The sequence below is a fragment of the Lepisosteus platostomus genome, chromosome 11, assembly GCF_059453375.1.
Source record: "Lepisosteus platostomus isolate fLepPlt1 chromosome 11, fLepPlt1.hap1, whole genome shotgun sequence".
Classification (NCBI taxonomy): Eukaryota; Metazoa; Chordata; class Actinopteri; order Semionotiformes; family Lepisosteidae; genus Lepisosteus; species Lepisosteus platostomus.
This window is the reverse complement of record NC_142621.1, coordinates 26,594,323-26,666,411: the sequence shown is the minus strand read 5'-3', so window position 1 is coordinate 26,666,411 and position 72,089 is coordinate 26,594,323. Positions and strand designations below refer to the sequence as shown.

At 39.4% G+C, this 72,089-nt stretch overlaps 2 protein-coding genes and 2 long non-coding RNA genes across 8 annotated transcripts in view; 1 reads left to right on the top strand and 3 right to left on the bottom strand.

The window, feature by feature from the left end:
- LOC148652303 (uncharacterized) overlaps window positions 1-5,771 on the bottom strand; it is an 8,459-nt gene extending 2,688 nt beyond the window's left edge. Inside the window, exons 1-2 of one of the 2 annotated variants that reach the window (XM_088598944.1) lie at window positions 5,612-5,771; window positions 1-4,987 (exon numbers count right to left, since the gene is read on the bottom strand). The exon at window positions 1-4,987 is cut by the window's left edge and continues 104 nt beyond it. In XM_088598944.1, the coding sequence (XP_088455070.1) occupies window positions 1-4,987; window positions 5,612-5,767 (5,143 nt within the window). In that variant the 5' untranslated portion in view covers window positions 5,768-5,771. The other variant, XM_088598943.1, reaches the window with a different exon arrangement.
- Window positions 5,772-30,663: 24,892 nt separating this feature from the next.
- Window positions 30,664-35,964, bottom strand: LOC148652302 (uncharacterized). Of its 3 annotated transcripts, none has more exons than XR_015925277.1 (4): window positions 35,284-35,964; window positions 33,869-34,027; window positions 33,158-33,305; window positions 30,664-32,676 (listed from the first exon to the last, which is right to left on the bottom strand). It is a non-coding gene; the product is annotated as an uncharacterized LOC148652302 (long non-coding RNA). The 3 variants fall into 3 exon arrangements; XR_015925275.1 differs by having other exon boundaries at window positions 30,664-31,435; window positions 33,114-33,305; window positions 35,284-35,953; XR_015925276.1 differs by lacking the exon at window positions 35,284-35,964 and adding an exon at window positions 35,144-35,195 and having other exon boundaries at window positions 30,664-31,435; window positions 33,114-33,305.
- Window positions 35,965-43,747: 7,783 nt separating this feature from the next.
- On the top strand, window positions 43,748-51,978 carry LOC148652301 (uncharacterized). 2 transcript variants are annotated; one of them, XM_088598948.1, is made up of 6 exons: window positions 43,748-44,185; window positions 45,252-45,348; window positions 47,584-47,635; window positions 48,757-48,917; window positions 49,483-49,630; window positions 51,339-51,978. In XM_088598948.1, exons 1-6 carry the CDS (start codon window positions 43,913-43,915, stop codon window positions 51,361-51,363), a joined length of 756 nt encoding a protein of 251 aa, XP_088455074.1. In that variant the 5' UTR covers window positions 43,748-43,912; the 3' UTR covers window positions 51,364-51,978. The 2 variants fall into 2 exon arrangements, with proteins under 2 accessions (XP_088455074.1, XP_088455073.1); XM_088598947.1 differs by lacking the exon at window positions 51,339-51,978 and adding an exon at window positions 50,113-50,410.
- Window positions 51,979-54,571: 2,593 nt separating this feature from the next.
- On the bottom strand, window positions 54,572-57,289 carry LOC148652300 (uncharacterized). Its single transcript, XR_015925282.1, has 2 exons — window positions 56,222-57,289; window positions 54,572-54,938 (listed from the first exon to the last, which is right to left on the bottom strand). It is a non-coding gene; the product is annotated as an uncharacterized LOC148652300 (long non-coding RNA).
- Window positions 57,290-72,089: the final 14,800 nt, after the last annotated feature.

Genomic DNA, 72,089 nt, shown 5'->3' with positions numbered 1-72,089 from the left:
TACACTGCTGTACTCCTTCTACATCCTGGACTCCTTGAGCCAAATAATCTCCAGGCTTCTCTGGGGTCTCAGAAGCAGAACAACCTTTTTTCTTATTAGAACAAGGTGTCACACCAACAGCTTCTCCTATGGAACGTGATGAGCAGGGCTTATCCATAGTGTCTTCTGGCTGGAAACTGTTTTCAAACCCACTTGGAACTGTTGGAGAAAAGCCCTTTGGAGACTTTTTCATAGAAGACTGTAGTTTTTTACTTCTGACTGTAGTTACGTTTGTGTCCACAATTTTGTCCTGTGTGGACTTACTGGTTTTCTGAGAAATGAGAGATTGTGAAGATGGAATTGAACACCCGCTTCGTAAACCATAATTTGCAATAGTTTCTTTAGCCACACAACAGGCCATTTCCTTGATCATTTCTGGATTCTGTGAGGCAATTCCTACTTGTAATACTTTCTTGCTGCCAATGGATTCCATCAGTTTGCTGTAAACAGAGCTAACGGTTTTCTTGATGGCTTGCTGTAATGGAAGATGTTCTTCAGCCTTTGGTTCACTGATGGTTAGAGTGGAAACCTTTGTCAATTCCTTCAGCGCATCTTTGGTGAGTTTCAGTGCCAGGTCCCTGACCTGAGACTCGGACAGCTCTTCCAGTTCCCCAGAATAATTTTCTGGGTTGGGGAATCCAGGGCGAATTTTCAAAAGCAGTTTTGCCATGATATTTTTCACTGCATCTGTTTGACACATAACAGGTGAAGGTTCTAACTGGTCCATTTTGGTGCACATGAGCTGCTCAGTGCTCAGGGTTTCCATATCAATGGCAGCTTGAGGAGCATCTGAAGACTCGATATCTGAATGTTGGAACTTCATAATTTCTCTCACAAGAGAATCAACTATCTTTTGGGCCAGGGCCTCACTCTTGGCTGCTACTGCTTGTTGTAAGTTGTCTTTGGAACCAGCACTCTGCAGCAGTTCTCTGTAAATACAGCTGGCCACTTGTTTGACAGAAACCAGCTCACATTGGATATTGCTTCCCATTGTTGGATTACATTCTGAGGTATCTGGGGCAGTAAATAGTTTCTTCAGCACATTGTCAATAATGCCCACAGCAAATTCACTGAGCTCCCAACAAGATAAACTATCCATAATCTGTTCTTGTTTCTTCTCCCTCTTTGGAGAAATAGGATGAATTCTTAAGAGCAGTTTAGTTACAATTTTTTTCACAATATCTGAATATGGTAGGGGAATATCAGAAAGTGGTTGAATATCAGAAGCGGGCTCTGGAGGTGACATTCCCTTTTCTTGGCAACCAAGGTTAAAGGTGTCATTTTCACTGCTGTTCACATCATTAGTGGCTTCGTTCGTAATGAAGGAAGGAGAAGGACCTAAGGCTGAAGACTCAGCTGTTGAAAAGTAGAGCTTTGAGAGCTCTTTAACCAAAGATACAATAATGGCATTGGACACTTCCTGATTTTTGGACATTATTGCATCGTATAATGCAATAAGGGAGCCACTTTCTTGCAGCAAGTCATTGTACACTTTTTCAATCATTTGGTCTGCATCCAAAGGCTGAATAAAGATGCATCTGTCATGGTCAGGTGTGCCTATAGTAATTCCTGGAACAGCTGATAACTGCATGATCACAGATTCAGTAATACTTATAACCATTTCACTCAGGGTTTGCAGAGGTCTCTTCAGATCTTCAGCACTGGACTCAGGGCAGGAACAGTTAAGCTGAATTTTCTTTAGCAGATTATCTGTGACTCCATGTACTATTTCAGAAGAAACAAGGGAAACTTCAGAAGACTGTGCTATGGGTGTTGCCTCTTTGTTGTGCTCACTACCGATTCTAATATCACTCATCAGCTCATCAACCTTCACATCATGCGAAGAGGACTCCAGAGGTTGTGTTTTCATACAGTCTGGGCTTGAGGAGCTCTTCTTAGTCTTCTTAACTGTCTTCCCTGATGCCTTACACTGCTGTACTCCTTCTAGACCCTGGACTCTTTGAACCAGATAATCTCCAGGCTTCTCTGGGGTCTCAGAAGCTAAGCAATCTTTTTTCTTATTAGAACAAGGTGTCACACCAACAGCTTCTCCTAGGGAACGTGATGAGCAGGGCTTATCCATAGTGTCTTCTGGCTGGAAACTGTTTTCAAACCCACTTGGAACTGTTGGAGAAAAGCCTTTTGGAGACTTTGTCATAGGAGACTGCAGTTTTTTACTTCTGACTGTTCGACCAATAACAGGTGAAGGTTCTAACTGGTCCATTTTGGTGCACATGAGCTGCTCAGTGCTCCGGGTTTCCATATCAATGGCAGCTTGAGGAGTACTGGACTCAGGGCTGGAACAGTTTAGCTGAATTTTCTTTAGCAGATTATCTGTGACTCCATGTACTATTTCAGAAGAAACAAGAGAAACTTCAGAAGACTGAGCACTGGGTGTTGCCTTTTTGTTGTGCTCACTAGCGATTCTAATATCACTCATCAGCTCATCAACCTTCACATCATGCGACGAGGACTCCAGAAGTTGTGTTTTCATACAGTCTGGGCTTGAGGAGCTCTTCTTAGTCTTCTTTACTGTCTTCCCTGAAGCCTTACAATGCTGTACTCCTTCTAGACCCTGGACTCCTTGAACCAGATAATCTCCAGGCTTCTCAGGGGTCTCAGAAGCTAAGCAATCTTTTCTCTTATTAGAACAAGGTGTCACACCAACAGCTTCTCCTAGGGAACGTGATGAGCAGGGCTTATCCATAGTGTCTTCTGGCTGGAAACTGTTTTCAAACCCACTTGGAACTGTTGGAGAAAAGCCTTTTGGAGACTTTGTCATAGGAGACTGCAGTTTTTTACTTCTGACTGTTCGACCAATAACAGGTGAAGGTTCTAACTGGTCCATTTTGGTGCACATGAGCTGCTCAGTGCTCCGGGTTTCCATATCAATGGCAGCTTGAGGAGTACTGGACTCAGGGCTGGAACAGTTTAGCTGAATTTTCTTTAGCAGATTATCTGTGACTCCATGTACTATTTCAGAAGAAACAAGAGAAACTTCAGAAGACTGAGCACTGGGTGTTGCCTTTTTGTTGTGCTCACTAGCGATTCTAATATCACTCATCAGCTCATCAACCTTCACATCATGCGACGAGGACTCCAGAAGTTGTGTTTTCATACAGTCTGGGCTTGAGGAGCTCTTCTTAGTCTTCTTTACTGTCTTCCCTGAAGCCTTACAATGCTGTACTCCTTCTAGACCCTGGACTCCTTGAACCAGATAATCTCCAGGCTTCTCAGGGGTCTCAGAAGCTAAGCAATCTTTTCTCTTATTAGAACAAGGTGTCACACCAACAGCTTCTCCTAGGGAACGTGATGAGCAGGGCTTATCCATAGTGTCTTCTGGCTGGAAACTGTTATCAAACCCACTTGGAACTGTTGGAAAAAATCCTTTTGGAGACTTTGTCATAGAAGACTGCAGTTTTTTACTTCTGACTGTTCGACCAATAACAGGTGAAGATTCTAACTGGTCCATTTTGGTGCACATGAGCTGCTCAGTGCTCCGGGATTCCATATCAATGGCAGCTTGAGGAGTACTAGACTCAGGGCTGGAACAGTTTAGCTGAATTTTCTTTAGCAGACTATCTGTGACTCCATGTACTATTTCAGAAGAAACAAGGGAAACTTCAGAAGACTGAGCTCTGGGTGTTGCCTCTTTGTTGTGCTCACTACCGATTCTAATATAACTCATCAGCTCATCAACCTTCACATCATGCGAAGAGGACTCCAGAGGTTGTGTTTTCATACAGTCTGGGCTTGAGGAGCTCTTCTTAGTCTTCTTAAATGTCTTCCCTGAAGCCTTACAATGCTGTACTCCTTCTAGACCCTGGACTCTTTGAACCAGATAATCTCCAGGCTTCTCTGGGGTCTCAGAAGCTAAGCAATCTTTTTTCTTATTAGAACAAGGTGTCACACCAACAGCTTCTCCTAGGGAACGTGATGAGCAGGGCTTATCCATAGTGTCTTCTGGCTGGAAACTGTTTTCAAACCCACTTGGAACTGTTGGAGAAAAGCCTTTTGGAGACTTTGTCATAGGAGACTGCAGTTTTTTACTTCTGACTGTTCGACCAATAACAGGTGAAGGTTCTAACTGGTCCATTTTGGTGCACATGAGCTGCTCAGTGCTCCGGGATTCCATATCAATGGCAGCTTGAGGAGTACTGGACTCAGGGCTGGAACAGTTTAGCTGAATTTTCTTTAGCAGATTATCTGTGACTCCATGTACTATTTCAGAAGAAACAAGGGAAACTTCAGAAGACTGAGCACTGGGTGTTGCCTCTTTGTTGTGCTCACTAGCGATTCTAATATCACTCATCAGCTCATCAACCTTCACATCATGCGACGAGGACTCCAGAAGTTGTGTTTTCATACAGTCTGGGCTTGAGGAGCTCTTCTTAGTCTTCTTTACTGTCTTCCCTGAAGCCTTACAATGCTGTACTCCTTCTAGACCCTGGACTCTTTGAACCAGATAATCTCCAGGCTTCTCAGGGGTCTCAGAAGCTAAGCAATCTTTTCTCTTATTAGAACAAGGTGTCACACCAACAGCTTCTCCTAGGGAACGTGATGAGCAGGGCTTATCCATAGTGTCTTCTGGCTGGAAACTGTTATCAAACCCACTTGGAACTGTTGGAAAAAATCCTTTTGGAGACTTTGTCATAGAAGACTGCAGTTTTTTACTTCTGACTGTTCGACCAATAACAGGTGAAGATTCTAACTGGTCCATTTTGGTGCACATGAGCTGCTCAGTGCTCCGGGATTCCATATCAATGGCAGCTTGAGGAGTACTGGACTCAGGGCTGGAACAGTTTAGCTGAATTTTCTTTAGCAGACTATCTGTGACTCCATGTACTATTTCAGAAGAAACAAGGGAAACTTCAGAAGACTGAGCTCTGGGTGTTGCCTCTTTGTTGTGCTCACTACCGATTCTAATATAACTCATCAGCTCATCAACCTTCACATCATGCGTAGAGGACTCCAGAGGTTGTGTTTTCATACAGTCTGGGCTTGAGGAGCTCTTCTTAGTCTTCTTAAATGTCTTCCCTGAAGCCTTACAATGCTGTACTCCTTCTAGACCCTGGACTCTTTGAACCAGATAATCTCCAGGCTTCTCTGGGGTCTCAGAAGCTAAGCAATCTTTTTTCTTATTAGAACAAGGTGTCACATCAACAGCTTCTCCTAGGGAACGTGATGAGCAGGGCTTATCCATAGTGTATTCTGGCTGGAAACTGTTTTCAAACCCACTTGGAACTGTTGGAGAAAAGCCTTTTGGAGACTTTGTCATAGGAGACTGCAGTTTTTTACTTCTGACTGTTCGACCAATAACAGGTGAAGGTTCTAACTGGTCCATTTTGGTGCACATGAGCTGCTCAGTGCTCCGGGATTCCATATCAATGGCAGCTTGAGGAGTACTGGACTCAGGGCTGGAACAGTTTAGCTGAATTTTCTTTAGCAGATTATCTGTGACTCCATGTACTATTTCAGAAGAAACAAGGGAAACTTCAGAAGACTGAGCACTGGGTGTTGCCTCTTTGTTGTGCTCTCTAGCAATTCTAATATCACTCATCAGCTCATCAACCTTCACATCATGCGAAGAGGACTTCAGAGGTTGTGTTTTCATACAGTCTGGGCTTGAGGAGCTCTTCTTAGTCTTCTTAACTGTCTTCCCTGAAGCCTTACAATGCTGTACTCCTTCTAGACCCTGGACTCTTTGAACCAGATAATCTCCAGGCATCTCTGGGGTCTCAGAAGCTAAGCAATCTTTTTTCTTATTAGAACAAGGTGTCACACCAACAGCTTCTCCTAGGGAACGTGATGAGCAGGGCTTATCCATAGTGTCTTCTGGCTGGAAACTGTTTTCAAACCCACTTGGAACTGTTGGAGAAAAGCCTTTTGGAGACTTTGTCATAGGAGACTGCAGTTTTTTACTTCTGACTGTTCGACCAATAACAGGTGAAGGTTCTAACTGGTCCATTTTGGTGCACATGAGCTGCTCAGTGCTCCGGGATTCCATATCAATGGCAGTTTGAGGAGTACTGGACTCAGGGCTGGAACAGTTTAGCTGAATTTTCTTTAGCAGATTATCTGTGACTCCATGTACTATTTCAGAAGAAACAAGGGAAACTTCAGAAGACTGAGCTCTGGGTGTTGCCTCTTTGTTGTGCTCACTACCGATTCTAATATAACTCATCAGCTCATCAACCTTCAAATCATGCGTAGAGGACTCCAGAGGTTGTGTTTTCATACAGTCTGGGCTTGAAGAGCTCTTCTTAGTCTTCTTAAATGTCTTCCCTGAAGCCTTACAATGCTGTACTCCTTCTAGACCCTGGACTCTTTGAACCAGATAATCTCCAGGCTTCTCTGGGGTCTCAGAAGCTAAGCAATCTTTTTTCTTATTAGAACAAGGTGTCACACCAACAGCTTCTCCTAGGGAACGTGATGAGCAGGGCTTATCCATAGTGTCTTCTGGCTGGAAACTGTTTTCAAACCAACTTGGAACTGTTGGAGAAAAGCCTTTTGGAGACTTTGTCATAGGAGACTGCAGATTTTTACTTCTGACTGTTCGACCAATAACAGGTGAAGGTTCTAACTGGTCCATTTTGGTGCATATGAGCTGCTCAGTGCTCCGGGATTCCATATCAATGGCAGCTTGAGGAGTACTGGACTCAGGGCTGGAACAGTTTAGCTGAATTTTCTTTAGCAGATTATCTGTGACTCCATGTACTATTTCAGAAGAAACAAGGGAAACTTCAGAAGACTGAACTCTGGGTGTTGCCTCTTTGTTGTGCTCACTAGCGATTCTAATATAACTCATCAGCTCATCAACCTTCACATCATGCGTAGAGGACTCCAGAGGTTGTGTTTTCATACAGTCTGGGCTTGAGGAGCTCTTCTTAGTCTTCTTAAATGTCTTCCCTGAAGCCTTACAATGCTGTACTCCTTCTAGACCCTGGACTCTTTGAACCAGATAATCTCCAGGCTTCTCTGGGGTCTCAGAAGCTAAGCAATCTTTTTTCTTATTAGAACAAGGTGTCACACCAACAGCTTCTCCTAGGGAACGTGATGAGCAGGGCTTATCCATAGTGTCTTCTGGCTGGAAACTGCTTTCAAACCCACTTGGAACTGTTGGAGAAAAGCCTTTTGGAGACTTTGTCATAGGAGACTGCAGTTTTTTATTTCTGACTGTTCGACCAATAACAGGTGAAGGTTCTAACTGGTCCATTTTGGTGCACATGAGCTGCCCAGTGCTCCGGGTTTCCATATCAATGGCAGCTTGAGGAGTACTGGACTCAGTGCTGGAACAGTTTAGCTGAATTTTCTTTAGCAGATTATCTGTGACTCCATGTACTATTTCAGAAGAAACAAGAGAAACTTCAGAAGACTGAGCACTGGGTGTTGCCTCTTTGTTGTGCTCACTACCGATTCTAATATCACTCATCAGTTCATCAACCTTCACATCATGCGAAGAGGACTCCAGAGGTTGTGTTTTCATACAGTCTGGGCTTGAGGAGCTCTTCTTAGTCTTCTTAACTGTCTTCCCTGAAGCCTTACACTGCTGTACTCCTTCTAGACCCTGGACTCTTTGAACCAGATAATCTCCAGGTTTCTCTGGGGTCTCAGAAGCTAAGCAATCTTTTTTCTTATTAGAACACTGAATTTTCTTTAGCAGATTATCTGTGACTCCATGTACTATTTCAGAAGAAACAAGAGAAATTTCAGAAGACTGAGCACTGGGTGTTGCCTTTTTGTTGTGCTCACTAGTTATTTTAATATCACCCATCACCCTATCAATGATCTCACTTGCTTCTCTGCTAATACTGGTCTCTGGTGAAAGGGATGAACATTGGGAAGCTGAATGTGTCAGCTTGGAAATGTTGGTCACCATAGAACTGATTATGGTTTTGACCACTGTCTCATTTCTGGTGGCTACAGCTTTCTGTAGAACCTGTTGGGATCCAGTTTGGCACAGCAAATCATTGTGAACAGAGCTGGCAACCTGCTGAATCTTGTGTGGTTCATGAAACACATCATTATCCTGTTTCACAACTGTTATCTCCTGGTTTTTGGACAAGTCCTGCAACACACTGTCAAAGAGGTCCACAGCTATCTGACTCAGCAAAGACACAGACATCTTCCCTGGGATTTCTGTAGAAGTTTCCTCTTTTATCAAAGTAGGGTATATCTGCAATAGCAGCTGTGTTATGATGTTTTCCACAGTCTCAGTACACACTAAAGTCATATTAAGTGATTCTGTTGATTTAGCCATAGAAATTTCCTGGAGCCCTGAGGAAACCGGTTCAATATTCAACATTTCTACAGGGAGTGGTTTGATTTCAGAATTGTTTTCAAGGTGGGAGTCTCTTTTCAGTTCCTCAGAAGAACTCTTCTCAATTTCTGATGTCACCCTGGCTGCTGGTATATTACCTATGTTAACAAAGAGCTTTTCATTTAATGATAGTGAAGCAAAATATCAGAAAGCATGAAACAAAAACTAAATTATATTGAGAAGTAACGAATGACAGGCATCACAAATTATTTGAGTATAAAGCTTCATGTTCCTGTAAAACTATTTCATCTTGGAGCTCAGATAACTACAAACAAAGAAGCAGCCATATTCACAGATACGTTATATATGGCTTCTGAATATATGGCTATATTCACTCATTCTCTCATTCATAGTCATGGCCTACACTATATTGGTCTAAATACGTCAAAAACTTTTAAAAGATACAACAGATAGAAAATCAAGGTACTGTATATTTATATACAGTCACTACAGTTTTTAACTTGTACTTCATAGCAACTAAAATGTTAATACACTTTTAAATGATTTGATTTGATTTCCTTCTTACCTTGATTTTCACTCTCTTCAGGCTCCATTGATAAATCACATGCAGCAGACAAAACATCCATGACAGACTTTACAAGCAAGCTGGAAAGCTGATTAATTGCATCATGGTACATCTGTGAACTGGGCACTGATGGTTCAGTACTTTTCTGTGGTCTGTGATCCTTGACAGTCAGAGACACTTTCTCTGAAATCCTTTGGGAAGACTTCAATTCCGTATTTGTATCACAGTCTTGAAAAAGTGAAACATCCTTCTCATTTGTGTCAAACGTTGGAGAATCGGGAAAACTGAGGCACTGCTTCAACAGCCTTTTCACTGATTTCTCAGTAAATGAATACAACAACTGCACAGAAAGCTCCGGGGACTTTGGATGGGATAAATCCTGAACTACTAGGGGGCTCTTTAAAATTGGATCTGAATTAGATTTGTGAGCTGTGCCCAATTGTACTGCAATTCCCGATTTCAAAATTAAATGGAAAACATTTTTGACAAGTTCTTCTGAAAATACACGCAGAGATCCACTCGAGACAAGTTGTTCCACTTTCCTTTCAATAGGACTCATTGTAGGACTCTCTGTGGAGGTCCTGACTTGGTCCTTAGGCTCGTCTGAAACCCTTGTCTGCAGTGGGGGGAGATTGTGCTTTGCTGTGGCTCCTGGTACTTGAGATGCCCAGGACGCCTCTTCAGCTGAAAGCTTTTCAATGTTCAAATTAACATTATTGGAGTGGGTTTGAAATGCTATATTCTCAGTGACGAGACCAGCAGCACACTCCGATTTCTTTTGGCTTGCTCTAGACTTGCTTTTTGTATCTGAGGCCACCGTTACATCAAGTTTGCCCATAATAATGTCAACAATACCCATGGCAACAATTTCAATGTCAGACACTGCACACTCTGCACGGGCTATGTGTTCTGCTGAGAAGTCAAGCTTTGGTGAAATGAGAGGGCTTGGCTGGTCTCCTTCCTCAACATTGTCAACTGTTGTTTTCTCTGAGCCTCTCTTTTGTTCTGCAGCATTTAAGTTGTTTTGAGCTGTAAATGAATCATCTATCACATTGCTTCTGCAAGGAAGTTCCATGAACTCTTGTTCACCTAGTCCCATGTCATTTGCAGTAGAGGGTTTCTTCCAAACACGGGACCGGGGAACTCGATTGCTTTTACATGTCAATTCATTTTCTTGTTCTGCTGTAGGTGTAGGTTGATCCTGAAGCTTTGATGAAGCATCAGTCAAGGGTCTATAGGGAGTGTCCCGAGTCATGACTTCTGTGTCATCTGTATAAGAATCAATCACCATCCCAGGCACATTTATGGGTGGGAAACGTTGAACAGAATATTCTCTACGGTTACTTTTAGTGTATTCTTTATGGACAGTGTCTTCTGCACTAGACATCCTGTCTTTCCCATATTGTTCACCAGAGAGGTGCATTGTTTCATAATCTGGCTTTAAGACCACATCTGAAACTTTAAGATTTTCAAATGTAGATAAAACAGAATCCACCAGTTCACTTGCTTGAAGGGTTTCTTCTGAGGGTTTTGCTCTTGCTCCTGAGCAACATCCTTTGTCATCACCCCTATTTATTTCACTCCTGATTGTTTGCAATATCTGACTGCCAACATCCTTGGCACAGATGATTAAATTTGCCTGATTTTCCTGAGTAGTCCTGCTTTGCCTTGAGAAATCAACGTTCATTAACACACCTAAAGGTTCTGAATCTTCACTAAGATGCTTACGGGGTGCCGAGTTTGTTACTGACATGCTTTTCTTAGTCAAGTGTGGTTCACTAAAGCTCAGGTGTGAAACCTGGACTGAAGGAGGAAACATCTCAAGTGAATCTGCTGATCTCTGCTCTTTAGCAGATAAAACTTTCCTTGCTTTGAACAAAGACAGGCTCTTCTGATTCCAAAAGTGTTTCAGTTTGTTCTTCACAGTTTTGAAGAGTTCCTCAGTCATTGTCCTAAGGTGCTCAGCTCTTCTAGTATCAGTTTTAATTTCTGATGTTCCTGGTAACAGGGCTGTATCAGAACTTTCTAATTTATCTTTGTAGTCTGTTGAGAAAGAAATCTTCTCAAAGCATGTAGCGTAATGTAGTTTTTCTAAAACATCAACAACAATATCTGAAGCCAGTTCAGTGGTTTGCACATGAGAAGAAGAGTCTGAGGACATTGCTTCTTGAGCATGTTTTGTTGCATCCGGTGTTTTACATACATCATCAGCTGTACTGTTTGGTTGCTCTGGGAGATGGGCAAGTCCAGAAGATATAAATTTTGCAGCTGCTTTTTCAATAATTTCACTTATTATCCTTGTTGCTGTACGATGGAATACAGAGCTGGAGGTCCTCGGCATCTTCTCTGATCCTTCACCTTCTCCATCTGATATGATGCTCTCTCCAGAAGAGGAAACACTCAAATTGTCCTCAACCAAGTTCATGTCCATTTGCCCAATTTGCTGTTTTGAAGAAATGTTCTCAGATGACACCACCTTTGGAGGATATCTACAAATCTCCATTGTAATTTGATTAGGGACTTGTCCTGTTGCCTTATCAATATCAGATAATATGATTTCTTCAACAGGAGATATCTGGGATTTTGATTGATCTTGAATACTCTCCTCTCTTATAAATGTAGAAGCATCTCTCTCCCAGTCTTTAGGATATGGTGAAGGGCTTTTAATGGTGTCTAAAATATATTGCTCTTCAAGGTACTCCAAAACTGAAGTAACAACCTCTCTAGCCAGAAGGCTTTCATCTGAAGCCTTCTTTGCCACTGTTGTGCAATAAATCTCCTGGTCTAACTCTTTTTTCATTGCTTCACAAATGGCTCCAGCAGTTTCTACTGTATAGGTGCACAAATCTGAAATATCTGACACAGAATCAGAAAACACTGAAGTTTTTGATGAAGAGCTGACGCTTGAGCTCTTTGCATTGATTTGAGCAGGAGAACTGGAACTAGATACATCTTCTTTAGTCTGGGTGAGTAAAGATTTGAGCTTTCCAAATATAGTCCTTACGATGCCTTTTGCAACTGAACTAAAGTCAAAAGTATGATCAATGGATCCTCTTTCTGTGCTGCCTCTAGAAGTTTGAGGATCAGCAGCAACATTTTTATTGGATTCTTGCAGATATTTATTTGTTTCAATACAATTCAGTGCAAACAAAATATTTTCAAAAACAGAATTTACAATGTCCTTGGCAATAACAGTGACCCTATTGTTGGGAATCTGAGATTTTGGACTTCTTTTTTCCAAAATGGAGATTTCTGCAGCTTCTGGGAGCAATAATGACTGTTTTGAGTTACTCTCATGTAAATTGTTACCCACAGGGGTGAAATCCCACTTTGTTTTTTCAATGATCTGAGATACTATCTGCTCAGCAATTTCAATGATTTTGGCTTTAGAGATCCCAAAAGCAATATCACTGTTTGCTCTTTTCATTCCCACACTTGATTCCGAGGAGTGAGACTTTAATTTGAAAGATGGGGGGCTACTGCCATTTGTTCTTTTCTTAGTCACTTTTGCCTCATCTCTCTCATTCTGCAGGGCATCAGGACTCTGAAGAAGGTAGTTCTTCTCCACAGATAAGCTGGAGGAGGGTGAAATCGTTTCTAAATTTTTCAGAATTGCTGACACAAAGTCACTCATTGATTGGTTATCGCCTGAATATGTTTCTTTCACGTCACTCATCTTATTTTCAGTATTTGCTTTGCAGAATTCACTCTTGACTTCTTGTAAGACAGTACTGATTATTTCTGTTGCCGTGACAGCTAACTCCGCCTCATCATATTGTTCTGAGTGGAGTCTCTGGGATTGTCCTATGGCATGTAGGTCACCACCATGGCCACCCAGGAGTCTACAGGTTGACCCTGACTCAACAGCGCTTGTGAAAAAAGGCTGGAGTCTTCCAGAGACAACTTGTATAATCTCACTGGCAACCTCTGAGGCTACAGATTCTGTCTGTGCTTCTAGATTAACACGCACAGTCTTAGGGGTGGGAATTCTTTGCTTATTTTCTGACAAGGCAGAGATGACAAGTCCAAGAACACCATCCACAAGTTCAGTGGCAAGGTTATTCGATCTGCAGCGGGTAATCAAGACACCTAACGCACAACACTGGGGTTCCATCAGCTGAGCAGGAAGCTGTGCTTCAGTGAGGGCTCTGCTAAGGACATCCTGTACTATACGTTCTGCTTTTGTAATTATACTTGACTTAGTGATTCCAAAAAGGTCCTTCAAAGGTTCTGAGAGGGGCTTTCCAGCATCTTCTCCTCCATCAGCAACCACAATCTCCTTCGAGGGTGTTCTGGATTTAAAGCAGGGTGTATTTTTCCCTGTTTCTTCTCCTGAACTACCCGAGGACGAGAGGGGTGAAGGGAAGGGAGTGGAGATCCTGCATCTCGTTGACCAGAAGCTACTGCTCCTACTCTGGGACTGCCATGTGGACCCTGACTCAGTACCAAGCAGAGAATGAGAACTCAGGGTGGCCTCCTCACTACTGCTGAAGTAAACCGGGGACTCAAAGGAGCAGTGAGACACGCTCCTGCTCCTCTCTTCACTGTAAAGCGAGATGGCTGGAAGCAGCACTCTGATGATAGACGCTGCCACCCACACCACTATATTCTCCGCCATTTCGTTAAGCTCTTCCGTTGTTATCTGTTTTAAAGCAATAGTACAAAAGTAACCACAGAGCACGAAAAATGTTCAGTATACAGTACACCTATCAATATAAGACCTACTTTTACTTACTTGTCAGGGTTCATTGTTTCCCATGTTAACATTTAGAAATTTGCAACCAAATTTTGAATGCCAGCACAGACGCAACTAATACAAATATACTGTTGTCTATACAGTATAGTAAAAATCTATTATAGATATACTGTTGTATGTCTAGAAAAATATATACAGTACAGTATTTCTAATATATAAATGAAGCAAGAACAACAGAATACCAGTCTAACCAAAGAAATAGAATGGTCAGTATTGCACATTTTAAGTGGATCCCTTAATTTATAAATAATTAAATGTGCAGACCCCTGTTTCATTCCAGAGGAGGCAGTGTCAAAGGGTTCTTTTGGCATCGAGTCTATGGTAGAAAGTGAAGTCACCCCCTTGGAACCTTGACAGCTTAATATTCTCTGGCAAAGAGGCGCAGACCTTTGGCATAGTGGAATATCTCTGCTCTGAGGAGTGGCTATGTGGCTCTAACGCCAGGGCAGCCACAATCAAAACCTAGTGGGAGCTGAGCTGAACATGTCAGGGAAGGAACCACTAAGCAACAGCTAGGTGGACTAAATTTCAGGATTTACTGTACTGAAGGAACAAATTAACATATTTCTTTACATTTGTTCTTTAGTTATGACACTGTGCATTTTAACCTCAAGGAGCTATCTGGAAAAATAAAATGCATCCATTACATTCAGATAAGCAGTGTACCTTACCTGTCCATATAAACTTTTCTCAATCACCTTCCTTTCACTAAAAAACATTATGATAAAAATTAATTAGTGTGACATTGCTACTACATGGACAAAATACGAACTATATTTTGCAATAATAAAAAATGGTGACTAATTAACAATATATAGGCATCTTTTCTAGTGGCAGAACAATTAATCTATTTTAAAGCATATTCCTGTGTAAAAAAGATGGCCTCCTAACCACGATTGTGTTCGTACTTTTTCAATTTACCTACTGGATGTCTAAAACTTGCTTAGGTTTTTACTTTAATATGAGAGGCTTATAAAATAAAAATCACCACAACAAAATAGCACATTGGAAATGATAAATCTTAAACTTCAAACTGCAACTGTTCCATAACACTTTAGCGAGTATGGTACAATCGTGTTCCTATGTGAAGCAAGATCACTGGTAATTTACATCATTGTGTTTTCAACAACAACTACTTGGTCAGGCGCAATGTATCTAACCAGTTTCATACTGGGTACCTCATAATTGACACATGACAAATACAGTTCAATTCAGAAAATAAATAGTAATTCTGCATTGAAATGTGCAGAAATATGTCATGTTTATGTTTGTACCCTGTTAACTTCATAGAGATTAGACCTTAGAGAATTTAAAGATTCTGTGAAACAGGCAGTTTGACCAGAGGTGCCCAAACGTTTGCATACAACTGTATGTTGTTGCTGCATCTTTCAGGACAAAGCCCAAAATGCGTTTCCAACACATTTGATGACTTAGTGTTACTTAGTTGTTACTGCCCTCTGGTGGTTGTTGATTGAAACATAACATCCATTCAAACACGACCAGACATTTCTCCCACTGTCAATACTTCAGCAAAACTTCACATTTTATACCGGTGCCACAACAAATTGTTATTATGATAGAAATTTGTTTTAATATGACTAATATATTATTGTTGTAATGCAGTATGATCAGAGTTATACATAAGTACAATACAACAGTTTATTTTTGCGAAGGTTCAGTGTTCAATGTCAATGTTCTAGTCATTACAACAAAGTCAGTCTATGGTAAACTATATCTAGGATTTGGAAAAATGCACATGAGCTAACACAACAATATGCACATGTTCTGTACTGTTAACAGACTGATTCATGCATTCGCAAAGAGAGAAAAAGCAATTTCACGAACTCAGCTTGGGAAGTGAGCTCAAAATAGAAAACAGTTGCTCTTTAAACATTTACGTATCACCATACTTAAAATGCTTAAAATAAAAACTTTATGTAAGCACTGATGCTTAACATACCACAACTGCAGAATGTAGGACTTACCCATCAGACAGCTGACTGATCAGAGGGACTTCATGAAACCATTTGGAATCAGTAGTCACCTCTTCAGTGGAGAGAAAAGAATTATTGTCGCATTAGAATTCTCATGGCATGCATAAAAAAGTGATCAATCCAATTAACATCCAAAAAAGGCAAAAAACATGTATTTATTCATAGATACAATTAGGATGCTGATTAAGATTTATTTATCTGTTTACCCATATAATTTAAATCATTTTCACACCTTAGCTCACAACACTTTTACTGCACCAGACTGTGGCACAATGGCTGCCCAGAGATCCCCAGACTTAATTGGAACCTTTTTCAGCCTTAACAGTAGATGTTACCAAAGCTTTCAAAACCCAACACTTGTGAATTAATCATTGACATGTTTTTATCTGAATTAGCTATACAAATAAAACTGAATTGAACTAAACTGATTTTTTGGATTATATGTTCCATTGTCTTTCACAATATCTTTCAGTATCTCAGCACCCACTGAATTTCTCTGCAGCTGCATTGGAAAATTTGTCAAAACATAACTTTTTTCAAAACCTTTATTTTTTCTAGAAACAAATGAAAATACTGACCTTTGGTGATTTTAGAACTTTTCTCATTAGCAATGGTAACATCTCTATTCTCCGTGCTAATGATCTCAGTAGAAGCTGTGCCACAAAGAAAACATCCTTTTAGTTGAATAGTTATTTCAGATAGTTTAGATCAATAGATACTGTAAATGTTTTTATAACAAAATGTGGATTACAGAAATGTTGAATATAATGTATGTACATGTTGTGGCTGGAAATTAAACAATCTGAAGATAATGAAGGATTCCTTCTTAATGTATTATTTTATGATACCTGCAACTTATTGCGTGTTTCCCTTTAAAAAGTTTTGATCTCAGTACATACATATTATTCTTTTCATACAGCCATATGATTAAAAAGCTTTGGAATTTTGTAATTGTAGGTGTTTATTAAACAAATTCTACAGTTCTGTAATCAGTAGTAAACCTGAAGATGGTCAACCTGCATCATTCCTTCTAGCCAACAAACTAAAACACATTAAATTGTGAACTTAATCATAGTTGCACCACTGCAAATTATTGGATCTAGAAGCTTACCCTGTTTTCCAGACTGAAGTATTTCATTAAAATATTGCCTTTTAATACGGTCTTGCATTTCTCTCTCAAAATCCTTCCTTTCCTGTAAACTCTCATTTAGCTTTTGCTGCTGGAGAGCAACCTTCCTTTTATAATATTCAAATGCCTGAGAATGACAGAAAACCTTTCACAAGTGGCTATTGTTTAATGAAAAAGGAAAGCCTCTCAACAAAAGATGAAAAGGTCCATCTCATTGTTGAACATCTTGTTAGCAGTAGAAAACTTCCCATCCATAAGGTCACTACAGGAGACTCCAATCTCATCTCAATCTACAGCACCTGAAGCTGGGAAGCTGGGTCTGGTCAGAGCTCAGAAGAAGAAAGGCTGGGTCCGACATTACTTGGATGAAAGACTCTGTGTGTAGTTCAGAACCTTGCAGGCTGGATATAAGAGATTGAAGCAGCAATGTCTCTCCTCTAATGCTTAGGTAATGAAGAGGAGAGATCATCAACCACCCTCTTGGATCCTCTTGGGGAGATACCCCTGAGGGATACTTTAGAACAGCCAATTATGCAAAGCAGCATGTCTCTGGGATGTTACTTGGAATTAAAACCCACAACACGCAGAATAAATGCCACACAGGGAGGTGCCCAAGGCTGGAGATAAACCATGGGCTTTGGAGATGCAGTGCTATAACCATGAATTGGAGGCACCAAACACTACCAGAATATGGTGTTTTGGCACCTCTGTAGCATATCTTGGCATAACCACCCTAGAGTAGATGCACAATATAAGAGGTGCCAACATACCACGATTATTGTGGTCACCGAGGATCCAAAGGTATTAGTTTAGGTTATTAATTTAAACCTATAGGTGCTCATCTTGGAAATACAACAAAATATAGCTGCAAGGTCAGTGTCAAGTCCGGAATTTGCATGAAGAAAAGTTCACCTTAAGAGGATGAATCCAAACATTCATTACTCCAGTACCTTTTTGTGCCTTCTAGCTCTGGTCTGATTCTTCAGCTGGGCCTGTCGCACCTCCCTCCGGGCATCTTCCTCTATTCTCATATGTAAAGCCCTTTCTCTGATTTTCCACATCTGTAGAGCCGTCAGTGAAAAGGCAAAGCCGATGAGAAACAGCAGAAAGCTAGATTGTGTTGAGCACAGAACAGCTACGCTACTAGATATTTATATTTATATGTCACCTGCTTATAGGTGGTACATTAAATATTGAGGAATCTGTTAGATCATGTGGAGCTGAATCTCTCCCCTTTTTACAATTTAGCAAATGAGGCCTTTGGGCATTTTTCAGCATATTAGGAGCATTCAGCAGCTGAATGTGGTCTGGGAAGCCCAAAGACAAAATAACTGGGAAAATAACATACCATACAGCAATGTACAGTGAGAATGTGAAAAAAAAACAAGAAACATGATTAAGCTGATGTAGAAAACCGATGAGGCTAAATACTGTATATTGATAATGCCGGTGATCTGAAAGCTGATAAATCAATGAAAGGGGTGAATAAACTATGTGTTTCAAAAGTGAGTTAAGCTACAGTGTGAAATGTAGGATTCATAAAAGCGTATGAAAAGTGTCTGAAGTCTAAGTGTGACAATACAGTAACATGATTCACTAAGGGTATCCACTCTGCAGAAATCTGTTCGGCTGGAAGAGGCGTATACACTATAAGGTGAGATAATTTTTTTAATGAGCATTTTGCAACATAAATGCTTAATTACTTGTCAGAAACACAACATCTTTTAAAACAGTTATGCTAGAGATCCTGTTATCTTTTGCTTGCTCCCCAATCATGCTGTATTTACAGAGGTGTCACAAGGTCACTTGCCAGAGTGGATATAAATGTCTCTAATCAGTTTAAGATGCAGAAGGAAACCAGCTATTAAAGATCTCCCATCCAGGTGATGACCAGGTGCAGCCCTGGGTCAAAATAAATCAAACTGTATTCTCATACCTCAGCCTGTCTGCATATCTCCTCTGTTTTCGGAGCTCCTGCCTGGTGCCTTCATAAACAACAACAGCAAAGAAAGCTTCATCCACAAGGCAATGTCAGACAGCAGCAGAGGAATTTGTGAATGTGGTATTTCCGTAGAGCAGATGTTCATCTTTTGGAAAACTTTGACTCAGTCAAGACTTCCACTTGCTTGCACAATTAATTAACTTAAGGCAAACCTTTACTTACAGTTGTATTCTTGACATCTAATGTTTCAACATAACAGTAAAATATTTACACATATTTACAGCGAAACAAAAAAAAATGTGATACAAATACAACAAATCAGGAATCCAAAAGGCAGGAACTTGCTGTTAAAGAGTGAGGAGCTTCCGTATGTTATTACCTGTCTCTGTTAGCCATAAACTGGTCTGAAATATTCTTGGATCCTTCCTCAAGGAGCCATTCCCTCACATCGGTGAAGCTGATATCCCTGGGAATCTCGTTCTGCTCCTGGAGCTCCAAGAACTTCTTCACTATTGTTTTCTGAAAGCCAGCACAGCCTTTTAATAGAGTGCCACACTCCCTTCATTGCAAGGTTCTCCTAAGCACTATTATAGCCGAGTGTGCACTTCAAAACCAACACTGACTTTTTCCATTAGATTTTTAATTTGAACTCACACCGATAGAATGTGTTTGCATATGTATAAGAGTGAAGGCTGAGCTACTGTAGTTTGTTGATCTAAACATTTCAATTTAAGATGTATATCTTGGATACAGTGGTTAACCTTGTTATCTCGCAACACTGGTGCCAGAGGCTCTATTCTGAGCCTGAGGTGATTTGTCTGTGTGGAGTTTGTATGGTCTCCCCATATTCACATGGGTTTTTCACGGTTTGCTCTGGTTTGCTCCCACAGTCAAAAGCCATACTATACTGGTAGAAAAAAAGGTTTCTAGGAAAATTGGTTCTAGAGTGAATTTGTGTCTGTGTGTCAAGGGTGTATTAATTCTGGTCAAGGGTGTATATCGTCTTAAGCCCGTTGCTTTCTGGGATAGGCCCCTGCTCCCTGCAGCCCTTAGATGAGGCGGTTAGATTAGATGACGTGGATGGAAAGGGATGGATGGAAGTTCAAGTCGTTTTTCAGCCTTGTCTGGCAAAGAAGACTTATAAATTCTGTTTTGGACTACACACAAAAGCTGCCTGTATTAACATGTGTTTGGAAAAATACATTTTTTTGCACTGAAAATGGATTAAAGTCTACAGAGCAGTACAGATAAGCAGTGAATGCTCCGATTCGGGTGGTACAATTAGTGGTTTTCCACAAAGAAAAACATCCAGATATATTGCCCAGCCTCAATGAATAAAAAAACTATCTTTTTTTAACTCTGTTATCGTGAACAGAGAAGACTACAAGGCGACCTGTTTCAAATATTCAAAATCCTCACAGTCAAGTCTGCTTGTTGAACGCTGACTTCTTTCAAGAAACAGCTGGATGAGACTCACAGACCAATTAGCAAGTAATTACCAAACAGGCTAAAGAGCTTCCTCTCATTCGTAACTTTTCTTATGATATGAAACCCATATCCTGCATGCTGAAAGGACTATATGGGCTATAAACAACACAAAGTATCATGAAAAGATGTACAGTATGGCTGAACTAACAAGAAGAAGCTAAAATAGGCTAGAGCAGTGACAAACATAAGCAACAACATCATCAGCGTCAAAACACTAAAACAGAAATGAGCTTCATAGCAATTAGAGAAGAAACTGAAAGAAAACATTGAAATTGATCCTTAGAATACAAACACAGTCAAGGTAGAGACTTCCTTGAAGATGACATGATGACAGCAGTATATTCAAAAGTGCATAATGGAGAGATCTTATGGAAGCCTTCATCTAGAAACGTTACTGATTGAGAGCTGGATAAAGGCAGAAGTCTATGATGAAGAGTCAGAATCAGATGGACGGTTGTTTAAAAACATCACACTTACCTGTTTAGTCACATAATTTTTGTCATACTGCAACTTCACATTGCTAAGGTAGTTATGATATTGATTGTATTCTTTCAAAGAGCAGAGGACCTGAAAACAGACAAAACATGTTTCAAGTACTGTCTAGGAGGTTAAATGTTTTTATTTTTATTTTACAAATCTAGAGCACAGTCAAGTACTCTGTGTTTGAATATTTATTGAGCATAAGGACTTTAGCACAAACCATAGGCCTGCTTTGATTACATCTACTATTACATGCTTTGATTACAACCAAAGGCCTGCCCACCGAATAACTCTATGCTGGAGTGCAGACATGAGTTAAATCACGCTACTGGAAACTATTACAGCTAAATGAGCTAGAACCTGGTCTATTTTTTTTTGACAACACCTCACTCCTTCACCATACCAAAAAAGCCTCATTCTTTGCACAAACTCCAAACAGCCTTACTTTCTTCTGCTCATTGATTAAGCCTCTGTTCTGCAGAGACTCCTGCATGCCCTTGCGATGGTAATAGGTGCGCAGGTGGGGGTCATGGAGGCTGTTGTACTTCGAATCCAAAAGGAAACCATGGGGATCAGTCAGAGTGAAGTCAGGAGATGGCTGGTGCAGCTGAAATAGAAGGTAAGTATTTTATTAAAACATGATATGTACAGGTAAACACAGATATGTATCCCCCTATGTTTCTGAACATAAAAATGAGAATGTTTTTTTTCTCCCCCCTCCGAAGGCGGTCGCCAGTTTCTTGGAAGACTACTCCAGAATCGCTGTTATCATTTTTTTCTACGTTCTTGAAAATCAAATTCCAATTTCTCAGTCATTGTAGCCAACTAAAAATATCTACATTGCAAAAAGACAGTAAGCACAATAAGCTTTAAGGCATACAGTACAGCTGAATTTCAATAATGTGATCAATATACTGCGTCTAGAAAAATATATAACCTTACTCCTGATGTTATATGCACAAAGATGTCAAGGGAAGACAGTTTGCTTACAGTTTAATCATTACAGCAACCACATTATACTAACACACACAGAAATGTGTTAATGTGTCCCAGGTATCATTTCATATTATACAATTTTACATGTTGGTTTACCCCTAAAAAGAAAGAAAACCATGAATAAACATGTCATTTTTTACAATTTAAATGTTTGGATTTAAATAAGAATAAATGTATTCATGCTTTTCATTTTAGGTTACACTTACTTTCTCCGAAAGAGCAGTCCTGCAAAATTGAGGTTTAGACCCTGGGATTAGCGGCAGTTTAGTGCCGACGGGTCTCTCCAACAGCTGCTGCTCTCCCTGCAGTGCATACAGCATGGTGTAGCAGCCCTGAAACACAGAACATAGCTATCGTACCTCACAGAACCACAGCCAAAACGCCAGAAAAAACAAGCAGAGCTGATGGCAGAAATGATTTCATCTGTCACAGAGTGAAATAAAATGGGTGTGGGGGCAACAGCAGGTATCAAGGACAATGTTGACTTTGCATAGAAGTTTGTATAGAATGACCAGTGACTTCAATGAGGGTGGTAATATGTGTCTTTCTTTGTTCTGGGGCTTCCTACTGATCAAAGATGCTATTGCAAACATTGTTAATTACCACACAGTTCAGAGAAGACACATGGCATGTCAAAACTGGCCTAGCCGAGCCTCAGACTGAGGAGGTGGATCTAGAACATAACAATTCTAGAAAATCTAGAATGTTCTAGAGCAATCTTACACCTGGCCATCTGTATATAGCCATTTGATCAATGAGCCCCAAGAAGTTAGCTCTGCTTACACCCAAAACTATCAACCCCCCCCCCCCCCCCCAAAGAAAGGTAGGGGGGCTTTAATAACCCCAGTGACAGAGCCAGAGCACACAGAAACAGAAGAAAAAGGAATAACCAATTTGTACCACAGCACCCAGGAGAGGGTTTGGACACCAGGGACTCTCTACAGTGAGCAAGGGAGGAAGGCTTTAGCATTGTCTTCCCCCCCTCTCTACTCAAAAAATTGACTCAGAGACAAATTGGGGGGCATATTAAAAAACAGACTCAGTCAGGACTGAGGAGGATCCCTAAGACTACACAGAGTTTCTTTGCTATGACAGAAGCAGGCACACCAGGTCTCCAACTGGGGCTGGGTTTGGGAGAATATTTGCAGTTGGACTTTTCCTTTGGAACTCTGGTTTTGGTAACTGGGGTCAAATGGGGCTCTTGAGCTGGTCTGCAATATGTTCTGTGAGTAAGTAAGTACCTCTGGTGGATAAGTTGTAATATTTGTTCTGTGGATTAGGCTATGATAGATACTGGAATTGCAAAGTACTGTAATACAAATGGAAATTATGTAGGATGACTTCTGGTCTGTGGATGCACTAGTGGTTCTGGAAGATAAAAATAACTTGTTGCTGGGGGAAAAGGTCTTTAGAATTGCTAGGTGGCATAATCAGCTACAAAACTAACTTTTAAAAGCAGTCCCTGCATTTAAAGGCCACGGTTCCTGACATATCTTTTTATAGATAGGTAAGAAGAGTTACCCTAGGGTGTTCAGAGGGCTAAATCAGTTCATAACATTCTTTTTTTTTTCTTCTGCACAAACGAGTTGATTCTCTAAGTCTGTTTAGAGTTTTAGATTGGGAAGGCATATTCTCACCCAAGACATCTTAAGAGAACAAAAGAAAAGTACAGTACGTATATTCCCATAAAATACAGAAAGGGTTAACAATAAATTATTAACCCACGATTTCAGAAATAGAACACATAGCTGGAATTTTAAAATCATGTTCCATTTATTTTACCTTCTAGAGCTTTTAAAACAGTATTAGAAATATTACTACGAGGTGTACGTTTTTACTGTTTTACAAAACCTTACATTTTAAAGCTAAACTAATGCTGATTTTTTTTTTAAATTCACTACCTAAAAGTTAAAATATATAAACGTATGGATAGTACACTCACAGCTCCAGATCCCGGTTTCTTTCTCTCCATTTTTATCCCTGATATCGTTCCATTAATCCATTAATTAATTAATCTATTTTGAAAACAAATCCGTCGTGTTCGTGAGCGGTAAAACTTTATTTTGTATAATACGGACTTGAGCATAAACCACGGTATAACCAAAATGTTGTCTATTACGTCAGATCTGCAAAGCAGTTGCCTTATCTGACGTATCCAGCGTGTACAAGTAAAGACGTCATTAAAAGCTGCAGCAGGGAAGCTACAGTATTCGTCCCTGTACGGACTTGTTTTTTTATATATATATTAATAATTAGGTTTTAATGAGAAAATCCAGACAAAAGGGCGATGTCCGATTTAATGTTTAATTTGAATGTCGCCATTCTAACTCAAAGCCTTCACGGTATCAAACCTGTGTGGTCACACGTCCCAAACAGTCTGGCTCTGCCAGTGGAGCCGAGAGACCCCAAAAATATAACACACGGTTTGCCTTTTAATAATTTACACCTCTAATCCTTTGGGATGGAAAAGAAGTGTAGAAATGCAATTTTAATTATGGTCAATTCTGGTATTGTAGCCATATATAGTTATACAGGTCTTGTCCTCAACAACTCAGGAGCTGGGTTCGAGCCAATGCAGTGAGGTACGAACTAGGGTGGGAGCGGCGAGGGCACAAGCCCTAGAACCCGAATCCGTTACAATAACAAAAGGACAGACAATGAAATATGGGCTATTTCGAACTCGCAAATGTGAGATATAAAGAGTTACTAAGTCAGAATTCAGAGTTGCTAAGTTGCAATTCTGAGATACCATAGCGCTTTTTTTTTTACTCCCTGGCGGAAACGGGCTTCCATAGAAAAGCCTGGAGTGCAAGTGTAATCCTTACTTAAGGGGAGCCGGCTTTTAGAACTGGCTATAGTTGCTCACGGACATAGCGTTGGCTTTATGAACTACAACTCCCATAACGCACTACTCAAGTTTACGTCACAGTCCCTATTCTGCCTGGCTGTGGTGACCTCTAGCGGGTCCCTCTCAGTTCTGGCAGCTTTACCGTTGATCTTGTGCACTCACCGGCGTGCGCAAGAGGAACTCATACACGGCTCCCTTTTTTAAAGTTTATTTTCTAAAAAATAGAAGAAAATAAGGGAGCGTTTCCAGAAATACGTACAAGTCAGGTTTACAGCAGGCTGGTAGCAAGAGTCTGACTCCTACCCTCGTACATGTTGTTTTCCCCTGTTTACTATAACACCATTTAAACGCGACACAACATAACAACTCAACTCACTAAGAAATTAACTCACAACACACAGACAGTTTTCATCTAGCGACTTAACACAGTTAGCTAACGAAGTTCAATTTCGTCTCTGAGAACCCGCAGAGCCCGAATACACTTTTGATACTCTTAAAACAAATATAAACGAGTAAACCTTAAACCGAAACTATGACATCAGTAAACATAAATTTACAGACCTTTTAAAAAAGCCTTATTACTTCAGATCTTACCTAACAGATTAGAAAGAACCATGGGAGAGAAAGTCAGGCGGACAGCAGGCTGGAAGCGAGGGTCTACCAGCCCGCACGAGGCGCTGTTCCCGATTCCCGTGCCCAGCTGCACATCACCTGGTTGCACAAGCTTGACTTTTCATTTTCATTACTATATTTTCAGGTTGTGTTTTTCATACCACTACCGAATAAAAAACATATTTTAGAGGAAGATGTCAGCTTGATTAAAAAATATTGCTCCTTAAGCCTAGTCCCTTACTGTACTAATTCTGCCACCTACTGGACAAGGTAATAAATAAAACAAGAAGAAAATCATAGAATATAACACCCACATTACAGGCCAGCCAAGTAAAGGGTGTAAGATGACCAGGGGAAGGGTCATTCATAACAGGTATTTTCAGAATGACCTAGTTAAAATACTAGATATGGACCTGAGCAAAATGGCTGCCAAAAAGAATAAGCTGACCCGTATATGGAAAGGGTCTACCCTGAGAAACAATGAGACACAGCTGAGCCGCATCAGGAACCGAAATATAAGTGCCCCGGAGGCAGTGAACAGGGAGAAAGATAGAGAGGAAATAGGTTTATGTGAAAGATCAGACTTAGGAATAATGGACTACTGAAGGGAGAAAAGGTTTATGGTTTATGGTTTATGGTTTATGGTTTATGGTTTATGGTTTATGGTTTATGGTTTGCGGATTGGGTTTATTACGGACTTTTGGAACTCGGATCGGAACAGGATTAAGAGAGCGGATTACGGACTGGATTTGGAAGATAGTTGGAGGAAGAAACGCCACGAAACTCAGGAAAGAAAAGTGTGGTGTGAGTAATATAATAATAATAATAAACTTTATTTTATATAGCGCCTTTAAAGGTGGCTTCTCAAAGCGCTTTACAGGATGACAATAACAATAAGAAGACTACAACAATAAATAAGAAAATTTCACAAGACAGGACACAATTATAATTACAACAATACAACAATAACAATAGAGGAGACCGTGGAAGATGGTATTAAGAAGAGCAGAGGGGTGAAGAATGGAACCAGTTAAGTAAAGGCTTTTCTGAAAAGGAGGGTTTTGAGTCTGGATTTGAAGGAGTTTAGAGAAGGTGACTCTCTAATATCCTTGGGCAAAGAGTTCCAGAGCTTGGGGGCATAGCAGGAGAAGGCCCTGTCGCCCATACAATGTAGACGGGCTTGGGGGACAGTAAGGAGGGCAGAATTTGAAGAGCGGAGGTTGCGAGGTGGGGAGTAGGGCGATAAAAGTTCAGACAGGTATTGAGGTGCCAAGCCATGTAAAGCCTTGTAGGTGAGCATGAGGATTTTAAAGTCTGCGCGGAATTTGACCGGAAGCCAGTGCAAGGACTCCAGGATAGGAGTAATGTGAACACTTGCACTAGACCTGGTCAGGATTCTGGCTGCTGAATTTTGGACATACTGCAGTACTTCTCTCATTTGCATAAACTTTCCCCCGGAGACACCACAAGGGATATCTGAAGGACTGAAAAGTGCACTGATTGTCACATTATCTAAGGTTGTCTTTTAAAATGTACTTGTATTCCATTAATAGCATCTATTGCATTGCCCGAGAAAATCAGAAATTACTGTATGTAAATTGTTGGAATTGGGTTCCTATGAAAAAGACTTGTGAAGAAACCCAGCTGGGACTCAAAACCCTTGGTATCTCTTCAGAAGAAGAGAATGCAATGTGCCCCAAGCAGTATGATTTTCGAAACACGGATTTAGTACCAGAAACCAATTTGTAGCTATTTTGTGACCCAGTGGTGAATAGCGGAGTTATTCCAAATCCACTAGATGGCGGTTCCTGACGGTTGAGTCCAGCGTTCTGCGCATGGGCAGTAGGGACTAAGAAGCAGTGAGTTACCGTTAAAAAGAACCCGTAACTTCTACAGAGTCGTAACGGTAAATACGGTGTCATTTCCCTAAATGAGTATAGAGGGGTATTTCATAGGATTGAGACAAGATTAGCAAGATGGATATTGGATTTTAACGGAGTACACTGAAGCAGTAGAGTATTTAGGCAACTACTCGGGCTGGGGATATCCGTTTATTGGTTTGTTAGTAATGGGTTTCACATGCTCCTTGTATTTTCTCTTCCTTCATTCTTTACAGGGACTTATGTTTAGCACCGTTTAAGAGTTCGCAATTGTAGGTATCGTACTAATTATCGTAATGTAGTTCTCGGTGAGGGCTGAGAGGTGAGCGGCTTATTTCTGAACGCGCTGCGTGAACCACTGCCGTATTTTGTGTATATAGGAATATCGTTATGTCTTTTTTTATTTTTTTTAAACCAGGAACATATCAGACCACATACTCGCCTAGAAATAAAGAACCCAAAATGTGTCCTGTGCTAATTATTCTTTGCCAGGCTACATTTATAAGAATCTTACGTCTTGTGTTTTAATTGTAATACAGTGTATTAAAATGTACAATGCTTTGGTTTTGGGAGAGAGGTAAGAAGGGAAAGCAAATGGAAGAAAAGTCCAGAATAGGCTTCTAGGCTGTGGAAAAATGAGAATAGAATATGACGTATTCCAAGGAGAAGTCGGGGAAAAATAAGACCTTAAAAGAAATCAGCCTATCACTGTTTGCTGGGAGAATGGATGAATCCTGTCTAATGCTCAGCTGACACCCTGTTAAAAGCAATAAAAGACAATGTTAGTCCTCCGTGGTTAACCTACATTTGTTGTTGCTTTAAAACGGATAACGATGGAAGAACTGAATGACATGGTGGCGTGGGTGGCAGTGTCCATTATCCGAGTGCTGCTCCCAGCCATCTCCCTGTATGATGAAAAGAGGAGCCGGAGGAGAGTCTCCTAATCACCTTGCCTCTGAATTGTGGATGGTGTTCTTGAATGTGTCAACTCTCCCTTATCGGCAAATAAGCCAAGAAGAAAGAATTCCCACCCCAGAGACTGTGCATCTTAATCATTCTGCAGACTCGGAGACTGACAGTGAGACTCTACAGGTTGTCTCTAAAAGCTTGACCCACTTTCACTGGATGTATTGAGTCAGTGTCAGTCTATGGTCTCCATATTAAATGAGATGTAAAGTCTCAAATTGTGCTTAATGAGTATGTTTTCTTTAGTGTTTTAATGATCCTTTCTGGTAACCGAATGGATGTAGTGTTTTTTGCATGGAATGCGCAGCAGCACTGTTTCAGGAGGGTATACAAAAGGTAAAATAGTTCATAGCTGAATGGATATGACTTAAAATTGCAGTGGTTTCCAGTACTAAAACTAGTGGTAAAAGGAAATAATTCTATAAAGGTAATGAAGGCTTGAATCCATCCATTTTCTAACTGCATTATCCAATACAGGGTTGCAGGAGAGCCAGAGGCAGGATTCACTCACACCAGGGACAATTTTCACAAAAGCCAATTACTTGAAGACAACCCAAGCAAACACCTGTAGAACATACAAGCCCCACGTCTGAGGATGAACTCATGGCCCCAGTGCTCTGAGACAGCACCACTGTGCCACTTCTTATGCTACTATATTCCAGTTAAATACCAGTGTTTACTGTTGCTTATTTTAGCCTGGAAGAGATGCATTATGATCATTTGATACTGGCAAATATTCTTGTAGCACAAGGAAAGCGGTGCAAACATATTTCCACTAGGGGGAACTGTCCAGCTTTGGCAACACAGTAAATTTATGGTATATACATTTATTATTTCTGGATGACCACTGTAAATATAATTTGTCTTCTATTTCCTAAAACAATTCAATATTTCCCACTGTACTGCATACAGTATTTAGCCTTTAGAATGTAATTTGCTCAATATTAGTCTGGAAGCATGTAGTTAATACGGTAGAGGTACTATCATTTAACAGCATTCATGAGATACATTCAAACAGAATATTAATTCCATTGGAAGAGGGCCAGGGGAAGGGTCATTTATAACTGGTATTTTCGTAACGAAACGCTGTCTATACTACTGTATAGACCTAGGCAAGATGGCCGCCACGGATACCCGGCTGACCAGCTGTTGGAAAAGATATATACGGCGAAACAATGAGACACAGGTGAGCTCCGTCAGGAAACGGAATAGAAATGCCACAGAAGCACTGAGCCGGGCAGAAGCTGGTAAGGTGAGAGCGTTTTGGAGGAACGAGAGATTTAGGAGTGTACTGGAAGGAATTTAAGAATAACGGACTACTGGATATGGGTTTGGGTTACGGCGCGGAGAAGTGTGGACATACGCATTTGGGAACTTAAGGATACTGGCAACGGATTGCGGAACGGATTTGGAGAGACATACGGACGAAGAACACAGAGGTTCAGTGTGGTGTGAGTTAAATCTCTTTTACACCCATTTCCCCCGGCGACGCCACACCATAGATTCAATTGAATCTTTCAAAGAGAACAACCATTTCCCTGCAAAATTAGGCTTTTCTCTGTCACTTCACAGGTGGCTCTGACAATCAGCTGCCGTTAAATTGTGGCTGGGGGCATCTGTTTCAATGGAGTTTGTACTCCCTCTTTAAGTGCGATATTAGAAATACATTTTTTTTGCTAAAAAACTGCTTTTTACAAATTAAAGATACGGCTATAAACTAATATGACGTTTTGGCTGTGAAGCCTTCTTCAGGTGTGTGGAGACACGTATATTTTTAGACGCATTTATTTAAAAAGTAAGAGCTTTTTTTTAAATGGTAAGAATGGTAAATTGTGCCATGTGAAGTTCATTTTTCAGTTTCCACTGTCTACATTCCCGGGCATGGCTTATATGTGGTTTAATATTTACCTATCGGATTAGCAAAGGGTAAAATAACACAATTGAAACAGGATGAGGAAATGTGCACACACTCCTCTGACATACTCATGAGAGAGAGTCTTTCCCCGCTTGACATGCTTTGAGCTTATAAAGAGAGATCACCCACTGGAGAAGAACACGACTGTGAGTGACATCACTGTGAGGTCACAGGCATTGAGCAGGTCAGTAAATCAAGACTTCAAGGGGAAACTCAATCCTACCCGACATTAGAGACATGTATGGCCTTTGACTTAAAAATCAGTAAATCATTAAGGAATGCTGGAAGGTTTAATAGACTTAAGATATTCTTACCAGGTCGAAACACCAGCACGACACTGTAACCTTATTCATTATAAAAATGTGACCATAAACTCTTTTAAACTGTACAGGCCTATTACAAAGCCAGTCGAAGTGGACAGCTCCACAGAGTAAACGGTCATATAATCCAGTGCTTCTAGTTGATCAATAATGTAGTAACTGTACTGTATATGAAGATGTGGTGATTGTTTTTATTTAACCTTATCCACCTGTTGCATAGGTTGTCTTGTGTTTTGCAATACGTAGTCTGTGGTGTTATTGATTTAGCTAGTAAAAATATATATATTATTCATCCATTGTGTGGTTTCTGCGTAAAAAAAAAAAACCCGCATCCACAGAAACAAAAATCACAGATATGTGCCGAACAGGACTACTAGTATCAAAATGTCAGCGTCCATTTTTGTGCTTGATATGAACTGCCTAATGGGGCCACAGGAATAATGGAAGGCAGGTCATATCCAGCACTTTTATTACAAACAAGCCTTTAAAGAAACACAAACAGAATGTACTTTTATGATTTGAAATATTTGTATATCGCCTCAGCAAAAATAATTTGACTTCCCCCCCCTATTTTCAGTACATATCCTTTCCAAATACATTTTACTTTTGCTATTAAGGTCAGTAGTGAATAGTTTAGGAACATGTAAAGGTTTATTCCATGCTGAAAAAAGAAAAGAAACATTTCAGCTGTAGAGTCTTCTTCAGGTGTCCGTTCCCGTTTCTTTTCTTCTCCTTTGCGGCCTACGCGTGTTGACGCACTACCTACTTGAGCTACTGCAGAGTTTTCTTACATATTACTTACCACCATTTGCTTTGACTTGGAAAAACTATGCAGTATCTTTTGAAAACAGCCCTTTCTTGTTCGTCTATTTCTGCCAGCCACGTGTTACTGGCAGTCCTCAAATGTGTCAACTACCGCGAGGAAGGCCTTCCACACTCCAGGCCTGCTTGTGCACACAGCCCCGCCTCCTCTTCTCCTTTGCCTGATCTCTCGGTTCGTGTTCACGATGCAGGTCCAGTGCTGACCCCCACCCTTCGTCACACACCACTTGGAGTGGTCCACCATGATGCCGAAAGGCCTGGCCTCTGGCAGCTGCATAGTCTTCACGTTGTACACCTTGTGCGCCACAGAGCAATTCGACGGCAGAGGCCGATGAAGCTTCCCCCAGCTTTTGGCAAAGAAGTCGTCTCCTAAATAGTTAACCAGCAAACCTGAGTAGAGATCTGAAACGGAACAGAGTCACAGGTTCCCTGTAAGAATCTGTCCCAGACACACTTTCTACCCAACCAAAAACAGGAAGTGCACTTGCTACCAAAACGTCAAACTGGAACCGAGAACAAGTGAATGTGTATTTCTTCCCCCCCTCTCTGAATGCTGTACTGTATTGGTTGCTACCCAGAACGTTCTTTTTTAAATCAGCACCACCAATATACAGTAGATCAAGTGTGAAGTGTGACATATTGCTTTTGAAGGGCAGTGTTTGAAACTTACTGGATTGTTCCTTTTCTACATAACCTTTTTTTAAATGTATTTAAATGACAACCGTTTCCAATAACCTTTAAAGTAACAGCAGAATGAGATCCTTGGATCAATTAATCAATTTCTTTTCAAAACTAGTTGAGATTAATGGAACAAACTGCACATGTTATTTAAGTCCTGGTTCCTTTCAAGAAACAGCAGGATGAGATCCTTGAATTAACTACTAAGAAATTAGCTAAATGGGCCAAATGTAACCTCTCGTGTTCTTAGGTATTAAATGGTATCTAAAGAAGCTACACAAGTTATATTTTTATCCTTTCTTATGTTTAAATCAACATACCAAGAGAAAAACATTTGATTTAAATTGTTGTATAAATAAAAGATTGAAATATTCTATTAATCAATTTGTTCAAGAATTGGGCTTTACAGGATGTTAATAAAGCACCTACAAACTACCTCAGACACAAATCCTAAACCTAAATTACTACTGAATATAAATTGATGCTTTACTAACATCCCATAAAATCTCTTTTGAAAGAAAGCGATGCTATGAAACCTTAAATCTAAAGTGTAACCGCAGAAACATGTAGGAAAGTTCAGTTGCCAGCTGGCAGATTGAGAAAGTTTCACCAAAACAAAGTATGCTTTTTTATATAAATACATCTTCAATTGGGAAAGGCTTTGAGTAAAAATAAACTGGATATTGTTCCACAAAATCTTTGTGAGAAAGTGGGTCTTGCTGGCTAGAAACAGCCAACATACAATAGAGTTAGACTTTGTAAAAATTAAATAAATTCAGATTCTGAGAGGCTCAATAAGTGCTTGTTCAGAGTAAATCAGACATTGTTGTCCAAGTTTCAGCAGTGATACATAATTCACTGAATACCAACACCAACAGGGTTGGACACTTTGGGATATCCAAGCGATCTCAAACGCGTCCGATAACTGCAACCTCTATGACCAGCTGGGCACCAGTGCTCTTGTACTGTTGTCAGTGAAAGAAAAACCATTAGTACAACTTATGCCAACTCTGACACTTAGCATCACTGTGGGGCTGTTAAGCACATATTTTGAAGAAATAAGTACATTTGTCATCTCTTCCAAGCTGGTACAGGTCTGGAACTGTGATAATTAATTTGTGATTTTAAAATATAGAGGCATGCAAAAAATTAACTATTGATCCCAAATATCTAAAATGAGAAAAATAGCTGATGTGACATTTTCACTTCCCAGGAACAAACTGCAATAATGAAGCACAGAGATTCTTTATGGATCATGGCAACTGTGTTGTTCAATATTGTTTCTGTATTTTGAATTGGAGAATAGTTTCTAAAGAAGCGATCAGTTGGGAAACAAACGTGATCAATAGACTTTACTGATTTTTTTTCTGAAGACTCTAGCTCTGCCTTGAGTGGTGCTCACCGTCATTAAATCTAGAGTATTTTGCAAAGCTGGTGAAAGTTTACCCTGCTAAAGATGTCAGGGGCAGCTGCTTAAACCAAGGCTCTTTCCTGGGATAGCATGTTCTCTGAGCCACACACTGAAGGTCTCTGTGGAAGGTTTGGGGGACGTGATAGTCAAAAGAGTAAACATGGATATACTGGAGTTGCACAGCTGTAGAGACAAGAATGAAAAATAACCAAGAGTAGGCATGGCATTTTCATACATCCAGGTCAAATGCCCCCTTTCTTTTTCCATTAGTCTGGAGAGTTTCCTTTATTTATTTTCACTTGTTAAACTATCCTCCAAGTTCTAAAATGTTGACATACATTTTCAGCAGCCACAATACACATCATTTAGATTTAATTAGAAAGTCTAAGACTATTTTGGTATTTATTTTCATCTGTATACACAATGAGGTGTAAGTCTATTAGTGTCCACCTATTCTCAGGGTTATATTAAGCTTGCATATGAAATTGAACCACCAACAGAAAATAACAGAATAGACTGGTTTTTGCCCACAGGTAAATTTAGAATAGGAAAAGAAAAGGTGCTCCAAACCAGAACAAGAATGCAAATAACCAATACTTGAATCTTAAAATCTGGAAAAATTGTACCAAAGGCTTTCAGAAAGTGATAGACAGCTGTGATGTCAATGCCATGGACATACTAAAGCTCAGCTATCAAACTTGTTCAAGAAAAGGTTCACACAGCTGTATGTACATGTGAACGCCTACCTATGTCCTTGAAGGTGCTGTATGTGTAAGTCCCGCAGAAGAAGGTCTGTGTATTTTCATGCCCACTGGAGGGCAAGAATGATGTAGAATGATTTTTCACATCTGGAAGTTCTGGGGTGCTGTGAACCAGCCACACTCCTGTCTGTAACATCACAATCCCTGAAAAAGGTCACACAAGATATATTCAAATCTCTTATCGTTTTTGATCCGTCTGGTTTTTCAGTTTCAATGTTTTTAAAGGACAAGTCTGCTCTTTTTGAACAGAGTCCATTATCAAGCCTGCTTCCAGCTGACGAAGTCAATTAATCAATTAAGTTCAAGAATCAAACGAACTGTATAATTGATCAAACTAAACAAAAAATCTTCTATTTTGGGCTAGTTTTCAGTTCTCTTAATCTGACTTTTGGCTTTTTTGTCCAACCGAATTAAACTGAACATACTTCATGGCCAAAAGTCAGATTAAGAGAATTGAAAACCACAGTCCAAAATAGGACTATTCTTAATCCTATTAATTGTTTTCATTTCTTTTCAACTGACAATTGGCCATGAAGTATGTACATTTATCTCTTAATCTCAACAATTTAATTTACTGTATTCATTTAGAAATGGGCTACTGTAAATTCAATTCAATAGAGCCCACAACAAGCATCTTTAGTTTTGTTTTACCCAGCAGATGAATTTATTATAAACATCAGTATTATATTGACTTACAGAAGTGTTTTTAAACTCAGTGATTTTCACCAGGAGAAAAAGCTTTGAAGGCAACAGATTAGTTCTTAGCTTATGTGATGCCTCAGTCAAAGAAATGTAAAGGGGAAAAAAAATAATGAACAAAAACAAGATGGAAATATATACTTTAAAGCTTTATGATTCAAGTTTTAAAACCAGAAAACACAGAAAGCTGGTGTTGGTATTCTAAAGACACAGTATATACTTCGGACGTGCCATCATGTCTTGACCATACACAGGAAATCCTAAAATAAATGTTTTCTACTGAATCAATGATTTGGACAACATCTGCAGAATCACACGTGTAAATGTTCTACCCTGAAATAGTGTAAATGTTAAAATATTTTATTTTAGATATATATAAAATGAACAATTCACATCCTGCATATGTAGCAAACATTGCACTTGGCTTTAATCATAGGAATAAGCAAGCAAACCCAGCAAGTATTACAGATACAATTCTATTGTTTGTTGTGCTGTCTATGATGTTTTTTCCCCCCCATTTTCTGTGTCCTTCTGTCTTGTACATTATAAAATGTTACTTACCTTAAAGTTTGTATTTGTATTGCACAAAAGGCTTTTGAATTATAAGAGAAACTTGTGAAAATTAACAAATCGAAAAGACAATGTATATCCTGACCTCACTTTCTGGGAGATGACACAAATAATAAATAAAGGTTTCTTACCTTTTTATGAATGTAGGACAAAAAAGGCTGCAAAGTCTGCCCCACTGCACTCTTGGAGTCATTCACCAATTTCTTCCCATATACCCAGCCATTGGTATGGTCATCCATGTAGAGGTATCGCAGACCTCTTCCTTCATCGTGGTCTGGCAGCTTATACAGAAGAAACCTGTATGATTCCAAAAACACATAAAAGAGTATCACATCCTGTATACTGCTCTAGAACTGTGACACTGTACAATGTGTCCTGGGTGTTGGACAGTGTTAACTGTTGAGATCACTAGAAAATAAAAAGGGCACTTAAACAATACTAGTGTCTGTTGCCAGTCTGTGGGTGCACTGGTGCTTCTGGGAGATGAACAGAACCTGTGGCAAGAGAAGAAGGGTCAAGCAGCCTTGATCATTTCTAGGTGATGTAGTGGCCTACAAAGCAAAAATAGCTCTTGTTTTTAGGGGTCCCCCATGTTTGACATGAGCATTGTGGCAAAACTGGAATAATCTTATGTGATTAGAGCTCATTTTCTGCATTTTAAACCAGCAGAGCTCTGTAGAACTGAACTGCAGCAGTTGACAAAGAGTCAACAGTTGACTAAAAGAAGCGAGGCAAGGCAAGCATCTCACAAACATTACTCTCCTCAAGAATACATTCTGGTGAATCGTTTCAAAACGAACTATTGAAAGGAAAAAAAAAAACTTTCAAATCCAATAGTAATTTTTTTATGACAAAAAAATCAGACGTTGTACCCTGGATTTACAGATGCAGCCATTCAAAGTGCGCGGCACAGGCACGTACCGGGGGTAATTGGCTACGTCATCGCGCATCGTGACGCGAGATGATGCAAAATACCGCGGTACGTGATTGGTTGACCGACGGGCACTCGTGGTGCGTTGATCGGTCGTAGAAAGATTTAAATGTCTTTACTGTGCCAGTTTAAGTATTGAATATTTATATGGAATTTTACCACTGAAGGGAAATCTTAGTAGCTGAGCATAAAAAGAATAGGAGCATACTGTAACGTGTGTGAAGGCCATAAATGATATTAATTTTGGAACATAAACATACAGTATATGGCTGGTCTCGGTACTAAACAATACACACCAGTATTTTTTCTCCCTAAACATTTTAAGCTTCGAAGTCTTTAACTAATGTGATACTGGAGTCAACAAGCATACTTTTAGAATTTGATTAAAAGGGAATATAATATGGAATTGTGTATCTAAAGAAATTAATAAAGATATCATTATATTCATATACCGCAACACAAGAATAGTACACACTGTACATTGTCTGTTGATAATGTTTCTGTAGTGCTTTTTCAGCACTCTGCATATGACCTTGCCGGTGGCGCTGTGGGTTAGGTTCCTGACTCCCACTCTGATCGAATTTAAGTAATTTTAATAACAATGAATAGTCACCTATGCGTTACAATATAAACATTTATATTGATTTAAATCACGTTTTGATTTAAATCGCAAACGCGGGTTTAAATACATGTTTTTTGATTCACAATCAGACAAATGCAACATAAATTGATATCTTTGTCTTCTAAGTATCTTAATAAACTTTCAGCATAGCTTTCTCCCCGTTTAGATTTATTTTTTCTTGGGACCTTGGGATCAAATGTGGAAAGATTATATTGTAACCATTTTTATTTTTTAAATACATTTTAGAAAAGTGTATTCTATACTAAAAAGCTGTACACCACCTCCTATAAAGATACATATTGTAATACTTTCGGGTTCGGATAGGACAGACACAAGAACTCAGACTTGCGGAGTCAAAGCAAGTTAAAGCCTTGATTTTATATATCACCTTTAAAAGTGGCATCTCAAAGCAAAGTAAATACCCAACACTGATTGTACCCATCTGTCCCCATTGTACCCAGAGAGCACAGCCAGGACAGACAGGCAAATAAGATACACTCCACAGACATTCACAACAGCGAAATATCATAAAACGTTTGCACATGTAGTTTAATTATTTGTTTTTCAGGAAGTTAAAAAAACACTTGAATTACTTATCCAGTCTCTCGAAATAAAATTATTTTTCAAGCAATGCAACTAACGTCAGGCAACGTGTTTTTTTTAATCCAACATTGACAGCCACATCTTAAATCTTGTCAGTCAGTTCTTTTTTCTCTATTTGAATTGTGGCGATTCAAACAACCTGGGATAACAAGTGGTCTCAAAGTCACCTAGCTCACAGAGCTTCAACAACAGATGACAATTCCCTTAGTCCTTCCTTAGTCTTCCTGAAATTGTCAGATTATGAGTGAATAAAAGCATTTTATTAAAAACGTTTTAATCGCGTATCTAAGGAACTAGCAGTATAACCTTGTTCATGCACAAACAGTGGCATGTGACATTATTAATTTGGGTGTCTCCTCTTGCCAGAAAGCTCTAAATTGCATTTTGAGTGCGGTTTTTGACTTTTTTTAAATTGCAACCCATAAATAAAGCTGATACTGTTTAGACTTTTAATTATTTTAAACTGTATTACAGCAGCACAATGCACAATGCAACGTAGATCGCTATCTTTGTCTTCTGCGTAATAATGTTCACCTCTCTGTCCAGCAAATTAACAATAGTAATAATAATGAACTTTATTGTATATGGCGCCTTTAAAGGTGGCTCCTCAAAGCGCTTTACAGGATAAAAACAATAACAACAATAGTGTCAGGCTGGGCAAACGATTTTTTTATAGAAATACAAAATGAGATATAATGATGTGTTCCTGTTTAGACATTAACGAGTACAGCCCCCCTCTCTGCGGGAGTGCTGGCTGTGACGAATTAAACCGGTTTCACAGGTATTTTCAAAGTAGAAGGGGACAAGATTTCCAGCGAAAGACACCTCCCCCCCTCCAAAAGTACAGTACTTACTAGTTAAGAAAGCTAGGCTACTCAATGAAATCGCTTTAACATGCTAATACGTTGGTGTAACAGTCCGGGCGTGGCAAGCTTGTAATGTCAACCCGACATTTACGGCGAAAGGAACCCTTCTTTCACTGGAAGACAATGAACATATTCTAGCCCTAAATGAATTAATAGCAAATATGGTTTACATAAAAGACATTTTTCCAAGAAAGTTTAGCCTTTGTCACTAATGAAACCACTAAATAAAGACATAAATATAGAAATCTTAAGATTTTTAAAATACATGACTTTGCTAAACTTATTTAAAAATAAAAACGATTACAAAGGCCAGCGGAGAGAGACAACAGGGGAGGGATGTTGGTTTTACATAAGGGGCGGGGCTATGGAAATTAGGTCTGTTTGGGAATGTGGAGTTACATGTTCTGGCTGTTTGTGAATTATCGTTATTGAGTATAGAGTGTTGATGTATTGATTTTGTGTAATGCTGTATGTTGAAAATTGGATTTTGAGGAGGGTTTAGTTTTGCATAAGGGGCAGGCTATGCTAATTGTAGGAATTTGAGAGAGTTTTTGGTTTGTATTACAAATAATTCGTACTAGATATTGAGATTTGTTGTTGTTTTGTTGAGATTTAACTCCGCAAATCTGAGTTCGTGTCCGTCCTATCTGAGCCCGAAAGTATTACAATATGTATCTTTATAGCAGGTGGTGTACAGCTTTTTAGTATAGATTACACTTTTCTAAAATGTATTTAAAAAATAAAATGATTAAAATCTAATCTTTCCACGTTTGATCCCAAGAAAAATAAATCTAAACAGAGAGAAAGCTATGCTGAAAGTTTATTAAGATACTTAGAAGACAAAGATATCAATTTATGTTGCACTTGTCTGATTGTGAATAAAAAAACACATAAATTTAAACCCTCGTTTGCGATTTAAATCAGTATAAATGTTTATATTGTAACGCATAGGTGACTATTCATTGTTTATTAAAATGACTTAAATTCGATCATGTTGTGATATTTAGAAATATAAAAGTCAATTAATTGTCCATAATATTGCTATTCTATTTTTTCAAAGAAATGTCGCAATACACGAATATAATCATATCGTTACATCAGAAATTGAGAACAGTTCTTCTGAGGAACTGAAAAGAGACTCCCATCTTGAAAACAGTTCTGAAATCAAACCACTCAGTGTCCCTGTAGAACCGTTGAATATTGAACCGGTTTCCTCAGTTGGGCTCCAGGAAATGTCTATGGCTAAATCAACAGAATCACTTAATATGACTTTAGTGTGTACTGAGACTGTGGAAAACATCATAACACAGCTGCTATTGCAGATATACCCTACTTTGATAAAAGAGGAAACTTCTACAGAAATCCCAGGGAAGATGTCTGTGTCTTTGCTGAGTCAGATAGCTGTGGACCTCTTTGACAGTGTGTTGCAGGACTTGTCCGAAAAACAGGAGATAACAGTTGTGAAACAGGATAATGATGTGTTTCATGAACCACACAAGATTCAGCAGGTTGCTAGCTCTGTTCACAATGAATTGCTGTGCCAAACTGGATCCCAACAGGTTCTACAGAAAGCTGTAGCCACCAGAAATGAGACAGTGGTCAAAACCATAATCAGTTCTATGGTGACCAACATTTCCAAGCTGACACATTCAGCTTCCCGATGTTCATCCCTTTCACCAGAGACCAGTATTAGCAGAGAAGCAAGTGAGATCGTTGATGAGGTGAGGGGTGATACTAACATAACTAGTGAGCACAACAAAGAGGCAATACCCAGTCCTCAGTTTTCTGAAGTTTCTCTTGTTTCTTCTGAAATAGTACATGGAATCACACATAATCTGCTAAAGGAAATTCAGCTAAACTGTTCCAGCCCTGAGTCCAGTACTCCTCAAGCTGCCATTGATATGGAAACCCGGAGCACTGAGCAGCTCATGTGCACCAAAATGGACCAGTTAGAACCTTCACCTGTTATTTGTCGAACAGTCAGAAGTAAAAAACGACAGTCTTCTATGACAAAGTTTCCAAAAGGCTTTTCTCCAACAGTCCCAAGTGGTTTTGAAAACAGTTTCCAGCCAGAAGACACTATGGATAAGCCCTGCTCATCACGTTCCCTAAGAGAAGCTGTTGGTGTGACACCTTGTTAGCTTCTGAGACACGAGAGAAGCCTGGAGATTATCTGGTTCAAAGAGTCCAGGATCTAGAAGGAGTACAGCAGTGTAAGGCTTTAGGGAAGAAAAGCTCCTCGAGGCCAGACTGTATTAAAACACGACTTCTGGAGTCCTCTTAGCATGATGTGGTTGATGAGGTATGACCAACAGTTCCAAACCTGTAAAAATTTCTCTTATGAAAGTAGGATGGACCTGTTCTGTACCTAATTAACAGACATTTGTGTAGAAAGTACTGGAAAATGGAACTTTTATTTTGTAAATATGATGATAGTTATGTTGTGCATTTTCCTTTACAATAAAACTACAAATCCAGATTTGTTTTCCCTAATACTGTGTAACATCTCAGAAATATCCCTACTGTCAGTTCATAGCATACGTTCTAAACTCACGTGTCTCTGGATGTCAGCTTTATCACTTTCTTATTCAATTAGTACAAGAGCAATCAGGTGAGTTAATGCTACTATAGAGAGACTTGCTCAAAGTATTGTCTACATTTCCAAACTGATGTCTGCATCATAAAAAAAACTGAGATGCATTATTTTCTATACATGCAATTGTAAACATTCACATTGGTTTATTATTTTATATTTCATTGTCTGCCTTTATTCCAGTGTTAACGTCAGTGCTAAAAACATATACACACCCCATAATCCTTATCTTCTTTTCAGTAAGAGAAGTGTTACTTGTTTTGATTTACACTGAACAATCACTGAACTGTAACTTTTTGTTTTTTTGTGACAGGAGTTGCCCGGACACTCATCTTGGTATGTGTACAATCCCAGCCTTAATAAGGACAAAAATCTCAGTCCAGCCCAAAGCAAGAGTGGTCTGCGCATTGACATAGCAAAACATTACAGGACCCCAATGCAACTGACCAAAACTCTAAGAGCGAAGGGCTTCTCTCGCACAGCAACATCCCCTTTGCAGTTAATATGCCGGATGAAGATGTGAATGTGAGCCAGAAAGTCAAGAAACATCCTTTGAAAAAGTTTGGCTCCATGATAAAGCATAAGATCATGGGTAATAGGTCAAAAGACGTCAGAATTCAGAATGAAACAAATCCATCTTTGGAAAAGTTAAGAGCCCAGGGAACATCCAGTGGACGTGGGAGCTGTGAAAGCTTTGGACCATTTAAAGTGCCTGATGAGTACAACAAGCCTCAAAAACACAAGGTATGGATTAGTTACCCAAACTTTAATTATTAACTTGGACATTGTATTTTTAATATTAGCACTACAGAAATTATTTGAATAGAATGCTCATTTGTACATCAAATAACATTCTAGAAGACATTCCTATTAATTGCAATCAACAAGAATAGCAACTGCTACTGTATGGTGGCCAATGCTGAATGTTCTGTATGAATAATGACTACAAATTTATCAAGATCAATACAGTACGTAACAGTTCAAGTATAATAGCTGTGGAAGAAATATTCCTAAATTGTTTTCTTTGTGTGCTCATAGTTCTTCAAAAAAAGTTTTTAGTTTGGACAGATTCAGTAGGAATAAGCCTCAGAACACTCCATATGGTGAGTATTTAGTTTGTGACTTGGATTTTATTTTGTGTAGCACATTAGTGACAAGTGTGGTTCAGAATTAGACATTGGATGGAATTTATGTAGAATGGGGGAATTCATCCTAAATTTAGAAATCTTTAAAAAACAAACTGATTTGTATACAAATTGGCCTTGGTGTTCTGCAAACGTCAAGTTTTATTGACTCTGCTACCTCCATAGGAATGGTGAGGCAGAACTCTAAACTCCACTCTGATCAAGTGGTTACCTGTGCACCTCTACTCTTACCTGATCTCTCTTCTTCTAAATAGTCCATTGTCCAGTGCATCAATCTTTGGCAGTCCTATTCAACAGTACTCTATTTTCTCCATTTTCAGTGCCCTCCCTCATTCCCTTCTACAGTATCTCTCGGTATAGTAAATATGACTAAATGTGACTTATATGATAGATATAAGATTTAAGCTAATACGTCTTCCTTCTTTTACAAGTAAAGTTATGAAAACCACTTTAGAACTAAACAACAGGATCGCTCATATGAAAATAAGACCCTAGCAGTAGTCAATATGGTTTTAGAAAAGGTCATTCTTCCTTTACCATCTTGTTAAAATTCTTCAAACAAGTCACAGCAGTAAACACACACAGAACGTACAAAATGATATGATTAGATTTTAAAGATGCTTTTGATAATGTTCTTCTTAAATTAAAGGCAATAGGCATTTATGGAAATTCATGTATTGAACTGGTTAAGGGACAGGTAATAGTACAGATCAGGGGTGAATAGTCCAATAGAAGATGACAGGAATAATAGTTATGAATGTGATTGAAACGACTGAAAAACAGTTGTCTAATAGCCAAATTACCACACACCTTTAATCAAATAGCTTCTTATTGAATAAACCTGACATTCAGATGCCTCTGGGTAGAACTGTATCCAAAGTCTATCTGACCTGCTGCCATGGAATAAAGAAACTCGAACAGTGACATGTCAAACCACTCTGTGTTTCCAGGGATCCCTGTAATTCCAAATTCAGGAAGATGCCAAAAAAACCATCTTTGCTGTCGAAGATGTCGACTGCTTTATCCAGAGCCTTCCTGTAATAATCCATCTGCCATCATCAAACATGTTTAACATGGAGGGGAAACTCCTTGCAATGAAAACTCAAAAAAGGAGTTCTAATGATGGGAACCTCATTTGCCTAGCTGATCTACTGTTTCTGAAATAAAAATAATCGCATTCATGTTTTTGTATAATGTTGAGTTATTCAAATAGGTGAGCACACTACCACATGCATGACCAGACACTTTTCAACTAAATCACAAAATGGTTTGTTAGTTGTCTGTAAATATCTTATTGGTGTACTATACCATTAAAAAAATAAAACAGTCTTGGCCTTCATAATTCTATTCATAGTTATAGCAAGACCTGATTTACTGTAAGTATTCAAAATCCTCAAAGCTACTGACCTACAGTAGTGCACTTCATAAGATTTAGTAGTGCAGCACGAACTAGGGGAAACTATTTGGATTTAAAAAATATAAGAGGTTTAAATAATCTACCAAACAGGGAAATGCATATTTTTATTCAAAGGGTTTGGGGCCTGGAACAAACATCCCAACTGTGATGTGGACGCCAATATCCTGACCTCCTTGAGGAAAGGGTTAGACTAGATACATGAATGAATTGGCTACTGAAAAACCAGGCAAGCCAGATGAACTATCAACGTTCTACTGTGCACCAACAAGTGCACCTAATGAACTTTCGTGTGATTGGCAAGTTGCAATGCCTCACTGCACAAGCTGTATTGCCGGTCAGAGGGCTTAAAACAAATTGGCAATTTATCTACTCTGTGTTTTTGGTTTCCCTTCGGACCGCTTAGGGGAGCGAACAGTTAACGGACCGCGGTGAGCAACAAGTCCCGAAACGGTTAGCCAGCATCTTGATACTGTCTGCAGGAGAGAGTAATTTTAATATAATTTGTGTTCCTGGAGATCGATTTAGATTATTCGGGAAATACAAACCACGATCATAACATTTATATTTATAGACATACTCCAATATGGCGTCTCGCTCTCCATTGTCTTCCCCCGACTCTGCTACGGGTTCAGGTACCGACCCGGCTCGGCCAGACACAGGAGAGCCGCTCGGTGGGTCAGATTCGGATTCAGACTTGGGTCTCGGGGAGGAAGGTTGCGGTGCTGGTGACCTGGGGTATCGCCTGGAAGAGACGGAGCTCGAAGCCGAGTTTGAAGCGGCAGCTGAGCGGCTCCGTGGACTGGTGCAGACAGCGAGCAGAGAACAGCTGCTTTACCTGTACGCCAGGTATAAACAGGTAAAGCGACCCCAAACCTTTGGCAACTCTTTAATAAACTGAAGCAAAGACGTGTTTGATGTGTTTTCGGGCTCAAGATCAATTAGTTTGAAACCTTAAAAATGTGCACTCAGCATGTGCATAATCAGCTGCTGTCATGTAGTTGGTGACCTTCGTGTTTATAAAGTACTGAGTACGTTTGGATGAAGAAACCACTAGCAATATTTTCTAGTTCCCCAAGGGATCGTTTTAACTGACGAATGTTGAATAGAAGTGTACAAAACGACTTTTCTGCTACTCTCCAAACATTTTGTATTACTGACAAACCTACTGGCCACGTATACTGAGTTATATACATTATTTATATGCAAAATTTAGAAATAAGCAGTTGGCATAAATGAACAGGGTAATAAAATATATATCAATATATATATATATCATATCTAGCACATTTAAAAAATAAATTGAATCATTTTCCACACAGTGAGCATATTGCCACTGTGAATTTAAAATAGGAATACAGTTAAATTCCAGTGGATTTGCTGTTTGAAACAGCCATTGTTATCCTGTGTTCACATGATGACTAGCTAATCATATTCTTAAAGTTTGCTTCTTCTCATTGATACCTTTTCAGTTGTTGAATATGTATTCCTTTTAGAAAGCGATAGCTAAAGTATTGTGCACAAACTCATTTTAAGTTACACAAGGCAAGAGACAAATCTGTGCGACTCCACAAACCCACACTAAATATAGGTTTCAGTGTTGTCCAGAAAAAAAGAAAGGTAAATGTGTGAACTTTCACAGATATTGTAAGAAACCCAACAGACCAGGGAGTGTAAGTAGGATTTCAGTTGTTAAAGGGTAAATAACATCCTAGGCAAGTAAGATCTGTCAGTCAACTTATGGGATAGACTATGACTAAATTACATACCCGAGAAGCTGAGTTCTAGCATTCACAGTCTCCTTGCCGAACTGTATTAAAAATAAAAAACAAAACATTTGCCCTACTGAAAAGCGGTTAAGAGTTTCTACCAGCTGGGCTCTGTAAGGCTGCTGATGGGTTACACATTGTGCTGTGATGCTGCAGGCAGGCCTGGAAGCAGCTTGGGGACATGAGCAAAGAACAGGCCATGCAGGAGTATGTAGCGTGTGTGCATTCGCTGGACCCAGAAGGAGGCCAGAAGGTAGGGACTTCTGACTCAATTTCACTTAAACCTGCTATTTGTTTGGTGTCAGCTTATGGGGGCCAGGATGATGTCATGCATTGAGAGGGCGAACTGTCTCTGGGACAAGCTGTCAGATTTGTTCTAGAGATAAACCTGTTCCTGGGATTCCTACAATACAAGAGACAGTTTCACATGATTCATCAGTAAACTACTAGCTACTAGCAACCTAATGAATACGGTCACTTGAGCAGCCCACTTGTGTCTGTAACCTCTCTTGCGTTTTTCAGTTCTTGGCAGTTTGTATACTGAAGTAATTCTGGCAGTAATTTGTAACATTAACCTCTCTCAACACAGCACCGTCATCTTACCTAAACAAAACATGAATATTAATGATCAGAAACTAAGGCCCACTTTAAAAATCACAAATATGCTCCTTAAAAAAATCACAGAATCGGGTTCCAGATAGCTGCATGTTTTGCTTACTCAAAGAGCAAAAGGTCTGTTTTCTACCAAATGTTACCAAAAACATCCCTGCCCACTTGCAGCTGACAGGACTTGGCTGTTTCCCCATATATACTGTATGCCATATACAGTGCCTTGCGAAAGTATTCGGCCCCCTTGAACTTTTCAACCTTTTGCCACATTTCAGGCTTCAAACATAAAGATATAAATTTTTTATTTTATGTGAAGAATCACCAACAAGTGGGACACAATTGTGAAGTGGAACGAAATCTATTGGATTTTTGAAACTTTTTTAACTAATAAAAAAATGAAAAGTGGGGCGTGCAAAATTATTCGGCCCCCTTGCGTTAATACTTTGTAGAGCCACCTTTTGCTGCGATTACAGCTGCAAGTCGCTTGGGGTATGTCTCTATCAGTTTTGCACATCGAGAGACTGAAATTCTTGCCCATTCTTCCTTGCAAAACAGCTCGAGCTCAGTGAGGTTGGATGGAGAGCGTTTGTGAACAGCAGTTTTCAGCTCTTTCCACAGATTCTCGATTGGATTCAGGTCTGGACTTTGACTTGGCCATTCAAACACCTGGATACGTTTATTTGTGAACCATTCCTTTGTAGATTTTGCTGTATGTTTGGGATCATTGTCTTGTTGGAAGATAAATCTCCGTCCCAGTTTCAGGTCTTTTGCAGACTCCAACAGGTTTTCATCCAGAATGGTCCTGTATTTGGCTGCATCCATCTTCCCCTCAATTTTAACCATCTTCCCTGTCCCTGCTGAAGAAAAGCAGGCCCAAACCATGATGCTGCCACCACCATGTTTGACAGTGGGGATGGTGTGTTGAGGGTGATGAGCTGTGTTGCTTTTACGCCAAACATATCGTTTTGCATTGTGGCCAAAAAGTTCGATTTTGGTTTCATCTGACCAGAGCACCTTCTTCCACATGTTTGGGGTGTCTCCCAGGTGGCTTGTGGCAAACTTTAGACGAGACTTTTTATGGATATCTTTGAGAAATGGCTTTCTTCTTGCCACTCTTCCATAAAGGCCAGATTTGTGCAGTGTAAGACTGATTGTTGTCCTATGGACAGACTCTCCCACCTCAGCTGTAGTTCTCTGCAGTTCATCCAGAGTGATCATGGGCCTCTTGGCTGCATCTCTGATCAGTCTTCTCCTTGTCTGAGCTGAAAGTTTAGAGGGACGGCCAGGTCTTGGTAGATTTGCAGTGGTCTGATACTCCTTCCATTTCAAGATGATCGCTTGCACAGTGCTCCTTGGGATGTTTGAAGCTTGGGAAATCGTTTTGTATCCAAATCCAGCTTTAAACTTCTCCACAACAGTATTACGGACCTGCCTGGTGTGTTCCTTGGTCTTCATGATGCTCTCTGCGCTTTCAACAGAACATTGAGACTATCACAGAGCAGGTGCATTTATACAGAGACTTGATTACACACAGGTGGATTCTATTTATCACCATCAGTCATTTAGGACAACATTGGATCATTCAGAGATCCTCGCTGAACTTCTGGAGTGAGTTTGCTGCACTGAAAGTAAAGGGGCCGAATAATTTTGCACGCCCCACTTTTCATTTTTTTATTAGTTAAAAAAGTTTCAAAAATCCAATAGATTTCGTTCCACTTCACAATTGTGTCCCACTTGTTGGTGATTCTTCACATAAAATAAAAAATTTATATCTTTATGTTTGAAGCCTGAAATGTGGCAAAAGGTTGAAAAGTTCAAGGGGGCCGAATACTTTCGCAAGGCACTGTACATTGTCTTTTCGATTTGTTTATTTTCACAGGTTTCTCTCATAATTCAAAAGCCTTTTGTGCAATACAAATACAAACTTTAAGGTAAGTAACATTTTATAATGTACAAGACAGAAGGACACAGAAAATGGGGGGGAAAAAACATCATAGACAGCACAACAAACAATAGAATTGTATCTGTAATACTTGCTGGGTTTGCTTGCTTATTCCTATGATTAAAGCCAAGTGCAATGTTTGCTACATATGCAGGATGTGAATTGTTCATTTTATATATATCTAAAATAAAATATTTTAACATTTACACTATTTCAGGGTAGAACATTTACACGTGTGATTCTGCAGATGTTGTCCAAATCATTGATTCAGTAGAAAACATTTATTTTAGGATTTACTGTGTATGGTCAAGACATGATGGCACGTCCGAAGTATATACTGTGTCTTTAGAATACCAACACCAGCTTTCTGTGTTTTCTGGTTTTAAAACTTGAATCATAAAGCTTTAAAGTATATATTTCTATCTTGTTTTTGTTCATTATTTTTTTTCCCATTTACATTTCTTTGACTGAGGCATCACATAAGCTAAGAACAAATCTGTTGCCTTCAAAGCTTTTTCTCCTGGTGAAAATCACTGAGTTGAAAAACACTTCTGTAAGTCAATATAATACTGATGTTTGTAATAAAAAATTCATCTGCTGGGAAAAACAAAACTAAAGATGCTTGTTGTGGGCTCTATTGAATTGAATTTACAGTAGCCCATTTCTAAATGAATACAGTAAATTAAATTGTTGAGATTAAGAGATAGATGTACATACTTCATGGCCAATTGTCAGTTGAAGAGAAATGAAAACAATTAATAGGATTAAGAATAGTCCTATTTTGGACTGTGGTTTTCAATTCTCTTAATCTGACCTTTGGCCATGAAGTATGTTCAGTTTAATTCGGTTGGACAAAAAAGCCAAAAGTCAGATTAAGAGAACTGAAAACTAGCCCAAAATAGAAGATCTTTTGATTAGTTTGATCAATTATACAGTTCTTGTTTGATTCTTGAACTTAATTGATTAATTGACTTCGTCAGCTGGAAGCAGGCTTGATAATGGACTCTGTTCAAAAAGAGCAGACTTGTCCTTTAAAAACATTGAAACTGAAAAACCAGACGGATCAAAAACGATAAGAGATTTGAATATATCTTGTGTGACCTTTTTCAGGGATTGTGATGTTAGACAGACAGGAGTGTGGCTGGTTCACAGCACCCCAGAACTTCCAGATGTGAAAAATCATTCTACATCATTCTTGCCCTCCAGTGGGCATGAAAATGCACAGACCTTCTTCTGCGGGACTTACACATACAGCACCTTCAAGGACATAGGTAGGCGTTCACATGTACATACAGCTGTGTGAACCTTTTCTTGAACAAGTTTGGTTGTTGAGCTTTAGTATGTCCATGGCATTGACATCACAGCTGTCTATCACTTTCTGAAAGCCTTTGGTACAATTTTTCCAGCTTTTAAGATTCAAGTATTGGTTATTTGCAGTTCTTGTTCTGGTTTGGAGCACCTTTTCTTTTCCTATTCTAAATTTACCTGTGGGGCAAAAAACAGTCTATTCTGTTATTTTCTGTTGGTGGTTCAATTTCATATGCAAGCTTAATATAACCCTGAGAATAGGTGGACACTAATAGACTTACACCTCATTGTGTATACAGATGAAAATAAATACCAAAATAGCCTTAGACTTTCTAATTAAATCTAAATGATGTGTATTGTGGCTGCTGAAAATGTATGTCAACATTTTAGAACTTGGAGGATAGTTTAACAAGTGAAAATAAATAAAGAAAACTCTCCAGACTAATGGAAAAAGAAAGGGGGCATTTGACCTGGATGTATGAAAATGCCATGCTTACTCTTGGTTATTTTTCATTCTTGTCTCTACAGCTGTGCAACTCCAGTATATCCATGTATACTCTTTTGACTATCACGTCCCCCAAACCTTCCACAGAGACCTTCAGTGTGTGGCTCAGAGAACATGCTATCCCAGGAAAGAGCCTTGGTTTAAGCAGCTGCCCCTGACATCTTTAGCAGGGTAAACTTTCACCAGCTTTGCAAAATGCTCTAGATTTAATGACGGTGAGCACCACTCAAGGCAGAGCTAGAGTCTGTAGAAAAAAAATCAGTAAAGTCTATGGATCACGTTTGTTTCCCAACTGATCGCTTCTTTAGAAACTATTCTCCAATTCAAAATACAGAAACAGTATTGAACAACACAGTTGCCATGATCCATAAACAATCTCTGTGCTTCATTATTGCAGTTTGTTCCTGGGAAGTGAAAATGTCACATCAGCTATTTTTCTCATTTTAGATATTTGGAATCAATAGTTAATTTTTTGCATGCCTCTACATTTTAAAATCACAAATTAATTATCACAGTTCCAGACCTGTACCAGCTTGGAAGAGATGACGAAATGTACTTATTTCTTCAAAATATGTGCTTAACAGCCCCACAGTGATGCTAAGTGTCAGAGTTGGCATAAGTTGTACTAATGATTTTTCTTTCATTGACAACAGTACAAGAGCACTGGTGCCCAGCTGGTCATAGAGGTTGCAGTTATCGGACGCGTTTGAGATCGCTTGGATATCCCAAAGTGTCCAACCCTGTTGGTGTTGGTATTCAGTGAATTATGTATCACTGCTGAAACTTGGACAACAATGTCTGATTTACTCTGAACAAGCACTTATTGAGCCTCTCAGAATCTGAATTTATTTAATTTTTACAAAGTCTAACTCTATTGTATGTTGGCTGTTTCTAGCCAGCAAGACCCACTTTCTCACAAAGATTTTGTGGAACAATATCCAGTTTATTTTTACTCAAGGCCTTTCCCAATTGAAGATGTAATTATATAAAAAAGCATACTTTGTTTTGGTGAAACTTTCTCAATCTGCCACCTGGCAACTGAACTTTCCTACATGTTTCTGCGGTTACACTTTAGATTTAAGGTTTCATAGCATCGCTTTCTTTCAAAAGAGATTTTATGGGATGTTAGTAAAGCATCAATTTATATTCAGTAGTAATTTAGGTTTAGGATTTGTGTCTGAGGTAGTTTGTAGGTGCTTTATTAACATCCTGTAAAGCCCAATTCTTGAACAAATTGATTAATAGAATATTTCAATCTTTTATTTATACAACAATTTAAATCAAATGTTTTTCTCTTGGTATGTTGATTTAAACATAAGAAAGGATAAAAATATAACTTGTGTAGCTTCTTTAGATACTGTACCATTTAATACCTAAGAACACGAGAGGTTACATTTGGCCCATTTAGCTAATTTCTTAGTAGTTAATTCAAGGATCTCATCCTGCTGTTTCTTGAAAGGAACCAGGACTTAAATAACATGTGCAGTTTGTTCCATTAGAAATTGATTAATTGATCCAAGGATCTCATTCTGCTGTTACTTTAAAGGTTATTGGAAACGGTTGTCATTTAAATACATTTAAAAAAAGGTTATGTAGAAAAGGAACAATCCAGTAAGTTTCAAACACTGCCCTTCAAAAGCAATATGTCACACTTCACACTTGATCTACTGTATATTGGTGGTGCTGATTTAAAAAAGAACGTTCTGGGTAGCAACCAATACAGTACAGCATTCAGAGAGGGGGGGAAGAAATACACATTCACTTGTTCTCGGTTCCAGTTTGACGTTTTGGTAGCAAGTGCACTTCCTGTTTTTGGTTGGGTAGAAAGTGTGTCTGGGACAGATTCTTACAGGGAACCTGTGACTCTGTTCCGTTTCAGATCTCTACTCAGGTTTGCTGGTTAACTACTTAGAAGACGACTTCTTTGCCAAAAGCTGGGGGAAGCTTCATCGGCCTCTGCTGTCGAATTGCTCTGTAGCGCACAAGGTGTACAACGTGAAGACTATGCAGCTGCCAGAGGCCAGGCCTTTCAGCATCATGGTGGAGCACTCCAAGTGGTGTGTGACGAAGGGTGGGGGTCAGCACTGGACCTGCATCGCGGACACGAACCGAGAGATCGGTCAAACGAGAAGAGGAGGCGGGGCTGTGTGCACAAGCAGGCCTGGAGTGTGGAAGGCCTTCCTCACAGTAGTTGACACATTTTAGGACTGCCAGTAACACGTGGCTGGCAGAAATAGACGAACAAGAAAGGGCTGTTTTCAAAAGATACTGCATAGTTTTTCCAAGTCAAAGCAAATGGTGGTAAGTAATATGTAAGAAAACTCTGCAGTAGCTCAAGTAGGTAGTGCGTCAACACGCGTAGGCCGCAAAGGAGAAGAAAAGAAACGGGAACTGACACCTGAAGAAGACTCTACAGCTGAAATGAATTTTTGAATTAAGTACTGAATATATGGGGGGTGGGGGGGGGAGAGTCAAATTATTTTTGCTGAGGCGATATACAAATATTTCAAATCATAAAAGTACATTCTGTTTGTGTTTCTTTAAAGGCTTGTTTGTAATAATGGATGGATATGACCAGCCTTCCATTATTCCTGTGGCCCCATTAGGCAGTTCATATCAAGCACAAAAAAGGACGCTGACGTTATATTGATACTAGTAGTCCTGTTCGGCACATATCTGTGATTTTTGTTTCTGTGGATGCAGGGTTTTTTTTTTTACGCAGAAACCACACAATGGATGAATAATATATATATTTTTACTAGCTAAATCAATAACACCACAGACTACGTATTGCGAAACACAAGACAACCTATGCAACAGGTGGATAAGGTTAAATAAAAACAATCACCACATCTTCATATACAGTACAGTTACTACATTATTGATCAACTAGAAGCACTGGATTATATGACTGTTTACTCTGTGGAGCTGTCCACTTCGACTGGCTTTGTAATAGGCCTGTACAGTTTAAAAGAGAGAGTTTATGTTCACATTTTTATAAAGAATAAGGTTACAGTGCCATGCTGGTGTTTCGACCTGGTAAGAATATCTTAATTCTATTAAACCTTCCAGCATTCCTTAATGATTTACTGATTTTTAAGTCAAAGGCCATACACCTAGCTGAAGTTAAAAAATATCTAAGGAACTTAAACCATTATCAAGCTGGCACTTGCAAAAGTAGGCATGTCTCTAATGTTGGGTAGGATTGAGTTTCCCCTTGAAGTCTTGATTTTCTGACCTGCTCAATGCCTATGACCTCACAGTGATGTCACTCACAGTCGTGTTCTTCTCCAGTGGGTGATCTCTCTTTATAAGCTCAAAGCATGTCAAGCGGGGAAAGACTCTCTCTCATGAGTATGTCAGAGGAGTGTGTGCACATTTCCTCATCCTGTTTCAATTGTGTTATTTTACCCTTTGCTAATCCGATAGGTAAATATTAAACCACATATAAGCCATGCCCGGGAATGTAGACAGTGGAAACTGAAAAATAAACTTCACTTGGCACAATTTACCATTCTTCCCATTTAAAAAATGGCTCTTAGTTTTTTAATAAATGCGTCTAAAAATATACCCGTCTCCACACACCTGAAGAAGGCTTCACAGCCAAAACGTCATATTAGTTTATAGCCGTATCTTTAATTTGTAAAAAGCAGTTTTTTAGCAAAAAAATATATGTATTTCTAATATCACACTTAAAGAGGGAGTACAAAATCCATTGAAACAGATGCCCCCAGCCACAATTTAACGGCAGCTGATTGTCAGAGCCACCTGAGAAGTGACAGAGAAAAGCCTAATTTTGCAGGGAAATGGTTGTTCTCTTTGAAAGATTCAATTGAATATATGGTGTGGCATCGCCGGGGGAAATAGGTGTAAAAGAGATTTAACTCACACCACACTGAACCTCTGTGTTCTTCGTCCGTATGTCTCTCCAAATCCGTTCCGCAATCCGTTGCCAGTATCCTTAAGTCCCCAAATGCGTATGTCCACACTTCTCCACGCCGTATCCAAAACCCATATCCAATAGTCCGTTATTCTGAAATTCCTTCCAGTACACTCCTAAATCTCTCGTTCCTCCAAAACGCTCTCACCTTACCAGCTTCCGCCCGGCTCAGTGCTTCTGTGGCATTTCTATTCCGTTTCCTGACGGAGCTCACCTGTGTCTCATTGTTTCGCCGTATATATCTTTTCCAACAGCGGGTCAGCCAAGTATCCGTGGCGGCCATCTTGCCTAGGTCTATACAGTAGTATAGACAGCGTTTCGTTACGAAAATACCAGTTATAGATGACCCTTCCCCTGGCCCTCTTCCAATGGAATTAATATTCTGTTTGAATGTATCTCATGAATGCTGTTAAATGATAGTACCTCTACCGTATTAACTACATGCTTCAAGACTAACATTGAGCAAATTACATTCTAAAGGCTAAATACTGTATGCAGTACAGTGGGAAATATTGAATTGTTTTAGGAAATATAATTTGTCTTCTATTTACAGTGGTTATCCAGAAATAATAAATGTATATACCATAAATTTACTGTGTTGCCAAAGCAGGACAGTTCCCCCTAGTGGAAATATGTTTGCACCGCTTTCCTTGTGCTACAAGAATATTTGCCAGTATCAAATGATCATAATGCATCTCTTCCAGGCTAAAATAAGCAACAGTAAACACTGGTATTTAACTGGAATATAGTAGCATAAGAAGTGGCACAGTGGTGCTGTCTCAGAGCACTGGGGCCATGAGTTCATCCTCAGACGTGGGGCTTGTATGTTCTACAGGTGTTTGCTTGGGTTGTCTTCAAGTAATTGGCTTTTGTGAAAATTGTCCCTGGTGTGAGTGAATCCTGCCTCTGGCTCTCCTGCAACCCTGTATTGGATAATGCAGTTAGAAAATGGATGGATTCAAGCCTTCATTACCTTTATAGAATTATTTCCTTTTACCACTAGTTTTAGTACTGGAAACCACTGCAATTTTAAGTCATATCCATTCAGCTATGAACTATTTTACCTTTTGTATACCCTCCTGAAACAGTGCTGCTGCGCATTCCATGCAAAAAACACTACATCCATTCGGTTACCAGAAAGGATCATTAAAACACTAAAGAAAACATACTCATTAAGCACAATTTGAGACTTTACATCTCATTTAATATGGAGACCATAGACTGACACTGACTCAATACATCCAGTGAAAGTGGGTCAAGCTTTTAGAGACAACCTGTAGAGTCTCACTGTCAGTCTCCGAGTCTGCAGAATGATTAAGATGCACAGTCTCTGGGGTGGGAATTCTTTCTTCTTGGCTTATTTGCCGATAAGGGAGAGTTGACACATTCAAGAACACCATCCACAATTCAGAGGCAAGGTGATTAGGAGACTCTCCTCCGGCTCCTCTTTTCATCATACAGGGAGATGGCTGGGAGCAGCACTCTGATAATGGGCACTGCCACCCACGCCACCATGTCATTCAGTTCTTCCATCGTTATCTGTTTTAAAGCAACAACAAATGTAGGTTAACCACGGAGGACTAACATTGTCTTTTATTGCTTTTAACAGGGTGTCAGCTGAGCATTAGACAGGATTCATCCATTCTCCCAGCAAACAGTGATAGGCTGATTTCTTTTAAGGTCTTATTTTTCCCCGACTTCTCCTTGGAATACGTCATATTCTATTCTCATTTTTCCACAGCCTAGAAGCCTATTCTGGACTTTTCTTCCATTTGCTTTCCCTTCTTACCTCTCTCCCAAAACCAAAGCATTGTACATTTTAATACACTGTATTACAATTAAAACACAAGACGAAAGATTCTTATAAATGTAGCCTGGCAAAGAATAATTAGCACAGGACACATTTTGGGTTCTTTACTCGCCTAGAAATATGTGGTCTGATATGTTCCTGGTTTAAAAAAAATAAAAGACATAACGATATTTCTATATACACAAAATACGGCAGTGGTTCACGCAGCGCGTTCAGAAATAAGCAGCTCACCTCTCAGCCCTCACCGAGAACTACATTACGATAATTAGTACGATACCTAGAATTGCGAACACTTAAACGGTGCTAAACATAAGTCCCTGTAAAGAATGAAGGAAGAGAAAATACAAGGAGCATGTGAAACCCATTACTAACAAACCAATAAACAGATATCCCCAGCCCGAGTAGTTGCCTAAATACTCTACTGCTTCAGTGTACTCCGTTAAAATCCAATATCCGTCTTGCTAATCTTGTCTCAATCCTATGAAATACCCCTCTATACTCATTTAGGGAAATGACACCGTATTTACCGTTACGACTCTGTAGAAGTTACGGGTTCTTTTTAACGGTAACTCACTGCTTCTTAGTCCCTACTGCCCATGCGCAGAACGCTGGACTCAACCGTCAGGAACCGCCATCTAGTGGATTTGGAATAACTCCGCTATTCACCACTGGGTCACAAAATAGCTACAAATTGGTTTCTGGTACTAAATCCGTGTTTCGAAAATCATACTGCTTGGGGCACATTGCATTCTCTTCTTCTGAAGAGATACCAAGGGTTTTGAGTCCCAGCTGGGTTTCTTCACAAGTCTTTTTCATAGGAACCCAATTCCAACAAATTACATACAGTAATTTCTGATTTTCTCGGGCAATGCAATAGATGCTATTAATGGAATACAAGTACATTTTAAAAGACAACCTTAGATAATGTGACAATCAGTGCACTTTTCAGTCCTTCAGATATCCCTTGTGGTGTCTCCGGGGGAAAGTTTATGCAAATGAGAGAAGTACTCACACCACACTTTTCTTTCCTGAGTTTCGTGGCGTTTCTTCCTCCAACTATCTTCCAAATCCAGTCCGTAATCCGCTCTCTTAATCCTGTTCCGATCCGAGTTCCAAAAGTCCGTAATAAACCCAATCCGCAAACCATAAACCATAAACCATAAACCATAAACCATAAACCATAAACCATAAACCATAAACCATAAACCATAAACCATAAACCTTTTCTCCCTTCAGTAGTCCATTATTCCTAAATCCGATCTTTAACATAAACCTATTTCCTCTCTATCTTTCTCCCTGTTCACTGCCTCCGGGGCACTTATATTTCGGTTCCTGATGCGGCTCAGCTGTGTCTCATTGTTTCTCAGGGTAGACCCTTTCCATATACGGGTCAGCTTATTCTTTTTGGCAGCCATTTTGCTCAGGTCCATATCTAGTATTTTAACTAGGTCATTCTGAAAATACCTGTTATGAATGACCCTTCCCCTGGTCATCTTACACCCTTTACTTGGCTGGCCTGTAATGTGGGTGTTATATTCTATGATTTTCTTCTTGTTTTATTTATTACCTTGTCCAGTAGGTGGCAGAATTAGTACAGTAAGGGACTAGGCTTAAGGAGCAATATTTTTTAATCAAGCTGACATCTTCCTCTAAAATATGTTTTTTATTCGGTAGTGGTATGAAAAACACAACCTGAAAATATAGTAATGAAAATGAAAAGTCAAGCTTGTGCAACCAGGTGATGTGCAGCTGGGCACGGGAATCGGGAACAGCGCCTCGTGCGGGCTGGTAGACCCTCGCTTCCAGCCTGCTGTCCGCCTGACTTTCTCTCCCATGGTTCTTTCTAATTTGTTAGGTAAGATCTGAAGTAATAAGGCTTTTTTAAAAGGTCTGTAAATTTATGTTTACTGATGTCATAGTTTCGGTTTAAGGTTTACTCGTTTATATTTGTTTTAAGAGTATCAAAAGTGTATTCGGGCTCTGCGGGTTATCAGAGACGAAATTGAACTTCGTTAGCTAACTGTGTTAAGTCGCTAGATGAAAACTGTCTGTGTGTTGTGAGTTAATTTCTTAGTGAGTTGAGTTGTTGTGTCGCGTTTAAATGGTGTTATAGTAAACAGGGGAAAACAACATGTACGAGGGTAGGAGTCAGACTCTTGCTACCAGCCTGCTGTAAACCTGACTTGTACGTATTTCTGGAAACGCTCCCTTATTTTCTTCTATTTTTTAGAAAATAAACTTGAAAAAAGGGAGCCGTGTATGAGTTCCTCTTGCGCGCGCCGGTGAGTGCACAAGATCAACGGTAAAGCTGCCAGAACTGAGAGGGACCCGCTAGAGGTCACCACAGCCAGGCAGAATAGGGACTGTGACGTAAACTTGAGTAGTGCGTTATGGGAGTTGTAGTTCATAAAGCCAACGCTATGTCCGTGAGCAACTATAGCCAGTTCTAAAAGCCGGCTCCACTTAAGTAAGGATTACACTTGCATTCCAGGCTTTTCTATGGAAGCCCGTTTCCGCCAGGGAGTAAAAAAAAACGCGCTATGGTATCTCAGAATTGCAACTTAGCAACTCTGAATTCTGACTTAGTAACTCTTTATATCTCACATTTGCGAGTTCGAAATAGCCCATATTTCATTGTCTGTCCTTTTGTTATTGTAACGGATTCGGGTTCTAGGGCTTGTGCCCTCGCCGCTCCCACCCTAGTTCGTACCTCACTGCATTGGCTCGAACCCAGCTCCTGAGTTGTTGAGGACAAGACCTGTATAACTATATATGGCTACAATACCAGAATTGACCATAATTAAAATTGCATTTCTACACTTCTTTTCCATCCCAAAGGATTAGAGGTGTAAATTATTAAAAGGCAAACCGTGTGTTATATTTTTGGGGTCTCTCGGCTCCACTGGCAGAGCCAGACTGTTTGGGACGTGTGACCACACAGGTTTGATACCGTGAAGGCTTTGAGTTAGAATGGCGACATTCAAATTAAACATTAAATCGGACATCGCCCTTTTGTGTGGATTTTCTCATTAAAACCTAATTATTAATATATATATAAAAAAACAAGTCCGTACAGGGACGAATACTGTAGCTTCCCTGCTGCAGCTTTTAATGACGTCTTTACTTGTACACGCTGGATACGTCAGATAAGGCAACTGCTTTGCAGATCTGACGTAATAGACAACATTTTGGTTATACCGTGGTTTATGCTCAAGTCCGTATTATACAAAATAAAGTTTTACCGCTCACGAACACGACGGATTTGTTTTCAAAATAGATTAATTAATTAATGGATTAATGGAACGATATCAGGGATAAAAATGGAGAGAAAGAAACCGGGATCTGGAGCTGTGAGTGTACTATCCATACGTTTATATATTTGAACTTTTAGGTAGTGAATTTAAAAAAAAAATCAGCATTAGTTTAGCTTTAAAATGTAAGGTTTAGTAAAACAGTAAAAACGTACACCTCGTAGTAATATTTCTAATACTGTTTCAAAAGCTCTAGAAGGTAAAATAAATGGAACATGATTTTAAAATTCCAGCTATGTGTTCTATTTCTGAAATCGTGGGTTAATAATTTATTGTTAACCCTTTCTGTATTTTATGGGAATATACGTACTGTACTTTTCTTTTGTTCTCTTAAGATGTCTTGGGTGAGAATATGCCTTCCCAATCTAAAACTCTAAACAGACTTAGAGAATCAACTCGTTTGTGCAGAAGAAAAAAAAAAGAATGTTATGAACTGATTTAGCCCTCTGAACACCCTAGGGTAACTCTTCTTACCTATCTATAAAAAGATATGTCAGGAACCGTGGCCTTTAAATGCAGGGACTGCTTTTAAAAGTTAGTTTTGTAGCTGATTATGCCACCTAGCAATTCTAAAGACCTTTTCCCCCAGCAACAAGTTATTTTTATCTTCCAGAACCACTAGTGCATCCACAGACCAGAAGTCATCCTACATAATTTCCATTTGTATTACAGTACTTTGCAATTCCAGTATCTATTATAGCCTAATCCACAGAACAAATATTACAACTTATCCACCAGAGGTACTTACTTACTCACAGAACATATTGCAGACCAGCTCAAGAGCCCCATTTGACCCCAGTTACCAAAACCAGAGTTCCAAAGGAAAAGTCCAGCTGCAAATATTCTCCCAAACCCAGCCCCAGTTGGAGACCTGGTGTGCCTGCTTCTGTCATAGCAAAGAAACTCTGTGTAGTCTTAGGGATCCTCCTCAGTCCTGACTGAGTCTGTTTTTTAATATGCCCCCCAATTTGTCTCTGAGTCAATTTTTTGAGTAGAGAGGGGAGGAAGACAATGCTAAAGCCTTCCTCCCTTGCTCACTGTAGAGAGTCCCTGGTGTCCGAACCCTCTCCTGGGTGCTGTGGTACAAATTGGTTATTCCTTTTTCTTCTGTTTCTGTGTGCTCTGGCTCTGTCACTGGGGTTATTAAAGCCCCCCTACCTTTCTTTGGGGGGGGGGGGGGGGGTTGATAGTTTTGGGTGTAAGCAGAGCTAACTTCTTGGGGCTCATTGATCAAATGGCTATATACAGATGGCCAGGTGTAAGATTGCTCTAGAACATTCTAGATTTTCTAGAATTGTTATGTTCTAGATCCACCTCCTCAGTCTGAGGCTCGGCTAGGCCAGTTTTGACATGCCATGTGTCTTCTCTGAACTGTGTGGTAATTAACAATGTTTGCAATAGCATCTTTGATCAGTAGGAAGCCCCAGAACAAAGAAAGACACATATTACCACCCTCATTGAAGTCACTGGTCATTCTATACAAACTTCTATGCAAAGTCAACATTGTCCTTGATACCTGCTGTTGCCCCCACACCCATTTTATTTCACTCTGTGACAGATGAAATCATTTCTGCCATCAGCTCTGCTTGTTTTTTCTGGCGTTTTGGCTGTGGTTCTGTGAGGTACGATAGTTATGTTCTGTGTTTCAGGGCTGCTACACCATGCTGTATGCACTGCAGGGAGAGCAGCAGCTGTTGGAGAGACCCGTCGGCACTAAACTGCCGTTAATCCCAGGGACTAAACCTCAATTTTGCAGGACTGCTCTTTCGGAGAAAGTAAGTGTAACCTAAAATGAAAAGCATGAATACATTTATTCTTATTTAAATCCAAACATTTAAATTGTAAAAAATGACATGTTTATTCATGATTTTCTTTCTTTTTAGGGGTAAACCAACATGTAAAATTGTATAATATGAAATGATACCTGGGACACATTAACACATTTCTGTGTGTGTTAGTATAATGTGGTTGCTGTAATGATTAAACTGTAAGCAAACTGTCTTCCCTTGACATCTTTGTGCATATAACATCAGGAGTAAGGTTATATATTTTTCTAGACGCAGTATATTGATCACATTATTGAAATTCACCTGTACTGTATGCCTTAAAGCTTATTGTGCTTACTGTCTTTTTGCAATGTAGATATTTTTAGTTGGCTACAATGACTGAGAAATTGGAATTTGATTTTCAAGAACGTAGAAAAAAATGATAACAGCGATTCTGGAGTAGTCTTCCAAGAAACTGGCGACCGCCTTCGGAGGGGGGAGAAAAAAAACATTCTCATTTTTATGTTCAGAAACATAGGGGGATACTGTACATATCTGTGTTTACCTGTACATATCATGTTTTAATAAAATACTTACCTTCTATTTCAGCTGCACCAGCCATCTCCTGACTTCACTCTGACTGATCCCCGTGGTTTCCTTTTGGATTCGAAGTACAACAGCCTCCATGACCCCCACCTGCGCACCTATTACCATCGCAAGGGCATGCAGGAGTCTCTGCAGAACAGAGGCTTAATCAATGAGCAGAAGAAAGTAAGGCTGTTTGGAGTTTGTGCAAAGAATGAGGCTTTTTTGGTATGGTGAAGGAGTGAGGTGTTGTCAAAAAAAATAGACCAGGTTCTAGCTCATTTAGCTGTAATAGTTTCCAGTAGCGTGATTTAACTCATGTCTGCACTCCAGCATAGATGTATTCGGTGGGCAGGCCTTTGGTTGTAATCAAAGCATGTAATAGTAGATGTAATCAAAGCAGGCCTATGGTTTGTGCTAAAGTCCTTATGCTCAATAGATATTCAAACACAGAGTACTTGACTGTGCTCTAGATTTGTAAAATAAAAATAAAAACATTTAACCTCCTAGACAGTACTTGAAACATGTTTTGTCTGTTTTCAGGTCCTCTGCTCTTTGAAAGAATACAATCAATATCATAACTACCTTAGCAATGTGAAGTTGCAGTATGACAAAAATTATGTGACTAAACAGGTAAGTGTGATGTTTTTAAACAACCGTCCATCTGATTCTGACTCTTCATCATAGACTTCTGCCTTTATCCAGCCCTCAATCAGTAACGTTTCTAGATGAAGGCTTCCATAAGATCTCTCCATTATGCACTTTTGAATATACTGCTGTCATCATGTCATCTTCAAGGAAGTCTCTACCTTGACTGTGTTTGTATTCTAAGGATCAATTTCAATGTTTTCTTTCAGTTTCTTCTCTAATTGCTATGAAGCTCATTTCTGTTTTAGTGTTTTGACGCTGACGATGTTGTTGCTTATGTTTGTCACTGCTCTAGCCTATTTTAGCTTCTTCTTGTTAGTTCAGCCATACTGTACATCTTTTCATGATACTTTGTGTTGTTTATAGCCCATATAGTCCTTTCTGCATGCAGGATATGGGTTTCATATCATAAGAAAAGTTACGAATGAGAGGAAGCTCTTTAGCCTGTTTGGTAATTACTTGCTAATTGGTCTGTGAGTCTCATCCAGCTGTTTCTTGAAAGAAGTCAGCGTTCAACAAGCAGACTTGACTGTGAGGATTTTGAATATTTGAAACAGGTCGCCTTGTAGTCTTCTCTGTTCACGATAACAGAGTTAAAAAAAGATAGTTTTTTTATTCATTGAGGCTGGGCAATATATCTGGATGTTTTTCTTTGTGGAAAACCACTAATTGTACCACCCGAATCGGAGCATTCACTGCTTATCTGTACTGCTCTGTAGACTTTAATCCATTTTCAGTGCAAAAAAATGTATTTTTCCAAACACATGTTAATACAGGCAGCTTTTGTGTGTAGTCCAAAACAGAATTTATAAGTCTTCTTTGCCAGACAAGGCTGAAAAACGACTTGAACTTCCATCCATCCCTTTCCATCCACGTCATCTAATCTAACCGCCTCATCTAAGGGCTGCAGGGAGCCGGGGCCTATCCCAGAAAGCAACGGGCTTAAGGCGATATACACCCTTGACCAGAATTAAGTCCATTGCAAGACACACACAGACACAAATTCACTCTAGAACCAATTTTCCTAGAAACCTTTTTTTCTACCAGTATAGTATGGCTTTTGACTGTGGGAGAAAACCAGAGCAAACCGTGAAAAACCAATGTGAATATGGGGAGACCATACAAACTCCACACAGACAAATCACCTCAGGCTCAGAATAGAGCCCCTGGCCCCAGTGTTGCGAGATAACAAGGTTAACCACTGTATCCAAGATATACATCTTAAATTGAAATGTTTAGATCAACAAACTACAGTAGCTCAGCCTTCACTCTTATACATATGCAAACACATTCTATCGGTGTGAGTTCAAATTAAAAATCTAATGGAAAAAGTCAGTGTTGGTTTTGAAGTGAACACTCGGCTATAATAGTGCTTAGGAGAACCTTGCAATGAAGGGAGTGTGGCACTCTATTAAAAGGCTGTGCTGGCTTTCAGAAAACAATAGTGAAGAAGTTCTTGGAGCTCCAGGAGCAGAACGAGATTCCCAGGGATATCAGCTTCACCGATGTGAGGGAATGGCTCCTTGAGGAAGGATCCAAGAATATTTCAGACCAGTTTATGGCTAACAGAGACAGGTAATAACATACGGAAGCTCCTCACTCTTTAACAGCAAGTTCCTGCCTTTTGGATTCCTGATTTGTTGTATTTGTATCACATTTTTTTTTGTTTCGCTGTAAATATGTGTAAATATTTTACTGTTATGTTTAAACATTAGATGTCAAGAATACAACTGAAAGTAAAGGTTTGCCTTAAGTTAATTAATTGTGCAAGCAAGTGGAAGTCTTGACTGAGTCAAAGTTTTCCAAAAGATGAACATCTGCTCTACGGAAATACCACATTCACAAATTCCTCTGCTGCTGTCTGACATTGCCTTGTGGATGAAGCTTTCTTTGCTGTTGTTGTTTATGAAGGCACCAGGCAGGAGCTCTGAAAACAGAGGAGATATGCAGACAGGCTGAGGTATGAGAATACAGTTTGATTTATTGTGACCCAGGGCTGCTCCTGGTCATCACCTGGATGGGAGATCTTTAATAGCTGGTTTCCTTCTGCATCTTAAACTGATTAGAGACATTTATATCCACTCTGGCAAGTGACCTTGTGACACCTCTGTAAATACAGCATGATTGGGGAGCAAGCAAAAGATAACAGGATCTCTAGCATAACTGTTTTAAAAGATGTTGTGTTTCTGACAAGTAATTAAGCATTTATGTTGCAAAATGCTCATTAAAAAAATTATCTCACCTTATAGTGTATACGCCTCTTCCAGCCGAACAGATTTCTGCAGAGTGGATACCCTTAGTGAATCATGTTACTGTATTGTCACACTTAGACTTCAGACACTTTTCATACGCTTTTATGAATCCTACATTTCACACTGTAGCTTAACTCACTTTTGAAACACATAGTTTATTCACCCCTTTCATTGATTTATCAGCTTTCAGATCACCGGCATTATCAATATACAGTATTTAGCCTCATCGGTTTTCTACATCAGCTTAATCATGTTTCTTGTTTTTTTTTCACATTCTCACTGTACATTGCTGTATGGTATGTTATTTTCCCAGTTATTTTGTCTTTGGGCTTCCCAGACCACATTCAGCTGCTGAATGCTCCTAATATGCTGAAAAATGCCCAAAGGCCTCATTTGCTAAATTGTAAAAAGGGGAGAGATTCAGCTCCACATGATCTAACAGATTCCTCAATATTTAATGTACCACCTATAAGCAGGTGACATATAAATATAAATATCTAGTAGCGTAGCTGTTCTGTGCTCAACACAATCTAGCTTTCTGCTGTTTCTCATCGGCTTTGCCTTTTCACTGACGGCTCTACAGATGTGGAAAATCAGAGAAAGGGCTTTACATATGAGAATAGAGGAAGATGCCCGGAGGGAGGTGCGACAGGCCCAGCTGAAGAATCAGACCAGAGCTAGAAGGCACAAAAAGGTACTGGAGTAATGAATGTTTGGATTCATCCTCTTAAGGTGAACTTTTCTTCATGCAAATTCCGGACTTGACACTGACCTTGCAGCTATATTTTGTTGTATTTCCAAGATGAGCACCTATAGGTTTAAATTAATAACCTAAACTAATACCTTTGGATCCTCGGTGACCACAATAATCATGGTATGTTGGCACCTCTTATATTGTGCATCTACTCTAGGGTGGTTATACCAAGATATGCTACAGAGGTGCCAAAACACCATATTCTGGTAGTGTTTGGTGCCTCCAATTCATGGTTATAGCACTGCATCTCCAAAGCCCATGGTTTATCTCCAGCCTTGGGCACCTCCCTGTGTGGCATTTATTCTGCGTGTTGTGGGTTTTAATTCCAAGTAACATCCCAGAGACATGCTGCTTTGCATAATTGGCTGTTCTAAAGTATCCCTCAGGGGTATCTCCCCAAGAGGATCCAAGAGGGTGGTTGATGATCTCTCCTCTTCATTACCTAAGCATTAGAGGAGAGACATTGCTGCTTCAATCTCTTATATCCAGCCTGCAAGGTTCTGAACTACACACAGAGTCTTTCATCCAAGTAATGTCGGACCCAGCCTTTCTTCTTCTGAGCTCTGACCAGACCCAGCTTCCCAGCTTCAGGGTGCTGTAGATTGAGATGAGATTGGAGTCTCCTGTAGTGACCTTATGGATGGGAAGTTTTCTACTGCTAACAAGATGTTCAACAATGAGATGGACCTTTTCATCTTTTGTTGAGAGGCTTTCCTTTTTCATTAAACAATAGCCACTTGTGAAAGGTTTTCTGTCATTCTCAGGCATTTGAATATTATAAAAGGAAGGTTGCTCTCCAGCAGCAAAAGCTAAATGAGAGTTTACAGGAAAGGAAGGATTTTGAGAGAGAAATGCAAGACCGTATTAAAAGGCAATATTTTAATGAAATACTTCAGCCTGGAAAACAGGGTAAGCTTCTAGATCCAATAATTTGCAGTGGTGCAACTATGATTAAGTTCACAATTTAATGTGTTTTAGTTTGTTGGCTAGAAGGAATGATGCAGGTTGACCATCTTCAGGTTTACTACTGATTACAGAACTGTAGAATTTGTTTAATAAACACCTACAATTACAAAATTCCAAAGCTTTTCAGTCATATGGCTGTATGAAAAGAATAATATGTATGTACTGAGATCAAAACTTTTTAAAGGGAAACACGCAATAAGTTGCAGGTATCATAAAATAATACATTAAGAAGGAATCCTTCATTATCTTCAGATTGTTTAATTTCCAGCCACAACATGTACATACATTATATTCAACATTTCTGTAATCCACATTTTGTTTAAAAACATTTACAGTATCTATTGATCTAAACTATCTGAAATAACTATTCAACTAAAAGGATGTTTTCTTTGTGGCACAGCTTCTACTGAGATCATTAGCACGGAGAATAGAGATGTTACCATTGCTAATGAGAAAAGTTCTAAAATCACCAAAGGTCAGTATTTTCATTTGTTTCTAGAAAAAATAAAGGTTTTGAAAAAAGTTATGTTTTGACAAATTTTCCAAAGCAGCTGCAGAGAAATTCAGTGGGTGCTGAGATACTGAAAGATATTGTGAAAGACAATGGAACATATAATCCAAAAAATCAGTTTAGTTCAATTCAGTTTTATTTGTATAGCTAATTCAGATAAAAACATGTCAATGATTAATTCACAAGTGTTGGGTTTTGAAAGCTTTGGTAACATCTACTGTTAAGGCTGAAAAAGGTTCCAATTAAGTCTGGGGATCTCTGGGCAGCCATTGTGCCACAGTCTGGTGCAGTAAAAGTGTTGTGAGCTAAGGTGTGAAAATGATTTAAATTATATGGGTAAACAGATAAATAAATCTTAATCAGCATCCTAATTGTATCTATGAATAAATACATGTTTTTTGCCTTTTTTGGATGTTAATTGGATTGATCACTTTTTTATGCATGCCATGAGAATTCTAATGCGACAATAATTCTTTTCTCTCCACTGAAGAGGTGACTACTGATTCCAAATGGTTTCATGAAGTCCCTCTGATCAGTCAGCTGTCTGATGGGTAAGTCCTACATTCTGCAGTTGTGGTATGTTAAGCATCAGTGCTTACATAAAGTTTTTATTTTAAGCATTTTAAGTATGGTGATACGTAAATGTTTAAAGAGCAACTGTTTTCTATTTTGAGCTCACTTCCCCAGCTGAGTTCGTGAAATTGCTTTTTCTCTCTTTGCGAATGCATGAATCAGTCTGTTAACAGTACAGAACATGTGCATATTGTTGTGTTAGCTCATGTGCATTTTTCCAAATCCTAGATATAGTTTACCATAGACTGACTTTGTTGTAATGACTAGAACATTGACATTGAACACTGAACCTTCGCAAAAATAAACTGTTGTATTGTACTTATGTATAACTCTGATCATACTGCATTACAACAATAATATATTAGTCATATTAAAACAAATTTCTAGCATAATAACAATTTGTTGTGGCACCGGTATAAAATGTGAAGTTTTGCTGAAGTATTGACAGTGGGAGAAATGTCTGGTCGTGTTTGAATGGATGTTATGTTTCAATCAACAACCACCAGAGGGCAGTAACAACTAAGTAACACTAAGTCATCAAATGTGTTGGAAACGCATTTTGGGCCTTGTCCTGAAAGATGCAGCAACAACATACAGTTGTATGCAAACGTTTGGGCACCTCTGGTCAAACTGCCTGTTTCACAGAATCTTTAAATTCTCTAAGGTCTAATCTCTATGAAGTTAACAGGGTACAAACATAAACATGACATATTTCTGCACATTTCAATGCAGAATTACTATTTATTTTCTGAATTGAACTGTATTTGTCATGTGTCAATTATGAGGTACCCAGTATGAAACTGGTTAGATACATTGCGCCTGACCAAGTAGTTGTTGTTGAAAACACAATGATGTAAATTACCAGTGATCTTGCTTCACATAGGAACACGATTGTACCATACTCGCTAAAGTGTTATGGAACAGTTGCAGTTTGAAGTTTAAGATTTATCATTTCCAATGTGCTATTTTGTTGTGGTGATTTTTATTTTATAAGCCTCTCATATTAAAGTAAAAACCTAAGCAAGTTTTAGACATCCAGTAGGTAAATTGAAAAAGTACGAACACAATCGTGGTTAGGAGGCCATCTTTTTTACACAGGAATATGCTTTAAAATAGATTAATTGTTCTGCCACTAGAAAAGATGCCTATATATTGTTAATTAGTCACCATTTTTTATTATTGCAAAATATAGTTCGTATTTTGTCCATGTAGTAGCAATGTCACACTAATTAATTTTTATCATAATGTTTTTTAGTGAAAGGAAGGTGATTGAGAAAAGTTTATATGGACAGGTAAGGTACACTGCTTATCTGAATGTAATGGATGCATTTTATTTTTCCAGATAGCTCCTTGAGGTTAAAATGCACAGTGTCATAACTAAAGAACAAATGTAAAGAAATATGTTAATTTGTTCCTTCAGTACAGTAAATCCTGAAATTTAGTCCACCTAGCTGTTGCTTAGTGGTTCCTTCCCTGACATGTTCAGCTCAGCTCCCACTAGGTTTTGATTGTGGCTGCCCTGGCGTTAGAGCCACATAGCCACTCCTCAGAGCAGAGATATTCCACTATGCCAAAGGTCTGCGCCTCTTTGCCAGAGAATATTAAGCTGTCAAGGTTCCAAGGGGGTGACTTCACTTTCTACCATAGACTCGATGCCAAAAGAACCCTTTGACACTGCCTCCTCTGGAATGAAACAGGGGTCTGCACATTTAATTATTTATAAATTAAGGTATCCACTTAAAATGTGCAATACTGACCATTCTATTTCTTTGGTTAGACTGGTATTCTGTTGTTCTTGCTTCATTTATATATTAGAAATACTGTACTGTATATATTTTTCTAGACATACAACAGTATATCTATAATAGATTTTTACTATACTGTATAGACAACAGTATATTTGTATTAGTTGCATCTGTGCTGGCATTCAAAATTTGGTTGCAAATTTCTAAATGTTAACATGGGAAACAATGAACCCTGACAAGTAAGTAAAAGTAGGTCTTATATTGATAGGTGTACTGTATACTGAACATTTTTCGTGCTCTGTGGTTACTTTTGTACTATTGCTTTAAAACAGATAACAACGGAAGAGCTTAACGAAATGGCGGAGAATATAGTGGTGTGGGTGGCAGCGTCTATCATCAGAGTGCTGCTTCCAGCCATCTCGCTTTACAGTGAAGAGAGGAGCAGGAGCGTGTCTCACTGCTCCTTTGAGTCCCCGGTTTACTTCAGCAGTAGTGAGGAGGCCACCCTGAGTTCTCATTCTCTGCTTGGTACTGAGTCAGGGTCCACATGGCAGTCCCAGAGTAGGAGCAGTAGCTTCTGGTCAACGAGATGCAGGATCTCCACTCCCTTCCCTTCACCCCTCTCGTCCTCGGGTAGTTCAGGAGAAGAAACAGGGAAAAATACACCCTGCTTTAAATCCAGAACACCCTCGAAGGAGATTGTGGTTGCTGATGGAGGAGAAGATGCTGGAAAGCCCCTCTCAGAACCTTTGAAGGACCTTTTTGGAATCACTAAGTCAAGTATAATTACAAAAGCAGAACGTATAGTACAGGATGTCCTTAGCAGAGCCCTCACTGAAGCACAGCTTCCTGCTCAGCTGATGGAACCCCAGTGTTGTGCGTTAGGTGTCTTGATTACCCGCTGCAGATCGAATAACCTTGCCACTGAACTTGTGGATGGTGTTCTTGGACTTGTCATCTCTGCCTTGTCAGAAAATAAGCAAAGAATTCCCACCCCTAAGACTGTGCGTGTTAATCTAGAAGCACAGACAGAATCTGTAGCCTCAGAGGTTGCCAGTGAGATTATACAAGTTGTCTCTGGAAGACTCCAGCCTTTTTTCACAAGCGCTGTTGAGTCAGGGTCAACCTGTAGACTCCTGGGTGGCCATGGTGGTGACCTACATGCCATAGGACAATCCCAGAGACTCCACTCAGAACAATATGATGAGGCGGAGTTAGCTGTCACGGCAACAGAAATAATCAGTACTGTCTTACAAGAAGTCAAGAGTGAATTCTGCAAAGCAAATACTGAAAATAAGATGAGTGACGTGAAAGAAACATATTCAGGCGATAACCAATCAATGAGTGACTTTGTGTCAGCAATTCTGAAAAATTTAGAAACGATTTCACCCTCCTCCAGCTTATCTGTGGAGAAGAACTACCTTCTTCAGAGTCCTGATGCCCAGCAGAATGAGAGAGATGAGGCAAAAGTGACTAAGAAAAGAACAAATGGCAGTAGCCCCCCATCTTTCAAATTAAAGTCTCACTCCTCGGAATCAAGTGTGGGAATGAAAAGAGCAAACAGTGATATTGCTTTTGGGATCTCTAAAGCCAAAATCATTGAAATTGCTGAGCAGATAGTATCTCAGATCATTGAAAAAACAAAGTGGGATTTCACCCCTGTGGGTAACAATTTACATGAGAGTAACTCAAAAGAGTCATTATTGCTCCCAGAAGCTGCAGAAATCTCCATTTTGGAAAAAAGAAGTCCAAAATCTCAGATTCCCAAAAAAATAAATTCTGTTTTTGAAAATGTTTTGTTTGCACTGAATTGTATTGAAACAAATAAATATCTGCAAGAATCCAATAAAAATGTTCCTGCTGCTCCTCAAACTTCTAGAGGCAGCACAGAAAGAGGATCCATTGATCATACTTTTGACTTTAGTTCAGTTGCAAAAGGCATCGTAAGGACTATATTTGGAAAGCTCAAATCTTTACTCACCCAGACTAAAGAAGATGTATCTAGTTCCAGTTCTCCTGCTCAAATCAATGCAAAGAGCTCAAGCGTCAGCTCTTCATCAAAAACTTCAGTGTTTTCTGATTCTGTGTCAGATATTTCAGATTTGTGCACCTATACAGTAGAAACTGCTGGAGCCATTTGTGACGCAATGAAAAAAGAGTTAGACCAGGAGATTTATTGCACAACAGTGGCAAAGAAGGCTTCAGATGAAAGCCTTCTGGCTAGAGAGGTTGTTACTTCAGTTTTGGAGTACCTTGAAGAGCAATATATTTTAGACACCATTAAAAGCCCTTCACCATATCCTAAAGACTGGGAGAGAGATGCTTCTACATTTATAAGAGAGGAGAGTATTCAAGATCAATCAAAATCCCAGATATCTCCTTTTGAAGAAATCATATTATCTGATATTGATAAGGCAACAGGACAAGTCCCTAATCAAATTACAATGGAGATTTGTAGATATCCTCCAAAGGTGGTGTCATCTGAGAACATTTCTTCAAAACAGCAAATTGGGCAAATGGACATGAACTTGGTTGAGGACAATTTGAGTGTTTCCTCTTCTGGAGAGAGCATCATATCAGATGGAGAAGGTGAAGGATCAGAGAAGATGCCGAGGACCTCCAGCTCTGTATTCCATCGTACAGCAACAAGGATAATAAGTGAAATTATTGAAAAAGCAGCTGCAAAATTTATATGTTCTGGACTTGCCCATCTCCCAGAGCAACCAAACAGTACAGCTGATGATGTATGTAAAACACCGGATGCAACAAAACATGCTCAAGAAGCAATGTCCTCAGACTCTTCTTCTCATGTGCAAACCACTGAACTGGCTTCAGATATTGTTGTTGATGTTTTAGAAAAACTACATTACGCTACATGCTTTGAGAAGATTTCTTTCTCAACAGACTACAAAGATAAATTAGAAAGTTCTGATACAGCCCTGTTACCAGGAACATCAGAAATTAAAACTGATACTAGAAGAGCTGAGCACCTTAGGACAATGACTGAGGAACTCTTCAAAACTGTGAAGAACAAACTGAAACACTTTTGGAATCAGAAGAGCCTGTCTTTGTTCAAAGCAAGGAAAGTTTTATCTGCTAAAGAGCAGAGATCAGCAGATTCACTTGAGATGTTTCCTCCTTCAGTCCAGGTTTCACACCTGAGCTTTAGTGAACCACACTTGACTAAGAAAAGCATGTCAGTAACAAACTCGGCACCCCGTAAGCATCTTAGTGAAGATTCAGAACCTTTAGGTGTGTTAATGAACGTTGATTTCTCAAGGCAAAGCAGGACTACTCAGGAAAATCAGGCAAATTTAATCATCTGTGCCAAGGATGTTGGCAGTCAGATATTGCAAACAATCAGGAGTGAAATAAATAGGGGTGATGACAAAGGATGTTGCTCAGGAGCAAGAGCAAAACCCTCAGAAGAAACCCTTCAAGCAAGTGAACTGGTGGATTCTGTTTTATCTACATTTGAAAATCTTAAAGTTTCAGATGTGGTCTTAAAGCCAGATTATGAAACAATGCACCTCTCTGGTGAACAATATGGGAAAGACAGGATGTCTAGTGCAGAAGACACTGTCCATAAAGAATACACTAAAAGTAACCGTAGAGAATATTCTGTTCAACGTTTCCCACCCATAAATGTGCCTGGGATGGTGATTGATTCTTATACAGATGACACAGAAGTCATGACTCGGGACACTCCCTATAGACCCTTGACTGATGCTTCATCAAAGCTTCAGGATCAACCTACACCTACAGCAGA

What these genes read in the sequence shown, in the direction of transcription:
- LOC148652301 (XM_088598947.1), top strand. Translation starts at nt 43,913, where the DNA reads ATGGCGTCTCGCTCTCCATTGTCTTCCCCCGACTCTGCTACGGGTTCA. An exon ending in ATACAAATACAAACTTTAAG is followed by an intron (nt 47,636 to 48,756) that starts GTAAGTAACATT and finishes GACCTTTTTCAG; the next exon opens with GGATTGTGATGTTAGACAGA. An exon ending in CCCCTGACATCTTTAGCAGG is followed by an intron (nt 49,631 to 50,112) that starts GTAAACTTTCAC and finishes CATTGACAACAG; the next exon opens with TACAAGAGCACTGGTGCCCA.